This window comes from Vanessa atalanta, chromosome 15, assembly GCF_905147765.1.
Source record: "Vanessa atalanta chromosome 15, ilVanAtal1.2, whole genome shotgun sequence".
NCBI classification, from domain to species: Eukaryota; Metazoa; Arthropoda; class Insecta; order Lepidoptera; family Nymphalidae; genus Vanessa; species Vanessa atalanta.
This window is the reverse complement of record NC_061885.1, coordinates 12,495,075-12,566,489: the sequence shown is the minus strand read 5'-3', so window position 1 is coordinate 12,566,489 and position 71,415 is coordinate 12,495,075. Positions and strand designations below refer to the sequence as shown.

General features: G+C 41.6%; 5 protein-coding genes across 8 annotated transcripts; 4 read left to right on the top strand and 1 right to left on the bottom strand.

The window, feature by feature from the left end:
* Positions 1-143: 143 nt before the first annotated feature.
* LOC125069254 lies at positions 144-1,989 on the top strand. Its single transcript, XM_047678679.1, has 3 exons — positions 144-646; positions 929-1,046; positions 1,510-1,989. The coding sequence occupies exons 1-3, from the start codon at positions 434-436 to the stop codon at positions 1,845-1,847; spliced, it is 669 nt and encodes a 222-aa protein (XP_047534635.1). The 5' UTR covers positions 144-433; the 3' UTR covers positions 1,848-1,989.
* Positions 1,971-4,203, bottom strand: LOC125069252 (tryptophan--tRNA ligase, mitochondrial). The gene is made up of 6 exons (XM_047678678.1): positions 3,999-4,203; positions 3,722-3,925; positions 3,387-3,626; positions 3,169-3,313; positions 2,881-3,032; positions 1,971-2,318 (listed from the first exon to the last, which is right to left on the bottom strand). Exons 1-6 carry the CDS (start codon positions 4,107-4,109, stop codon positions 1,971-1,973), a joined length of 1,200 nt encoding a protein of 399 aa, XP_047534634.1. The 5' UTR covers positions 4,110-4,203.
* Positions 4,204-5,096: 893 nt separating this feature from the next.
* LOC125069233 (reticulon-4-interacting protein 1, mitochondrial) lies at positions 5,097-9,824 on the top strand. The gene is made up of 7 exons (XM_047678653.1): positions 5,097-5,197; positions 5,442-5,622; positions 8,173-8,381; positions 8,621-8,821; positions 8,894-9,006; positions 9,091-9,382; positions 9,516-9,824. Exons 2-7 carry the CDS (start codon positions 5,445-5,447, stop codon positions 9,693-9,695), a joined length of 1,173 nt encoding a protein of 390 aa, XP_047534609.1. The 5' UTR covers positions 5,097-5,197; positions 5,442-5,444; the 3' UTR covers positions 9,696-9,824.
* An 8,427-nt stretch (positions 9,825-18,251) lies between these two features.
* LOC125069315 (fatty acid synthase) lies at positions 18,252-38,926 on the top strand. 2 transcript variants are annotated; one of them, XM_047678765.1, is made up of 23 exons: positions 18,252-18,517; positions 24,155-24,357; positions 28,389-29,155; positions 29,624-29,854; positions 30,000-30,317; positions 30,404-30,713; positions 30,795-30,988; positions 31,074-31,302; positions 31,509-31,990; positions 32,099-33,046; positions 33,161-33,778; positions 33,854-34,063; positions 34,191-34,324; positions 34,492-34,912; positions 34,993-35,180; positions 35,252-35,394; positions 35,480-35,600; positions 35,683-35,882; positions 35,997-36,404; positions 36,481-36,803; positions 36,893-37,123; positions 37,592-37,756; positions 37,850-38,926. In XM_047678765.1, the coding sequence occupies exons 2-23, from the start codon at positions 24,192-24,194 to the stop codon at positions 38,204-38,206; spliced, it is 7,164 nt and encodes a 2,387-aa protein (XP_047534721.1). In that variant the 5' UTR covers positions 18,252-18,517; positions 24,155-24,191; the 3' UTR covers positions 38,207-38,926. The 2 variants fall into 2 exon arrangements, with proteins under 2 accessions (XP_047534721.1, XP_047534720.1); XM_047678764.1 differs by lacking the exon at positions 18,252-18,517 and adding an exon at positions 23,908-24,066.
* Positions 38,927-45,993: 7,067 nt separating this feature from the next.
* Positions 45,994-68,329, top strand: LOC125069104 (unconventional myosin-IXb). 3 transcript variants are annotated; one of them, XM_047678470.1, is made up of 16 exons: positions 45,994-46,172; positions 46,242-46,345; positions 61,691-61,954; positions 62,217-62,395; positions 62,469-62,634; positions 62,748-62,920; positions 63,153-63,352; positions 64,687-64,876; positions 64,956-65,213; positions 65,299-65,526; positions 65,609-65,793; positions 65,873-66,074; positions 66,159-66,431; positions 66,550-66,813; positions 66,884-67,102; positions 67,189-68,329. In XM_047678470.1, the coding sequence occupies exons 1-16, from the start codon at positions 46,009-46,011 to the stop codon at positions 67,456-67,458; spliced, it is 3,339 nt and encodes a 1,112-aa protein (XP_047534426.1). In that variant the 5' UTR covers positions 45,994-46,008; the 3' UTR covers positions 67,459-68,329. The 3 variants fall into 3 exon arrangements, with proteins under 3 accessions (XP_047534426.1, XP_047534428.1, XP_047534427.1); XM_047678472.1 differs by lacking the exons at positions 45,994-46,172; positions 46,242-46,345 and adding an exon at positions 51,606-51,781; XM_047678471.1 differs by lacking the exons at positions 45,994-46,172; positions 46,242-46,345 and adding an exon at positions 51,606-51,781 and having other exon boundaries at positions 61,688-61,954.
* The last annotated feature ends 3,086 nt before the right edge of the window (positions 68,330-71,415 follow it).

Below are 71,415 nucleotides of genomic sequence, written 5' to 3'. Positions count from 1 at the left end.
TGTTTAATAACTCCTTAATAAAACAACAAAATTATAGTCTTAAATATTATTTTTCATAGATATAATAAAATTCCCAAAGACAAAAATTTGACGTCTCTATAGTCTATTAACGACAATAGTTATTACTTATTGTCATTACAAAATACACACAAATCTGACAATAGCTACTTAGCTAGCTAAACTTGCAAATCAAAATATTTGTGCCTCCTGGCTCCTATTATTGAGTTGTATTTGCACAAGATTAGCATGATAGCATTGACTTTCAATTTAATATTTCGTACTTCATACAAAGTTTATTAAAACAATATTAATGCTACAGAAATACATATAGATAATTGTGTATTTAAATAACATCAGAATATCGAAAATAACTTAAATATTTGGTTACGGAACACTAGAAAAATTTTAGAGTACCGCGATATGCATCACAGAGATGAGTGGCGTGTTAACTAGGTGCAGAGTTAGCTCGGAGCAACTGCATCTCCTTCTATCGTTTATGGAAGAGCACCGCGACTTCGCGGCGGGAAAACAATCCATATACTCCAGATTCAGCGCATGTAAATTGTGGCGGCTATTAGCCGAAAGGCTTAACGCGGCTGCTGAAGAGTCGGGAGGAGCTCGTAAATCACCTGACAAGTGGTGTCGGGTAAGTGATCTTTAAACTTTGACGTTTCCTTTATTGTGTTATGTGAATTTGTTGTCAAATCCACACAAATAATCTATATTAAACTATGAAAATCATAACTATGGAATTACAAAACAAATCACATACATACTTTTAACTGCTGTTCAATTATAAGCAAAACTTTAATTCTATTTTAGCTATTACTTGAGGAATAGCCTTTTTTAAGATATGAGAAATACTTATTATTAACAAAATACTAGTGTAAAAAATAAATGTTTTATTTTATTAATTGGCACATTTCAGTTTTGGGCAGATATAAAATATAAAGCACGTAAGAAGTCAGCAGCTGGTGGAGCACTTGGTGATTTATCCAGTGTTGAAGAACGCTTACAGAATCTTCTTGGCACTAAATCAAGTGACTGTTAGTATTTATCTGTAATCTTGTCTTTTATTTGTCAAGACTCATTTTTTCTCTCCCAGAGCCAAACTACTCTCGCCCTAACTTGGTTGCCAATCATGTGATTACAGTTGTAATAAGACAATACAGCTAATAAAGTTATGAAATAGTGTAATATCCAGTAAACATTCCTTAAGATTTTTTTTAAAATAAATTGTTTAATTTCTTTACTTTACTTAAAATATACACAAAAAAAAATAGAATACATTAGTAATCTGCCTTGTATTTGAAAGGTTAATTAATGATGCCTTAGATCATGGTCACCTCAGGGTCTGATAGATCAATATATTATTAAGTAATAATAAGGCACAAGTTTTTATCTGCAGTAAATAAATTACCTCCTTCCTTTATTTTTTCACTATATTTATATTAGTTATTAATTATAATTTTATAAACAAACATGACATGATAAGAAATGGTTTAACAGCTGGTGCGGGCACTCGTGGCGGTAGTCACTCGGACGAGGAGCGCAAGCCGGCACTGGACGAGGACATGTACTCGGAGGGATCTGGTACAGGCGCAGCTGACGCTCCGCGTCTCGCTACCGAGGAGTTACTGGCCGAGGCGGCCATGCGCAGCGCGCTCGCAGCCGAAAAGCAAGCTGAGGCCGTGGCGCAGGCCGTGGAACTGCTGCGCGATCTCGTCGTGCTATTGCGCGAGCGTACTGCGCCTGTCGCGCCTGCACACGCACCCTCCCACGCACCGCACGCACCTCCCGCACCCGATCACGCGCTTGCCATGCAGCACCACCATCATCGACTCTGATCTATGTAGCTACACTCAATCAATATCAATATAGCTATTTAACAAATACCAGTGCAGTTTTCATTAATGTACCCCGTTGCACGATCTAAATGACATGTTGATGTAACACAGTCATCAAATTAATTAGGCGAGGCGTAAAGCGTGTGTGTGAACACGAGGTTCGGAAGCGATGGTTGTCAGGCCTAATCTGTCGGCGACATCAGCATACACAACGTCAGCGCGCACGCGAGCTCGTGCCGCGCCGTGCCGCAATACGTCACGTAACAAGTCAGGTCGCGCACGCAACTGCCGGGCGCGCTCCCGAATCGGCGCCAACGCCTCGCACAGCGCGTCACCAACCACTCTCTTGTACTGAGCAGTAGTAAGACCGTCCGCCTCCTCCACTGCCTCCTCGATCAACTTGTCGGAGGCAAGGCAATGCAACGTCACGAGGTTAGAGACACCCGGTCGTGTATCAGGGTCGAATGTTACCTGTATGTATAATTATTATACTATTTCGTGATTCAAAGTTTAAATATGGTTACATATATTTGAACTTTCACCACAAGTTTGAAATATAGGATTAAATAATGATTAATCAAGGAAAGAAAAAACATAACGTATAATAGAAAGAATTAATTGCATAACCCAACCCATAAATGTTTTACCATCAAATATGTCTCAATTATCCTGGTAAAAATATTTGTTATGAAGAGATTATTCATCAATAAAAATATTTTTTGATTACTTTTCACTATATTTATCAAATGAAAACTACTTTGCAAGGAAGGACAAAGATTACATAATGAGTTTGAAATAAATTGCCACCTGGCATTCAATGGTTGTATACCTTAAATATTCCTTAATAACAAAAGAATTAGAATATTTGTTCTTTATCATATGTACTTTTAAAACATTTGATAGGTGATCAAGTTTTACTATTGGTCTTGTGTCCTGTTCTTGAAATTATGTGTATGTAATTATTTTGTACATTAAATCAACAGAGCTTATTTTAATATAATACTTACTCTTGGTGGAATAATGGAAAACTTACCTGTGGTGTGAAGTCTGTGACAGCTTTCCTTATTTTTAATTTAATAACTTCATCAGAGTCACTTAGTAATATTCTAGACTTTGGGTCTGAATCAGATTTAGACATTTTCTTGATTGGATCACGCAGACTTCTGACCCGATCACTTCCATCATCTGTACAAGGTTAAGTAAAAGTACAAATGTATCACCAGCCACTACTTTCACACTGTGCAAAATAATCACAAATTATTATTAATATAATTGTAATATCTTTATTTCATTAATGGCAAATTTTAAAATATTCTAATACCTGGAAGGATGGGATGTGGTGTGGGGAAAAGTTTCCCAAAGCGGTGATGAAAGGTACGCACAAGCTGTGAGGCCACCTGTAGATGCTGTACCTGATCCACCCCCACAGGCACATGAGTACCACGATAAACCAACACATCTGCTGCCTGCAACACATTACATTTTTTTTTCTGGATTGTTTGATTCTTTTTTAAAAACTTTTAATCTGAATTACTGAACCTGAAGAACAGGATAGAGCAACAAGCCAATTGGAACTTCTTTCATATTAGCAGATTTCTCTTTAAACTGTGGCAAGTGAGCAAGGCGAGCATGTGTAGCAAGACATGCCAGCAGCCAACAGAGCTCTGCATGACGAGGCACAGCCGACTGTGCAAATAGAACAGTTCTTTCAGGATCCACACCACTAGCTAGCAAAAATGCAGTGAGTTCTAGCGAGTTTTCTTGAACTTTACCAGGATCCTAAGTAACAGATAAGAAATTTAAAATTGCAATTATAAAAAAAAATATGATAATAAACATTTTTAATACTTTCTTTTAAGAAAATAAATACATACCTGCGGAGTCGTGTGCGCATGAAGATCAGCAATGAATAACATGAGGTCATCTCCTTGATCCTGCAGACGAACACAGCGACGCACAGCGCCGAAGTAATTTCCGACATGTAAAGCTCCCGTCGGCTGCAATCCCGAAACGACTCGCCGGTTCCAAACTTCTGAATTTATTATTTCCTTAGTATCTACTTTAGTTCCTTCACGGTCCTAGAAGAATGTATTTTAAAATTAGCTGACATCTAAATTATTTGGCTAATGAAACATTACGTTAGTAACTAACCTTAACTTGGTAACTTATATTAGATAAACCACGAAATTCCCATTTTAAACGTCTTTTACAATACACAAACCCGTATTTTGCGAGTGCCATTGTCTTTTTAAAAATAACCATTTTTTATTTTTGTTTATTAGTGTATAAATTAAATATTATTTTTCATACATCTTTCAATTCTTATTCTTAAAATCCGTATATATATAACAGTATAACTATTAACTACATACATCAAATTAATTATCAAATGACAGGTAATTTGGTTTGTTGCCAATGCAAAACTTAGGAAATGTATTATATAAGTAAATAAGCTGATAATATTTTTATTATGTATAAATATTTTTTATATATGTGTATGTATTAATTAATAGATTTTCTTTTAAATTCGTATATAGCTTTTCCACACTTTCTATTTTGGTTAAATTAGATGGATAGTAGATTGGTTAGTACGCCTTTAATTTGTGCTGTAAATGTTTTGTGTTATTCAATAAAATAATTATCTGAATGAATAAAATATTGAATATGTGGAAAGCTGCAATCTGATTTCGAATAATGTTTTACGGACAAGGAACGAATCTGATAATCTAACAATTTTATTTCGTTTATATTTTTTATTAACTTTTATTGTTTACAGAGTATAAATGTAAGAAGTGTCATATGAATCTTTAACCAATAAAATAAGGGTTCCATAATTGTACCGAGGGCCCCCAGTCCACGGCGACGCTACTATTCCTCGTTACGGCGGCGACCACGGTAACGGTAGTGGAATGTTGATGAGAAAGTCGAGCTCAGTGGCGCGTCTTGCGGGAGGCCTATGTCTAGGCGTGGACTAATACAGGCTGATCATGATGATGATGAAATTGTCTGAAAACCTTGATAACTTAAATTTAATAATTGATGTATTTAAATTGCATTAACATAACTATTTTAAAATAGCACCTCCTAAAGGCGGATATCTAACTTTAAACGCTATCTAATTTGAAGGGACAATTTTATACACGAAAGTACTTCTCCTTATCTATACGTCCATACTCCATACCATAATGCACAATGCACATTATTTACAGAATAATATACCGAGTTAAAATGACATATGACAATCAGCTGCTTAAATGTCGAAATTTGGCAATTCACAATCGTAGAGTATTTTTATTTTAGTAATTAAAATCGAATATAAATTTAATTTAGTGGTAAATAATATAGTAGAGGTCAGAAGCAATCCTAATTTTATCTGATAAGTTATAGTAGGATTTGATGATTGTATTTATATTAAGACTAACTATAACTTCATATTTGATGAAATACTACTACATTTATTTAAATACTTATATTAAAATTCTTCTTATGCCAGTACCGACACTTGATTCAACGACTCAAAAGAGGAAATGCATCATCTGAACACCATCTAATTCAGCACTAAATTAAAATGACGTTTTTTACATATTACATTAGGAAATGTCTGGGTGGACCCGCGGGCTTAACGCCGGCCGCATGCAAGCCTGGCGCGTGCACGCCTATGACCCCGGCGAGTTACGGTTGGAACAGGCGCGTGTGCCGACGCTGCGTGCGCCCGACGACGTGCTCGTACGCGTGCGAGCCGCTTCGCTCAATCCTCTCGACCTCGGCATGATTGGTAAATTATTCTATGTCAAGACCTACTCTAAAGTATTCAAACAAGTGTGTTCCATAGCCAAGTGCATATAAGAAAAAACTTATATGAACACCAGGTAAAATTAAAGTGAAGTGAATGCAAAAGTGGAAGAGTCAGAAATAATATTTCCCATTTCAACCTATTCACATTATTTCTATTATTTTAGATTGAGATGTTGCTACTGAATTAAACATATAATAATATATATCATATCTAATATATAATACATTGTACATCTTGGCGTGATCTCTGTCAAGGTAGTCAATTCAGTAATTGATGTGATTGCACCTTATCCTAATTACTATAATTTAATTATTCTATTCTTTTTTTCAATATATGACCAAGTGAACAATTCACTCTCTGCAATAGGTATAGTTTTATTTTATGGTATATTGGTAAAAGAGTCACCTGATTGTAAGTGATCATCATACCAAACCAACTGATAACCAACTGGTTTCTTCATAGACTTACCGCCAAGTGAAATTTAGTTTTACTGTTAAACAATAAACAGACAAAATGTATTAAATTAACTTCTTCAAATAAAAAATAATTCCTTGGTATCATTATAGATTTTAAACTTCAATGTGGCCCTCATATAAATAAATTGGCAAGTAGATGAAGCTCTGCAGCCTTTGCAGTGATAAAAATATTTTTTTTCGATGCGAAGGCTAATGTTGACACGGCTCTGGTGTATTTTAGGTATTTCCACAGTATAATGTCTATGTTATTCTATTTTAGGGTCACGCAGCTGACATTTATACAATTTTTGTTCTGGAGAATAGAGCTATTCGTGCAATTTATTACCTGCACCCAGAAGATTAATATTAAGATGTAAATTTAATGATATTAAAATGTTGTCTGTTGCTTCTCAATGTGTATTTGATGATGTTATGGATTTTCACAAAAATGTTCTTTTCAAGAAATTGTGACGTTCATGGTCAACGTGAATTGTTAAGGAATGTTTGTTTGTTAAAGCATATTACAAAACGAATAAATTTTTAGACGATTACACATCGTCGTCATGAAAGGATAAAAAAAAGTATCCCGCTGTGTTTCCTTCGCCGGTTTTTCTCAGGTCGAGGTGTTTATTTCCGAACTGGTGTTAGATTTTTGACAATAAATAAGCATGTTTTAAAATTTTTAACTTGACTATAAATTGTCTACCCTCATCACTCTCTTAGCCAACATTTAATTTAATTACACTTTTTTGGTGTATTCTATTTACTAAATGAGAAGGCAACGCCTTTAGTTATACTAAAATTATAAAAAGAGAGCGTGAGTTTGTGGCCTTCCGGATAGTAGCTCCGGAACCGCATCCCCTATTGTATTGGAGGAATTATTTGTATAGGCTGTAGATTATTATGTATATGTTAATAGCTAAATTCGTCGAGTAAGTCGATCTTATTTTGTATGAGGTAGGTTGCCACCTGTCCGTGTGCCAACGGGCAGGAGGTCACCTAATGAAAAGTGACTACCACCTACCCGGATATCTGCAATACCGGGGGCTTTCAGGTTCGTTTCCGGCCTTTAAGAAATGTATATGTAATGTGTAATGCTCTTTTCTTGAAAATCAAAATAAACTTTATTCAAGTAGGTTTGTACAAGCAATTATGAATATTCATTATACAAAACTATATTAAGTGAAGCGACATTAATCTGCATTCCGAACCGGGGTTCGTGTGTAGATTCTACTGAGAAGAACCGGCAAGAAACTCAATAGTTACTCTTTTCCAATATTTAAAATACAAAGTTATGTTAGTTCCCAAGTCGTAATGGAAACACGGCAGCGAAAGCTGGTTCACAGGGTTTTTGTGTAAGGCAGAAAATGCCTTAAAACTCTGTTGTGGTCAAAGTCAAAAATCTTTTGCTCGTAATGTACCACCGGCTCGGCAATAAACACTTCGTTCCTAGTATTAATAGTATGTATTTGTAACTTTCATCAAAAGTTAATATTTTAAATTAGGTGTACCTATATAAATATAAATTTGTAAGGCAGCATTTGAAAGGCGCTCCAATTGTTAAATATTTATTGTTGTACATATTACTCATATGATATCCAACTTTTATTTATACTTATAGTTACAAGACGGATATATAAAGTAGCTTAATATGTTGGATATTTCTTAAATATACATCATTACATAGTATAAAACAAAGTCGCTTATCGCAGTCTGTCCCTATGTATGCTTAGATCTTTAAAATTGCACCACGGATTTTGGTGTGGTTTTTTTTAATAGATAGATTGATTCAAGAGATGTATAATACATGCACAATATAGTAGAGAAACACTGATAACTTTAGAGGTTTCTAAAGTGATGTCGTGATTAAACACATTTATTGCGTTTACATTGCAAACGCTGGCTGAACCCTACGAAATAGATCAAAATAATGTACTAAAGTATTGTACACCTTAAAAAGGTACTCCTTATTCCTGAGATTCTTAATAAATTAATATTGATTATTGAAACCGTCCTTATATTTTACAACCACGAAAGTATGACAGTATGTTGACACTATTTTAATATAAAACAGGAGGTTACGGTGCTCGCGTTTTGAATGCTCTACGAAAACTGGAGGGAGCCGACGTTGAGTTTCCTCTTGTGGTGGGACGTGACTTCGTGGGAGAAGTGGAACTCGCCGGTGCAGAGACGCGTCTCCGTCCAGGCGAACGCGTGTGGGGAGTGGTACCGCCGCACTGGCAAGGAGCCCATGCCCAGTACGTGCTCGTCAAGAACCGTTGGGTGAGTATGTTATCTAATTAGGGAGCTGCAACTCCAACATGAGTAACATGTTAGCGAACTATTGCAACGAACCTCGATGACAGTCGCACGCGTAACTGGCAGCGCGTTAGCGCACCACCTACACACTATTAATTTTGGTAATAGGACCTGCAACGGTTACGGTTACGGCTCGCTCGTGAGTTTACAATGTGACGCCCGCTGAGAACGAGATTCCAATGTCCCGTACATTTGATCGCCAGATAGGTCCGGCGCCGCGCACCCTGAGCGACTCGCAGGCCGGCGGCGCGCTGTACGCGGCGCTGACGGCGTGCGCGGCCCTGCGCGCGGCGGGGCTGCCGCCCGCCCGCCGCGCGGCGCGCCGCTCCACGCGCGTGTTGCTGCTCGGCCTCGGTGGCGTCGGACACGCTGCGCTGCAGCTGCTCGTCTGCAGCGGCGCACAGGTCGTCGCGTCGAACCGTCTTACACTTTTTGTTGTATTCGACAAAGTCATGAACTGACTCTTCTCGAAGCAGGTCGTCGTAGGATGTTCCGACGATCTCCGCGCGATAGCCAAGGAGCTCGGCGCGGTGGCCGCATTGGACAGAAATTCACCGGATTATGATCGTCTGCTGGAGGAGTCCGGCCCGTGAGTCACCTCGTCTGCGGCGCGAAGACAGCGATAGTCCGCCCACTAAGTGGCCGACGAATGTCGTATCCGAACATCTCGCAGGTACGAGGCGATCCTGGACTGCGCGGGTCTGGGCGGCGCGGAGGCGGGCGCGCGGCGCTGGCGGTTCTCGCGCTACGTCACGCTGAGCTCGCCGCTGCTGCGCGAGACGGACGCGCACGGCGTGCTAGCGGGCTCGCTGCGGGCGGCGGGCTCGCTGGCCAACCAGTGCGCGGGCGCGGCGCGGGCCGGACCGGCGCCGACCGGCCCGTGTCCGCCGCACGTGCGATGGGCCTACTTCATGCCCTCCGCCGAACACATCGAGATGCTTAGACGGCTGGCAGAAAGGGGGAAGGTTCGTTTGTGTTTTTTTTATGCGTAACGTCAAAGTATACCTATTAGACTATTTACAGCTGTACTTACACATATTGGTCAATAAGCACGTTTCGTGAGGGAGACGGGTGATCCTACTGATGTGTGCGAAACAGTTTTCAGTGCAGGTGGAGCGCACGTACCCGTGGTGGGAGGGCGGCGCGGCCTACGAGCGCGCGGGGCGGGCGCACGCGCGTGGCAAGATACTGTTGGACTTCGCCGTCGCGCCGACACACTCGCCGACACACTCGCCGACACACTCGCCGACACACTCGCCGACACACTCGCCGAACTGACGTGATATGTGACACGAACTGACTCCCACACGATGTGATTTAATTAATTAGAATATTTGTATATATACAATATAATGTGTGCGATCCCAGTGACAGACTGCTTGCATTAAACGACACATGGAAATGTGATTCTGTTTTACTTATACTTGACCGTTCTGAATAGGCAAAATTAAAAATATCTGCGGAATTTTATCATAGTAACGGATACCTTGCCCCGCGAAGGATTTATTGACTTTGCGGAGTCGGATACTTGGCGTTATAAGCTTACGCTCGTGCACATACAATGATTATCACTGATTCTATCAAAGTGATCAATATTACTGTGAATATATATAATATTGTTGTAAATGTATTGTGATGCAAAAGTGAGCATTCCTACTTATCAAAAAACATCCCGAAGGGAGTCTCGCTCCAATATTATAAGTAGACCGGACTCTTTTCTAAAATAAAAACAGATTCAATATCTGCAATACTATGAAAGTAACAAAAATATACTAATACTACTAGTGAGTCTTCCTATCGGGGACGATAAATGAGGTCCACTAATTTGGAATTCCATGCTATTCCTAAAAACCCTGTAGTATCGGCTACATTAAGACGGCCATATTATAATTTTGCTTTCTAACATTTGGTAGACTAAAAACTACACATTTTGTTTTTTAAGCGTTCAAAACTGTTAAATTAAATTTTATTTTAACACACATTAAATTATTTACTGTGAACCAATCGTGTACCTGTGTGATAATGCACTGTTCACATCGTCATAGTCCGTTTTTTTCCTGTCGACCTTAAAAATCAGTGAAGTATCGTCAGCAAACAACACTATATCACAAATGCCTTTAGCACACCTTGACCTTTCCGTTAGCCAAAAATTTAACTTTGTTACTACTTGTAAGCAAATTTAAATGAGAGGTTCCTACACCGCACTATGTATTTTGGAAAATGTAATGCTAAACAAAATCTTCGATATTAGTTAACAACTCCGATATATGTACCTACTAATAATCGATCTACACGAACAGACGAACAAATTTGTTGCGTTACATGATATGATGACTTGACTTAATGTGTAGACGGTGCTCAAAAAGTTTAAATTAATGGGGCACTACAAAATGATCCGTACATAACTGGCAGGGCTACATGTGAATCTTAATCGAGAATTGCGGGTTCAAACTTGAGAAAGCACCTTTGAATTTTTATATGCTTAATTTTTGTTTATAACCCACAATTGTTAAGAAGGTTGTGCGGTTGTGAGCTCTTATAAGCGATTAACAGAATTAGGATAAAGAATTTAACAAATCTGCATTAATGTAGTCTTCTGGATTTGAACTAAGAACAATTCTTCTACGAGGAACAATTTTAAGCCCTTCGTTGAACAATGATCTGAATAATAAAATAATGTCTAGATGAGGACAGTATTTTTTTCTGGTGATAATAGAGACTGCCTCTGCCTACCTTATGGCTCATTTTTAACTATAGGTACTTACTATTGACACAATGTAAAGAGGTTAAAGTCTGAATGTTTCTATTTTCGTTCTACTTATATAAAGCTTCAGAGAAACAACGAGACGCTACGTTCACGTCTCAGTGCCAATGTCAGATTGTAACTACTACGTATAGAAAAGTTTAAGTAAACAATACATTACATAACATACAAACAAAACAGATTTACAAATACAACGTAATTGTCATATTATTGTCATTCGTAATATTGATCGTACGTACGTAATCGCCAGTCTCTTCGAAACGTACCTTTGTTATTACGAATCGCAAGTTAAAAAACGTGTTAACTCGTACTAAAGTTTATTTAAATACGTACATTACGTTCGTAGTGACAAAACCATTTGAAATGTATAACATTTTTAAATCCGCTTAAACAATAATTTCTATTAAAATCCGCTTTAACATTTGAGATAGACTCGTAAAGCACAGAAAATATCCGAAACAAGTGTCCGTTGCCAATAAAAACAATTCTTTATACCGACTATATAATGATAATTTAAACAAATTATTAATACAGAATACATTTTTATTATAGTGAGTACCTACTTAAAGGAAAAAAATCCTTTTGAAAGACTCGTCTAACAGTTACCAAAGCCTCCTAGTTATTTTATATTGCACACCCTGGAACCATGTCTAAATTGGCAGTGTTTCAGGCCCTTAAACGGGTGAGAGCAATCTCCATCATTTGCTCCGTAATATGTGGTGAAGCCATATGGTCTCCCATCAAGGAGCGAGGAGCTATATGTGGAAGGACGTGCTCGCCTGACTGGGAGAATAGTTCCCCAACCAAACGCAGGAGGATATCCAATGGCAGCTCCTCCGTCACTCAGGTGCTTGTTGTGCTCAAGACGAGGCTTGGCCATATAGGTATATGAGATGAGAGTTATGCCGAGAAAGGAATCGTCTGCAGAAGCGTTATTTTAACAAGATCCCGTTGCTACTCCGATCCGCGCCCAAGACGACCATCGTAGTGAAATGAGTAGGTAAAAATTACAAATATATACAAAAAATACAAAACGTTACAAGAAAATTGACATTCGAACCGCAGTAACTAATATTCGTATTAGTTATATATAGCTTTAGTCACATAAAGGTCCGATCCGTCACCGTACACGAGTCGCATTAAAAAACTAATTAGCGTCATCGACGGTCGTTTAATCGTCGCACGATTAGCATTGGATGTGAAATATGAAGGAAGACGTACGTAATTATTTAACATGAATATAATTACAATATTTATTATATAGGTATTAAAGACAACAAACGTGCAAAATTAAAAGTTGGCGAAATCATTATCCTAAGTCATCGAGTGACAGCGCTCCGGTCGAGGTCGAGGTCGAGGTCATACATATTGTTATATAAATAACATATTGTATGCTCTCAAAGCGTTTAAATTACTCATTTATATATATTATATCATTACATATAAGATACGAGATGACCCACAGGATATCGATCAAAGAAAGCGGTTTGAGAAGAAAGTTCTTCGTTCGCTAGGTTAAATGGATAAATTGACATTGCCACGACCTTACGGAAACATCGCCAGTGACGAAAACACACATTACACGACAGCTACTAAATTGATACGATACACTGGAACTGACTTTTGTAATTAAAATAATCATTACAGTTTCGTTGTAATTGTTATTTCGTTCGGAATAATTTACATTTCAATTATAATCTACTTTTTTACAGTAAGAATATCTTATCGATACTTATAAATCCGTTTAACAGTACAATAGTCATATATCACATTACTGTTTATATTATTGTTATCTGTATTTGTAAATTTGCTTAATAAATATTATACCACAACCAATGCATAATATCAAGAAGAATAAAAGACATTTAAAATCTAGCTAAATGAGATCATAGTCGATTGGAGTGTCTGTATAAAAAGTAATAGATAAATGTATAAAACTCCTTCCCCTCCATCTAGGCCCTAGCCAGTCATAAAAGACTAATACAAAAAAAATGTATAAACAAAACACAAACAAGATATCCCCTTAACAAACTCTTCGCTACCCACTCTAAAATTAAACTTAGCCGTCTCATTTTATTTGGGTGTATCTGAAAGCATAAGAATAAGAAAATGTTTATTCAGGACAAACATACATTGCAAACATAAATAATAAAAAAATAAAAATAGAAAAAAAAAACTATAGGCAATTAAACATTAACTAATGACTATTATAAAACAACAAATAAGAACTAAAAAATTAAAAAAGAATAAAAATACAATGATGCTGCAATCGTGATATGTCCCGAAAAGGTGTACCATTCCACTTTTATGTTGGGTTAAAAAGCAACGCTGATTTTCAATGGTACCCTTTGTGGCTGTGACGAGCCGTGACAAAGTGATGAATAAAAATTAATTATAGTTATATAAATTCCGCCAACCCGCATTGGAGCAGCGTGGTGGAATATACTCCAAACCTTCTCCTCAAAGGGAGAGGAGGCCTTTATCCCAGCAGTGGGACATTTACGGGCTGCTAATGCTAATATAAAATAATAAGAATATTATATAAATAAATACGTTACATAACTACGTATAAAAATTCATAATGTAAGTGTAGTTTTAAAAGTAAATTCAAATAATAACGGAAAAATAATAAAAATATAATTTTAAATTAATAGAAATTTAAAATTAATAATTAGACATTATATACCTACATAAAGTGTAGCAAAAATAGTGTAGCACGATACAGCGACTAGTAAAAGTAAAAAAAAAATTAAAAAGAAAAGAAAAATACTATTTATGACGATTGTAGTTGAAAATTATATAAATATAACTTATATTTGATACGAAACATTTACAGGGAAAGCCTGTCCAACAAACTAGAACACAGGCAAAACCACACAATTCGAACACTTAGAAAATACTTATGGCGCGTTGATGTGATGTAAGCAATGGCTAATACATCGCCAATTCTGGGTGGTGGTGACCACCTACCATCAGGTGTCTCATTTGGCCGTTCGCGATGTCTTTTCTTTTCCTAACCTAACCTAATCCACCCGGGATTGTTACATAAGTTAAGTACAAACTTCTGGCAAAATTTAAGGTATCAATTGTTTTGACACTCGGAAAGTGATATCTTAATATCACTTTCCGAGTGTCAAAACAATACATAATATATATAAAGTGATGATGATAAGAAAGCTCAAGAGTCTCCAGACAAAATCCTAATGCAAGTCTGATAGGGGCACGAACAGCGCTCCCTAGTTTTGTTATAGAAGTTTCGATCATTTGCAATTTAGTTATTTGCGAAAATTAAGGGTTGTCAAAAAGCATTAACAGTCATACCATAGTCGGCGTTTTCTCTCGACGGTATTAGTCAATGATTTATTTCTTAGATACGCAAATGATCTAATGATTTCTGGCCAACATTTTGATTATTAGCAAAGCTTCTGATAAAAAACGTCTATCCATATCCATTAAAAATAAATTTTATGTCTTTACAGTTCCGTTTGATTTATAGACTGAACTATTCATTTTGTTTTAAACTTCAAATTGAAAAACTGTAAAAATTTATTCATATTTTCATTGTCACATCTCAGTTGCTTTATCATATTTCTTGTCCAGTTTTGACCATTATGAAATTGAAAAATAATACATTAAGTTTTCGATACATGTCGCGTATTTAAATAATCATGTTCAATCTGTACAGGTAAAATAACAATTCAATGTGTAAGATAATAAATAACTTAGAATTAAAATGTTAAAATGAGTCAGTCATTATGATAATGAGAGAGACTCAGTTTAACACAATAATTCTAAATTATTACGTAAAATGTCATATGTCCAGCATACAATGTAGTTTTTCTTTGATATTCTTATAACTTTTAGTTATGTTCGCTTCCAATGTTCTTCAATCATGTAACTTTAAATAAAGTAAAAACCGAATACAACTAAAAATTATAAAGTACATCTTAATTTATATTTTTATAGTTTGAATATTATTTTTTATTATAGTATACTTTATCTCATGCAATTCGTTTAGCTAAATTCATATCTATTTACATTATTGTTATTTATCAGAAAATAATTATGTGTCTTCCATTTTTCGATACATATATTATATTATTAGATACATATCATATATTATGAGATGCGTTTAATCACTACAACAGAGTCCCCCGGCATAGACCCCATTCAAACATAGTCTTCCGTAATACTGTCAACCATTTTAGAAACTAATGGCAATGAGATTTAGACACAGACAACTTTACACCTTTTTACTGATACGATGTATCCTTAGAGGTTCGCAGGACTGTGGTTGCTCTACTGCTCTACTCTAACGGCCGCACGCCACACGTCGGCCTACTGTTCAATTCATTGTTACGCGTCAATATGCAGGTTGTATTGCTCATGAGTTTATAATTACTTTTTCAAATTCGTTGGTTGTATGAAATAGATGTAAAAGGTTTCGTGTAAGGAAGCGTATATTTTAATCCCATAAAATTATATTATTCTGAAGGTCGGGTGCTGTAAAATATGTTACAGCGGTTGGAATACGTGGCTTCTACACCTATCGTTATCAAACGGCCAATGCCGCATGAACGGCATGATATCGCTGTAAAAGATTATATATATATTTTCTTAGCGTATGCTAATCGGTCGGTAGTGACCACTTACCACCAGGTTACCCATTGGCCGTCCGCCAACCTATTACATAGAATGACCGTCGTTCCAACAAAGTAAATATTAATATTTCAAACAAATATTTATGTAGGCACTCAAAATGTACATAATATTTATTTATTGCGATTGAATATTGAACGATGTAACCTTCGTAATATATAATGTTTGTATAACATAAGATCATCGTGTGCAATGTACAGATCCATACATGTGTGTCCACATGCAAGCGTCTTCTTTCATACTTCTAACATTGTCTTGCAGATTTCTATAGATTAAGGCTTAATACATATTAGATAGGGTACATGTCTTAACTTCTTATAAAGTGAACCGATGGTTTTTTTAAATAATAATTTCAGAATCAAAAGAAATAATATTAATGCGAATCTCCGGTTTTGAGAAATAGAAAGAGCGATAACCGGGGACGGTTTCTATATATCATTTGTACTATTTTGAATAATATTTTGAACTAAATCGCTGAATGATGACGGTGTTCTATACTAAAGTTTGTTGTCCCTCGCTCGTATGGCTATCGCTGGCCAAACCTTAGGAGCTGCATCAAATATTTACTAAAAATTGCAGGTCTTAAAAAGGCCCATATAAAATCGTTCAATGGGATGTTAGACAGAACTAACACTCCACAGAATCGAACGAACATTTTTTTCTAAGGCAAACTTTTTAAATCTATTACACATAATTAAAAAACTAAAGTTTATTTGTAAACAGATTTTCTTCAATTCATTATTTATCCGTAAAATAATATGTTAGTGGTCGCGGTCATTTAATATATATCTACGTTCATATTATAAAGATCCCTATAATCTATAATATACCTATATACTATAACGCAATTTTGTGAGTTTGAGATTTAGTGAGTTAGCCTTCCGAAAAGTAATCTCCGCAATCGAAGCACCTATTTAAGAATACTTTCACCGTTTGAAAAGTACCTACATGACTCCAGATGGTCATATGCATCTGGATTGTGATTAGCTGAATTCGTGGTGATATTCGTTCACTAAGTCGAGCGTATACGAGTATATAAAGGTTCCATTGCGTACGCTGCAAAAATAGTAGTAGTTACACGAACATAATGTGTGACTGTTTTTGTTATTTTATAAACTAAAACAACTCTGTATTTGACGCCAAACTGGACGAGGATACTTACTGTCATGGTCATTCTCATTTGTCACTTTTAGTGCGGACTATGTGTATTTATTATTTGTTGGAAATATAACTAATACAGTATGCAACTCTCATTTATTTATATTTATAGTTTCAAAACGGACGCAGGGTATAAAGTAGCTTAATATGTTGCATATTTTTTTAGTTATACAAAGAAACATTCGAGATCGGTTGGCGAAGGTTTATGTCTCACACCACGAGATGAAGTCGGGACAGGAAGCTAGTATTGATTTGAATCATCTTTAACAATTTACACTATAAGATTCGAATCGAATACTTTACAAGAAATCACAATTTGTCAAATTGCGTGCCACCAAAAAAATCGTTCGTTGCGAAACGAACGGTCGGATAACTGGCTGTAACAATATAATTTATATTTTTGGCGTTAACAGTTAAATATTGTGATTAATGAGTTTGATAACTACGATGTCGAACTCTTACCTAATCCGTATTTGCGTTCAATGCACAATGGATGAGTGTTACGGCGTTAGGGTGATGGCGAGTCAATCGATGCCCAAAGGTGGCGATGTAAGCTTTTTTATTTACCACGGGTTCGTATGCAATTGTACTCCAGCATTGTTATTGTAGTCAATTAAAAATAGTTTCATTAGATACCTTCCTGTTAATATAATATTTATCTTAAGATTTAATTATCACATTTCGCCGTATTAATATAACTACAAATAGTTTAGCGACAAAGAAAAACGCTTTATTGATTCGCACTACACACACGCTCTCGCAATGTTTAATAGTTGAAATTCACTGAAAAAAAACTACATAATAATAAGCTACTTATATACAGTCACGCATAAAGTTTGTCTTTGTAATAATAAATAAACTTGATATTGATACCGATGAAGGCATAATTAACAAAAGTTCATAAAGAGGCGATGTCAATACTAGAGTGACAAGTGCATGTCGCTAGCGTGCAAGCTGTTTTGCGAGTACGGTGACCGGTCGTCTCGTGAGGCCGGAGACCGAGGATTCCGTACGGACCGGCCGGTCAGCCGAGGCGCAGGTGATTCGTCACCGGTCGCGGACGACCGACCGCCGCGGCCGACTCGGTGAGCGTCGAGCGATGCGACACGACGGCGCGGCGTGGCCGGCGCGGGGAGTGCGAGCCGCGGAGCTCCGTCGTCCGCCATTGGCCGCGTGCACGTGGCCTGATCTCGCACCATAGCAACGTGCCTCGCCCCGGGCCCCGCACGCCCCTCGTTAGATATTCGCGCAAGGAACCGTCTCCTGACTCACAGTCGTGCCGCAGTTCCGCGCTGCTTTGACGTTTCGTTTGATAATTTCTATTACGAATTCGTATTATAAAAGATCGACTGCCGGTCGATAAGTACGAATCCTTACAGCGCTACGCTATTACATTGTTTACTTTTAATACGAGTGTTAATGGTAGTTGTTTGAATTCCCTTACCATTAAGTTGTTTCTTTCTGCTGAAGAGCTGAGGTCTAAGACCGCATTCAGCATTCGCATTTTTGTAATTATTGAGTAAGTAGTTTCAATTTTTACTTAATATTTCATCATAAAATATTTTAAAAATACGATCAAATAGGTTGATATTATTTTTGGGTTCGGGATGATTGTTATGATCGCGAACTTTTATTGTAATTTCATATAAATTATATCAAAGCATGTTGCAGTGCATTTAATATATAAATCTTTTAAATTATTAATGTACTTCAGTCTTGCAGTAACTATTACTGTGGTAATCATTACGAATAGACTGAAAGGTGTATGAATATAGTATAAAATAGGAGTGTGCGGAATAGAATAGATCTTTAACTCAGACTTTAGGGATCTCAGAGCAAGCGAGTACGTCAAAAATCAGTATAGTGGCGGCAAGTCAATCCACCAGCAATAGCATATCGAGGGATGATTATTCAGGAGGCAGGCCTTTAGTTTGTCAAATATTTTTTCAAGTTGCTTCGATACTCAACCCCAAATAATTGTTTGTAAAAGCTAATGAGTGATTTAACCATCTCATTTGATAAGATAAATAATACTTAGGTATTATTTATCTTAATAAATGAGTCACTCACGAAGTAAATACTATACTAATTCAGTATTTTATTTTAATAACTTGTAGGATTACCGATTAGGAAAGGTATCCGTAAGATTGATTCACAATTTGTCACAGTAAATTAAAAATAAACTTTTGAATTATTCTATTTTGTTCCGATCTTTAGAATTTATTTACCTACAAACATAAACAGCTGATTGGGTACGGATTGCCGGCTTGGTTGTCACAACTCACGATACGCTACTCGCTACTCGAACTCGCTACAGGCGTCAAGTAGAGCTAGACAACTGCAAATAACAATGTAATTCAAACCAGTTGATTATTTATCCTTGAAGATATTTTTCCTTTTTATAAATTTAACTTACGTGCAGTTAAAGCGGCCGGAAAGAGTAACGATAGTTATGATAAAAAAATGTTTGAAAGATAATATTGCTCGTGGTAATGTTTGATGATTCGCGGCGCGTAGATCAGGTGGCGTGACGTCATCGACCAGCTGACACAGACTATCGCCTTTATCGACTTCCATTCCATTCACCGTCTCCACTCCACTGAATTGAATCTTCGTTTTTCATTGATAAGTAAAGAAGTGCTAAGCATACAAAAACTATTATCCATACAAAATTTATAGGAGGTCCTTACGTAAATCTGGTAAACAAATGAATGAGTCCTCCTTATGTTTTTGTAATATACAGTCCCTCAAGTTAGCACTATCACGATAATAGCGCAGCTGCATGGCGCGTCGCTAACTTACACTCTTACGAGTGAGTACAGTTTAAAGGAAGAAAAATAAACTTTTTTACGTTTAAACATTGCACGAGCAATGTTTAGTATTGATAATGCTATATGTAAATATATACCATCTAAAAACAATGTTTTACATAATACACAATATAGAAAAAAAATAACTGAACTAATTTAACTAAAACTTTTTATACAAGTAATGTTATACGTTCGTTTTGTATTTATTTCGGTTCTATTACGAGCATTGTCACATCATACTCTTAATATTTTTAATAAAAATATATAAATAAATATATTGTATTTATCATAAAGGTATGATAGGACTACAATTATTTTTTTAAATATTCTTTATTATTTTTGGATATCTCCAATTGTATAGGTAATTTTGCAACCATAACAATAACCGGAATTCCATGGAATAAGAATAGCAAAACTTGTAGAGTAACGTAACGTTATCTAACATCCTACTTACCTTATTTATTGCCTTTGATGCTGTCTGTTTACATGTGAACTGTCAGTACTGCCCTCGTCCGGGTGCAGATTTATTTAAAGTGTGGATCATTTTTTTCTAAACTGAATAGTTTGCGCGACAGCCACTTCCAAAGTGGTAAAATGTGTCCCCCCTGTAACTTCTTAAATAAAAGAACCATAAAACAAAAAAAAATATATGATGTACATTACTATGCAAACGAAAATTGGTTTGAACGAGATCTAGTAAGCAGTTTTTTTTAATACGTCATATATCGTTAATCACAATTTACCTTTCATTTAATTAACCGAAATATAAAAATAAGAATTAACTTGTAACGTGTACTTTCCCTTTGCATACGGTACAGAAAACGTTATTGGGCAATGGTATACGCATATTTAATAAGATACCGGGAAATATAATCAATTTACCATTTACTAAATTTAAAAAGTTTATTAACACTAAATCAATCTTATTATTCATTAAAAGTATACTTTTTAGAAAAAAAACGTCTGGATTTAGGCTCGGGTTAAATCACAGGACAGTAATTATTGTAAAAAACAGCATTGTAAATCTGTTTATTTGAAAAGAGCAACTATGCGAGTTTCTTCCCGTTTCTTCTCGCTGGAAACTGCTTTCCGAAACGGTAGTAGTACTTAAATATCGATGATTCAAAAACGGTTCATCGTGAAGTTTACTGGAATAAATTGATTACGATTTGATTTGAAATAAAAAAAAAAATCATAAACATAGACCTTGTTACTTGCAGCTACGGACCCCTTAATGGGCGAGTCAGACTCGCACTTGCCGCTTTTTTAAATATTAGATCAAATTTTTTGGGGACTGTTTGAAGTTACAATTTACTGTACCTACTTATAATTTACAGGCAATCAAAATATACTTCAAATAGGCTCTTATAATCACTTTTGAATCTCTACTTTAAAAGATTAATTTTCATGAAACCTAATAGTTACGCTTTTTCATTATCATAAGTGGTCCAATCAGCAGGGAACTCGATCGTTACGATCTAGCCCCATTGTAGATCTTGCCCCATAATTATTTTGATGTATTCTTTAGGAACATCAGCGAATACAAATTCCAATACCAACAATAGTTGCGACGGACCGATTTATTATAAGAATCTGACTAGAATGTTGATTATGTAGAGGACATACGATGTTAAATTTGTGGTATATTAACTATGCCATATATCTCAATCAACAGTTACAATCGGAAGTTATGTTTTATACTATAATAATTATCAATACCTAATTATTAATAAATCAGACAATACTTTTAAAAAAATGTAGTTTTCCATACTGATAAGGTGAACTATAGTGTCACGTTTTAAATTTATTGTTGGATAAGTGGTGAGAAGAAAATTGGAACCTAAAACAAGAAAAAATGCTTGGCATAGCATATAAGAAAATTGAAATGCTTCGTACCACTTATCCCTATGACGTTTTGTTAACGCATTTTATAGATGACGAACATTGCCTCAGTACTCCGTGAGCTTAACGTTATTAAAGCGGGCGCATGGACAGCGAGCCGAGTAATCACACGTTACCGTTATCCGTTATATATTTACGAAAAGGTCAATTGAACATTATTAGCGATATGTAATATACGCAGACACAACAATTTGAATAAGCCGTTTTCGCGCCTGCATCGAGTTTGATTATGGAGACCATTTTCCGCAGTAGGTTTATCTAACATAATATTATCTTGTAATCTATCGGTCGAACTAAGAGCTAGTTGCGACTGCTATGAATCAGTGATGGAGTGGATTTATAATGAATTGCAATCCGATATTTCAGACGGTTTCAAAATAATGTTTTGGGTTAAAATGTTGAGCGTTGTCTGTACAACGAAAACTACGGAGATCTGTATTTATAATGACAATGAAAGTAAAGCAAATCTTGATGAATCTCTATAGTAATATCATAATTTTTATAGTTTTTTGGATTGGAGTCATAAAATAAGACGTAGAATGTTACAAATAGGTACTCTAGAGTCCAACATCAGATACCGACGGTAAGGTGTGATGCGGTACGACTCTGACCCCGCGATCTTCGCTATCGCTGATAAGGGTGACCTTTCCAAGTGCAAACACGCGCGGGGAGACAGCGTCATTACGATTATGCAACTTGTTCCGGCTCTCGAGGTCCAATTCTATCGTTACTGTTTCACAGATGTGCTGCTTTATTCGCTGCGTTTCCGGGGAAACATGACCGCGAACTTGTTGGTACTGCTACCCAATACCAGTCTCACGAATTTCTTCTACGAGTGTTGGCGTCGCTGTATACAATAATATAAAATATTCTAACGTAAACAGTACCTCGAGACATTAAATATCTACAGGTTTCCTTGTGATTTTCCTTCGTAGGATTTTCCATAAAATACTGGTTAATAATATGAGGTAGAATGGTTATTTTCTGTTTTCAATCATTTGTCCTCTTATTCTATCTGCTCGAAGTATAAGCATAACCTAAATAGTTTTGTGGCTTTGTTACAGTCAATACTTACCTAATGTATGTAATTATTACATACGTACGTATAGCGCCCGTGTTTTTAACTAATATAATTAACGTACAATGCTTTCCAAAATATTTTTTTACGAGCAAATCATAAACAATTTGATTACTTCCCAGTGTTTTTTAAGCTGGGAACCGGTTCATGAAAAAATAACAAGGCATTGGTGTTATGACGTCATCATTATATTATAATTGCCTCGTCGTAGCGCAGTTCGCCGAGCCCGTCGACTCGATATTCAATACAATAATTATTGCCAGTACTTTGTTTTCTTCGAATGACACGCCCAAATTGTACCAAACGTTGACAACTAAAATTTAGAAAATCATTTAAGTTACCTAATATTGTATTATATTGAAATTAAAATAACTTAAAGAGAAAATATGGAAGACGTAAATCTATTTACATGTTAAAAACAATGATTGAACTCAGTGAAGACGTCATGTACACAGAACGTACTGCGCACATTCTAGAGCGTTAGTCACTACAAAGTAGAATCTATGTGATAAATATTATATTAACGTTAATATCTAGATAAAGAGTATCAACTACTTATATAAGCCATATCATAATTGCAACACTGAAATAATTATCATAATAATGCAGTGATGAACAGATACAGACATTTCCTGATCTCGTCTCTCGTAGAAACAGGCAAGCGGGGCCGACGACGAGCCTCTGAGGCCCGCGTCAATTGGCGCACAAAGAGCGCTATTGTAAGACCGCCGCTCCTTCAGTGCCTCGTCCCTGCCCCACTTTGCTCCTTCTTGTAACGGGAAGCAGTCGGCGACTACCCGGCGATGATATCGTACCCGCACATGTTAGTATGTTGGGTGCGATAGATAGACTTCAATGTTATGAAATGCGTCGGTAATTGAGGGGTCAAGAGTCTGATTGACGTCGGCGATATCGTACGAAGGTCGAATCGGACATCGCTTACCTTAAATTTTAGAATACGTAATCTCTTCTCACGCTTAACTAATAGAAGTTAGGCGGAGGACGAGTTCGACAAAGAAGAATCATCGACCTTCGTCGTCCTTGCGAGATGATAAGACAGTCAGGGTCTCATGGAAACGTAAGCCGGGTCGCGACCCCACTATCGCGCCCTTTTAACCGTACGCCGCGCCGCCGCAGCTTCATTTTACGCGTGCACTTCCTTGCGTGCGGCTCGACGTCCGCTCGCTGCCCCGCTCGCTGCCCCACCGTCCGTCGCTTTTCGTTTGAGTATTGAGTACCGATAGATACCACGGCTAAACATACGGCTTTCAAACCACGGTGAGAGGACGTCGACCTGCAGTCTTCGTATAGTTTTAAGTACCTAATTACGACCAGTTCTTATAACCAAGTGTTCGTTTGATTACAGATCATTAGCGCGGTGAATATCACATCAGAAGGTGAAGATGCCGGGTGCGGTGATGAACGGAAGTCGAGCAGGGGAGTCGGACGACATCGTATTGACTGGGTTATCGGGTCGCCTTCCCGAATCTAATAATATCGAGGAGTTTGCACAACAACTTTTTGATGGGGTCGACCTCGTCACCGCTGATGACCGACGTTGGACTCCCGGTATGTGTATTTTTTAAATGTATTTCCGAAAAAACAGAACTCAACGTTCCGATTGTTCACTTCGTGTCCATGTCGTCAGTAATAGCAGATGTTCGGGTCGTTGCGATGTGTATTGTAGTGTAATTCAGCCGACGGATTGTGAACGCGAGCCAATGTTCTCAGCATAATAAGGGCTTCTCTTATTCAATTTATTTTCGTCATTGTTCGTTAATTGGTAATATTCTATATTTATGGAACTAATGCTTACGTATTAAAATTTTATTATAATATTGTAAACGAAAACAATTGGAAAACTCTTTCCGAAAACTGTTTTAGCGAGTCTAGACAAGGCAGATCTTTTAAGCTAGGTAAAAGTTAGTGGTGACTCTTTCTAAAACTGACCTCTGGCATAAAATACTGCTCATAATTTTATGAGTTTCATTCCCTATTGGAGTAACCTATTTGAGGCCTAATTAAACCAAATCTCGAAATTCCTGTTTGCGATTTGTCAAAAGCCAAAATATTGTTTTCCACAATTCTATATTTAAAAACAAACGACAACAACGCACGGTATGTGCGTCATCCCTTTTCGTAAATACTACTGCTATTATTTCCAAAAATCCTTTTAATCACATTTTATAAATTTTAGTGCCTACTTAGTCGTTTGAACATTGGCGACTTCAAAATGAAAGACTTACTTCCAAACATTTTTCCATCATTGTACCTCTTCGAAGGAATAATAACAAAAAACAAGCCTATGTCCTTTTTTGGGGCTGAACTCTGTTCATAAATTATATAAAAATCTATTCTGTACAGGGTTCTTTTCCATTAATAATAGTAAGAATATTATTCGATTGGGACTGCTAGCTGATCTAGAATAGCAAATGTCGATTTCCTTAAAAAATATATCAATGCTTACGGTGGACTCACCATCTAATTATGCCACAAATAAACCCTTAACCGCGAACTCGAAATATACGTAAATAAATAGGAACGCGTCAATGTAAGTCCAGATCTATTTATCCATCGAACTATCCTTAAATTGTTTTCCTTAAACTGCGAGGAAAAAAAACAATAGTAAATATGAGGATACTTCGGATTGAGTCATCTATGAGAGATACGAAGAGCAAAACAAATGATCTCTTGCGCTGGGAATACTACAGGAAAAGTGTTATTTACGCCACGCTGCGCGCCATCTCGTGTTACGTAATCAATTCCATTCAAATTAAACAAGTCCGTCTTTTACAAGTTTTGTTATATGTACGTAATGTTGGTATTATAGAAAAGGTTGATCGTCCAAACAATAAGCTATTTTTTTAGAACACTTGAGGCTTTTTAAATAGGCAAAAACTTTCTCATCATTATTTTTTTAAATGTGTTCGTTTCTGTTGAATAACATACAAACATACATTCATAAAAAGGACAATATAGGCTGCACATCGGTCAGAACAGTAACGAAAGAAAATTTAATAGTGGTGTTAAGTCGTAGTATTTTCTGAAGTGTGTATATATGTGTATACACATTTTCGCGTTGGAGACGTAAGTAGCGTTATTTCTCATACGACTACTTCGATACTCGCGATCGGAACGCATTTGTTTATTTTTTCATATAGAGGTATTGATCCTCCTCGCCTGCATTGCACTTGACATAATCGTCTGCACTTAGCGGCGTCACCCACGCGGCGCAACAGCTTACATGGGCACGACAAATAATAATAATAATTAGAACATTCCGATATTAATTAAATACTGAAATAAAAAACACAACTTCGTATGCAAAAAATGTTAATTTGTGTTAACAATGGATGATTAAACCGTTTTTATACTTTTAAAATTATTTATAGTAGCCGTGTAGTTATCGCATAGCAAGTAGAAACTTTAAAAACATGCCAATTGACCTTAGAATTTCAATTATTTAAAAAAATTATAAACAGCGCGGACACAATTATACTAGGCAATAGTGTAAATAATATTTTTTTCGTTTTAAAAAAATATATTCCGTCGGATAAAATCTATTCACACGTAGTAGAACAATTATTTGTTTTGCATAACAAAAATATATTTGGTCATAAAAATCGTAGTGTGTTCTTAAAAAACAACTACTTAGTTACTAATGAACAAACATACTGTATTATTATTTTTCTATTAGTCGTTTTAGTAAAGGCTGGATAAAGAGCTAAAAAGCGGACCGTAGTCAAGTCAGTCTAGCTTATCGCGAACGTGGGCACAACAGACACGACACAGGTACATTGCAGATTATTTGTACTGGCTATCGGCGTTGTTCAGTGTACACATAATTTTCTTTATTTATAGCGTGAAGTCGTTTGATTTTCTCTTTATGGGCTAATCTACTGCTAAGTAGATATATGTAACGGGAGCATCCTGTGATAGTTTTTGGTGCTCTATCGGGTATTCAACTGTATCTTAAATTTTTTTTAATTGTGCTTCAAATGCGCTAATTGTCTTCCGTGTGAATCTTTTAGGACCTTTATGTTAATTATTTTGTTATTCATATGTCCCTTAAGTTGTTTTTGAGCGTTTAAAACAAAAAAAATAACAGCGAACAATTAAAATTTACGAGTAACGTCAATTGTAAGTTCCTTCCGCCTTCGTATTTACTTCGAAGTATTCATTGTATTCTATAGAGATTATGTGGAGTTTTATGAGATCAAATTTAGACCAAAAATTATAGCGAGACTGCGAATTATACTTTTTTGTTGATTTTCTTACGATTTACAATTATGGTCTTTTGCATATTCCACGTATCGTTCACCATTATTACGATATCGACGGAAAAAGCCAAAATTTTGGAGAGTTAAATTTCGGAACATATAGAGGTACAAATTTCGCTCGAAGTTTTCAAAGATCATCAGGTATGGTTGGTGACAGACTAATTACGACGGATTTGAAACAATTTACACTACAATCGAACCCGCTCTACCAGAACTTTTAAAAGAAGAGTGTAAGTGCAGCTTACTTCAATCGCCTAATTAAGAAATATTAGCTTCTTCTTTGGTCATGATACTGTACGTATCGACACGTAACAATTACCTATACCATAAGATCTCTTTGACGGGCACACAACACTCACTCAGTCGCTCACATGCTGTGTTGTAAAGTATGTAGGTAATTAAAAACAGTATTTCATTAATTTATATTGAAATATAATTTCTTTGAATTTTAATTGCGTCACTTCATTTAAAAAAAGTTTTTATAAAAAGGTGTTGCATATAATGCTATTTAAAGTACGGATTTAACCGGTGAATTGACTTAAAATATTTTACTTCATTAATAAAATTTGTTGTCACTGACAATATATATAGAGAAAAGAGCATTTTACCTACTTGAATTTTTTTTTATACTATGATGATATATATTTTTTTTATTTTATTTTCATTTTTACTTTATTAGGGAAACAAACAGTACAAGTCATTCTTAAAGCTATAGCATAAAAATTAGCACATATACCAGTAAAGTTTCCACTTATAACTAAAAACATAATAAGAGCAGAACAAAATTAATTATTATATTTAATATAATAATAATAAGAAAAAACAAACCTATGAAAAAAGGGCACATTTGAAAAAAACAAATAAAAGAAGGCTTTATGATTTTAACACAAATTTCCTGAAGTTAGCAACTGATTCTGTAAATATATCAATACTGGAAAATTTAGTGTTATATTCATTACAGACTCTATATATAAAAGAGTTTCGTGCATAATTTGACTTTAATAAGGGCAAACTTTAATAAGGGCAAACTAAACAAAGCCATATTTCGTGTTCGTATATTAGGACACCTGAATCTTAAGCAATTTAGAAGGTAGGGTGAATCTATGTAATGTTATGTGCAAAAATTAAGTTTAAATAATTTTATGTATATTTAATCCCATTAGTGAATTATTTTTATAACCGTTACGATATACAACCTGTTGGTTGTATATCGTAACAATGTACATATATAAAAATAAATATTAAATAGAAATAAACATTAAGAATTAGCGTTATTAATGTAGTTCTTTTTAATAAATTAAACTTTTAATTATTCGGCAGGCTTACACGGTTTGCCGGAGCGCAATGGTAAACTCAAGGACCTCGCTCACTTCGATGCCACATTTTTTGGAGTGCACGCAAAACAAGCACATTTGATGGATCCGCAGCTGCGGCTGCTGCTTGAGTTGACGCATGAAGTTATCGTCGATGCGGGCCTCAACCCCTCCGAGCTGCGCGGCTCACGCACCGGCGTGTACGTCGGCGTGTCCAACTCGGAGACCGAGGAGCTCTGGACGGCCGACCCGGATAAGATCAACGGCTACGCGCTCACCGGCTGCTGTCGCGCTATGTTTCCCAATCGCATATCGTACACTTTCGATCTGAAAGGCCCCTCGTACGCCATCGACACCGCCTGCTCGAGCTCGATGTTCGCGTTGGCGCAGGCCGTGAACGCGATGCGCACCGGCCAGTGCGACGCGGCGGTGGTCGCCGGCACCAACCTGTGTCTCAAGCCGGCCAACTCGCTCAACTTCCACCGCCTGAGCATGCTGTCGCCGGAGGGTCGCTGCGCGGCCTTCGACGCCAGCGGGCGCGGCTACGTGCGCTCGGAGGCGGCCGTGGCCGTGCTGCTGCAGCGCCGCGGCGCCGCCCGCCGCGTGTACGCCACCGTGCGCGGCGCGCGCATGAACACCGACGGCAGCAAGGTGCAGGGCATCACCTTCCCCTCGGGCGACATGCAGCGCCAGCTCGCCACGGAGACCTTCGCGGAGGCGGGCCTGCGGCCTCAGGACGTGGTCTATGTCGAAGCCCACGGAACTGGCACCAAGGTATGGCTGCGTTTGTAGTAATCGTGTCCCAAACAGGTGTACATTCGGCTTCCAAGTTGGGTCCAAAAACCTAGCGCTGATTGTGACAATCGATGCTAGTAATTAATATATATACTTAAATATAAAAAAAAACGATATAATATTTATACATTAAATAAATTTAAGATAATAATGGTACTATTTAAAACTTAGTTTAACAAAACTACAGGTTAACAACTAAAGGCAATATTTTTTCTTTAGCTAATAATAATCGGTCGGGGCGAGTTGGGGGGAAGGAAGTTGTAATTAAATTATTTTATACTTGTTCATTAGTTTGATGCTATGAATGTATTGTTCGTTATGTTTAGTAGTTTTCATAAATCAATGTGAATTCTGATACAGACTACTTGGGCTATAAGGGGGATTGTTTCAATATATTTTACTAGATAGATATACTACATTTAACTATTGAATGATCGTTGCTTTCAGGTGGGCGACCCGCAAGAAGTCAATGCGATAGCAGAGTTATTCTGTAAGGACCGGAAAGGCCCCTTACTGCTGGGCTCGGTTAAATCTAACATGGGCCACTCTGAACCCGCCTCCGGTCTATGTTCCATTGCCAAAGTGATCGTTGCCATGGAGCGCAGCAGCATTCCGGCCAACCTACACTATAAGGAGCCCAACGCTGACATACCGGCGCTCAGCGACGGCCGCATTAAGGTAAAAATATTGCTCGATTAGTCGTAGTCGAGTTCTGGAGAAGTCGATTTATAAAATAATACAAAATCTTCATGACTCATATCGTCCATATTCTATAATCATACAAGGAGAGGGCGAAGGCAAATAAACGCATATATTCCGACAGGTCGTGGACCGCAACACGCCTTTCGAGGGCGGCCTCGTGGCGGTGAACTCGTTCGGCTTCGGCGGCGCCAACGCGCACATCATCCTGGAGTCCGAGCGCGCCGGCCGGCCCGCGCCCGCCAGCTACGCCGCGCCGCGCCTCGTGCTGGCCTCGGGCCGCACCGAGGAGGCCGTGCGCGACCTGCTGGCGCTGGCCGCCGAGCACCCGCGCGACGCCGAGCTGCACGCGCTGCTGGACGCCGTGCACGCGCACAACGTGCCCGGACACGCGCATCGCGGCTTCCGCCTGCTCGCCGACGCTCCCGTGGAGGAGATCTCGGTGAGCGTCGCCACCTCTGCCGCCGCGACTCGACGACTCGAGGTCCGTCGGCGACTCGTCACTGACGTCGCATTTGTGTCGCGCAGGAGATCGAGAGCGGCGAGCCTCGCCCGATCTGGTTCGTGTTTTCGGGCATGGGGTCGCAGTGGGCCGGCATGGCGCGCACGCTGCTGCGCCTGCCCGTGTTCGCGAGCAGCGTGCAGCGCTCGGCCGCCGCGCTCAAGCCGCACGGCATCGACTTGCTGCACGTGCTGTCCGAAGCGCCGGACGCCGCCTTCGACAACGTCGTCACGTCCTTCGTGTCCATCGCTGCCGTGCAGGTCGCTCTCGTCGACGTTCTGCGCGCTGTCGGAATCCGACCGGACGGCATCGTCGGTCATTCGGTCGGCGAAATAGGTAGGCGACCTCGATTGATAGATTGATCTTTTCAAATGGATCGCATACGAAATCTTATACTAAAAGAGTGATTTGCGCTAGGTTGCGCGTATGCCGACGAGACCCTGACGGCGGAACAGGCCGTGCTCGCGGCATTCTGGCGAGGTCGCAGCATCGTGGACGCGAAACTGCCTCCCGGCGCCATGGCGGCGGTCGGGCTCTCCTGGGAGCAGTGCGTAGCGCGCTGCCCCCCCGACATCGTACCAGCGTGCCACAACGCGGCGGACAGTGTCACGGTACGTCTCGCTAGCCGGATCGCAACCCAGAGTCCAACGTGAACTTATCGTTCGGCACTGATTTAAAACACCGGTGGTCGGACAGATATCGGGGCCAGTGGAGTCGATCGAGAAGTTCGTGGCGACGCTGGCGGCCGAGGGCGTGTTCGCGCGGCGCGTCAACAGCTCGGGCGTGGCGTTCCACAGCAAGTACATCGCGGCCGCGGCGCCGCAGCTGCGCCGCAGCCTCGAGCGCGTCATCCCCAACCCCAAGCCGCGCACCTCGCGCTGGCTGTCCTCGTCGCTGCCCAAGGACCAATGGAATTCAGAAATAGGTTAGAATGATTATGCATACGTGAGGTGCAATCGAAATAAATATCACCCAACAGTACGATCCGACGTAGAAAAGATTTCGTATATAAAAACCTATCGAATGAGAATCTGTTCCTCGTCCTCATCATAGTAGACTATATAGACGTCGCTGTCGGTAGTTTTTTTGCAAACGAGAGTCCTCAGTTCGGTCGGGGCGGTCGTATTCCAGCCAAGCTGAGCGACGCCGCGTACCACGTGAACAACCTGCTGTCGCCGGTGCGCTTCGCCGAGGCCGTGCGCGAGGTGCCCGAGCGCGCCGTGCTGGTGGAGGTGGCGCCGCACGCGCTGCTGCAGGCCGTGCTCAAGCGCGCCCGGCCCGCGCCCGCCGCCGCGCACGTGCCGCTCGTGCGCCGCGACGCGCCCGACGCCCTCGTGCACCTGCTGTCCGCGCTGGGCCGCCTGTACGCCGCGGGCGGCCAGCCGCAGCCCGGCGCGCTGTACCCGCCCGTGGCGTGGCCCGTGTCGCGCGGCACGCCGGCGCTGGCGTCGCGCGTGCGCTGGGACCACTCCGTGGAGTGGAGCGTGGCGCACTACGGCGCCGCGCGCTCCGGCGAGAACGTCATCGAGTACGACCTCTCCAAAAACGACGAATCCTTCATCGCTGGCCACAACATCGACGGCAGGATTCTCTTCCCTGCCACGGGATACCTGGTAATCTCCACAGATCTCGCTGCTATCGGTATCGAGTTATACTGAAAATAAGAGACAATATGTAATTGATTTTATTGACGTGGTGCCGTCCGTTTCCTTCCATTACAGACTCTGGTTTGGAGAACTATGGCGAAGCTACATAACAAAAAAGTCGAAGAAACCCCGGTGATACTTGAAAACGTTCAGTTCAAACGCGCCACGATCATGTCCCGAGACGCGCCTGTCCGCTTTCTCATAAACGTGCTGGAGGGCACGGGCGAGTTCGAGGTGTGCGAGGGCGGCGGCGTGGCCGTGACGGGCTTGGTGCGCGTGGCGGACGACCCCGCGGCCGAGCGCCTGCCCGCCGCCGCCGAGCCCGCGCGCGCCGAGCCCGACCTGCTGCCGCTCGTCACCGACGACATCTACAAGGAGCTGCGTCTCCGCGGCTACAACTATGGCGGCATATTCCGAGGCATCCGCACCTCCGACCCGCGCGGCACCGCCGGCACGCTCGCCTGGGACGACAACTGGATCTCCTTCATGGACACCATGCTCCAGTTCGGTATCATCGGCGTCGACACGCGGGAACTGTACCTTCCCACGCGACTCCAACGCGCCGTAATCGACCCGGCCGCGCAGGCGGCCGCCGTCGCCGCCGCCGCCGACGGTAGCATACCGGTGCGCATGCGTCGCGACATCGACACCATCTCCGCCGGGGGAGTCGAGTTCCGCGGCGTGAAGACCAGCCTCGCGCCGCGACGCGCCAACGCGCAGGCCGCGCCGAAGATAGAGAAATACGTGTTCCTGCCGTACGACAACGCCACGGTGGGCACGGAGGACACGTCGCGGTCGAAGCGCGACGCGCTCACCGTGAGCCTGCAGCTCGTGCTGGAGAACGTGGGCGCGCTGCGCCTCAAGGTGGCCGAGGCGGCGCTGGAGCGCGCGCCCGAGGCGCTGCTGGCGCCGCTCGCGCTGGCCGTGCTGGAGGGCGAGCCGCAGGTGCGCGTGGAGACTTCGCTGGCCGCCGGCGCCCAGACGGCGCCCTACGCGGCCCCCATGCAGCCCCATGGCATCAAGGTAGCTCGTTTGTTCTATTATTTTATTACATTAGCGACTATGAATTATTAAATTCGTGCTCTGATAGTGGAGTCATATTTGTAAAATGTTGACACTTTTGTGTATCGGTTTCAGGTGACCACTAAGGACGCTCGCAACGGGCCGCCAGATTCCGACTGCCATCTGGTTATAGCGGCCGACGTTCTGACTCGGCACGGCGCGGCGGTGCTGTCGAACCTCGCCGCCGCACTCGGTGAGGCCGGCTTGGTACTACTAGAGGAGCCGCACGGCGCGCTCGACGAGAGAGGATCCGCCAAAACGATCGAAGAGGCCGGACTCGGCGTGGTATCGCGTCAAGTCGCCGCCAACTGCGAGTACGTGTTGCTGCGGCGCCTCCCCGTGTTGCCCAAGGAGCGCGTCGTGGTGGAGATCGGTGAGGACGGCAAATACGCCTGGGTGGAGACCTTACGAGAGGCCATGCAACGCGCGGAGAGCGAGCCGCTGCGCGTGTACGCGGTGTCCCGCTCCGCCAGCGCCGGCGTGCTGGGTCTGGCCACGTGTCTGCGCGGAGAGGCCGGCGGACGCTCGTTGCGCGTCTTCTTCCTTCCAAACGCGAAAGAACCTTTTGCACCCGATGCGCCTTCCTACGCGTCGCAGGTGCGCAAGGACATCGCAGTCAACGTGTTGCGCGCCGGTGTCTGGGGATCCTACAGACATCTGCCGCTAGCGGACACGACCGACGCTCAACTACAGGTATGATCGGCGATCGATCGATCGATAAAATTCGAGCGTGCTATGAGACTATGTATTGATGTGACCGTTCCGCAGGTGGAGCACGCCTACGTCAACACGCTGACCCGCGGAGACCTGTCGTCGCTGCGCTGGATAGAGAGCGACCTACGCTTCGCGCACGCGCGGCCCACGCCGGCGCGCTCGGAGCTGTGCCGCGTTTACTACGCGCCGCTCAACTTCAGGGACATTATGTTGGCCACCGGCAAGCTGCCGCCGGACGCCTTGCCGGGCGACCTCGCCGGACAGGTGAGCCTACACCTTTCACGCACTCGGAAATCATCGTTCATCAGTACGTCAGAACTGGATGGTTCTTACAAAACTACTGGCCAGTTTAAATTGTCATTTTGTTTTATTCATCGATTGCAATTTTTAGGAGTGTATTCTGGGTCTCGAGTTCAGCGGTCGGTCGACGGATGGAAAGCGAGTGATGGGTATGGTCGCGGCGAAAGGTCTCGCAACTACGGTCATGGCCGATCGAGGCTTTCTCTGGGAAGTTCCGGCAGCTTGGTGAGCACACAGACTTGAGAAGTTCCTGCGTTAATAATGATATATCGAAATCTAAAATAAAAACAAATATACAAAAACCACATAGTAATATTGAATAATAACTCCTATAAACGTTCCTCCACAATTAAATAATCAATAATATTATTGATATGTTATCGTGTGTGCAGGTCGCTGGAGGAGGCGGCCACGGTGCCGGTGGCGTACGCCACGGCGTACTACGCGCTGGCAGTGCGCGGGCGCATGCGGCGCGGAGAGGCCGTGCTCGTGCACGCCGGCACGGGCGGCGTGGGGCAGGCCGCCATCGCCATCGCGCTGCACGCCGGCTGCACCGTGTTCACCACGGTGGGCACGCCCGACAAGCGCGCCTTCCTGCGCTCGCGCTTCCCCGCGCTGCCCGACGAGAACATCGGCAACTCGCGTGACACGTCCTTCGAGCAGCTCGTGCAGCGCCGCACTCGCGGCCGAGGCGTCGACCTCGTGCTCAACTCGCTCGCCGGAGACAAGCTGCTGGCCTCGGTGCGCTGTCTGGCCAACGGCGGCCGCTTCCTCGAGATCGGCAAACTCGACCTGTCCAATAACACGGCGCTGGTGAGCGATCGCATATCCCTCTCGACGAGACGAGAATTGGGGTGAGATATCATTTTAATGCGACCTATTATCGGCGACAGGGCATGGCGATCTTCCTCAAGAATACGACCTTCCACGGCATCCTACTGGACGCACTGTTCGACGCAGTCTCGGAGAACGAAGAGAAACAGGCGGTCATGCGTTGCGTAACAGAGGGTATCGCGAACGGAGCCGTCCGTCCTTTACCTTCCACTGTTTACACCGACCAGCAGCTCGAGCAGGCCTTCAGGTGATTGCCGCTGCGATCCAATCGAAACGACGTTCAAAGACGAGACGTATACGAGTTACCTCTTGCCGCAGATACATGGCGACGGGCAAACACATCGGCAAAGTGCTGCTGCGCGTGCGCGAGGAGGAAGCGGGCGGGGCGCGCCCGGCGAACAAGCTGGTGTCCGCCATCCCGCGCACCTACCTGCACCCCGCGCGCAGCTACGTGCTCGTCGGTGGGTATCCTACACATTCGTCTCAAGTCGTCTTTGCGTCGCAGCCGACCACAGATCTCTCATGTTATTTATTTTCTTGGTTCAGGCGGTCTGGGCGGCTTCGGTCTGGAACTCGGGCAGTGGTTGGTGATGCGCGGTGCCACCGCACTCGTCTTCAACTCGCGCAGCGGAGTACGCACCGGATACCAGTCGTGGTGCATCCGCAGGTACGCCTTCCGAAAACCCATCCGAGACTACGAGGAGGAGGAGGTGAGATCTCAGATACTCAGTGGCCGTGATTCGCCGCAGATGGCGCGAGAAGGGCGTGAAGGTGGCGGTGTCCACGGCGGACGCCACGACGGCGAGCGGCGCGCGCGCGCTGCTGCGCGAGGCGGCGGCGCTGGCGCCCGTGGGCGGCGTGTTCAACCTGGCCGCCGTGCTGCGCGACGCCTTCCTCGAGAACCTCACGCCGGACGACTTCCGAGCCGTCGCTAGGCCCAAGATCGACGGTGACTGCTACGTTCCCGTCTAATTCGTAGACAATAATGGATTAAACAAAAAAATATGAGATTTCCTGTTCTTGCCTATGTCGTTTTACAATTTTTACCTTTTGCGTATCATAGGAACGAAGGCCTTGGACGCGGCGACGCGTGAGTTGACTCCGGACCTCGACTACTTCGTCGTATTCTCATCGGTGTCTTGCGGGCGCGGTAACCCTGGGCAGAGCAATTACGGCCTCGCCAACTCCGCTATGGAACGAATCGTGGAGCAGCGGCAAGCCGACGGGCTGCCCGGCCTGGCCGTGCAGTGGGGTGCCATAGGCGAGGTGGGCCTGATCGTCGAGACCATGGGCGGCGACGAGGCGGTGGTGGGCGGAACCGTTCCGCAGCGCATCTCGTCCTGCATGGAGGCGCTGGGGGCGCTGCTGGCGCGTCCGCACGCGGTGGCCGCCTCCATGGTACTGGCCGACAAGCGAAGAGCCGCCGCCGCGCCGCAGCAGGACCTCTTGCACGCTGTTGCCAACATCCTCGGTACGTGAATCGTGCTAGACATACATGCTCGTCCGAAATACTGAGGCGTCACTCATTCCTTTCACTCGATCTACAGGCATCAAAGATCCCAGCAAAGTGTCGGACTCTGCTAACCTCGCGGAACTCGGTATGGACTCGTTGATGGGTGCTGAAATAAAGCAGACGCTGGAGCGCGGATACGATGTCGTGTTGGGCGTGCAGGAGATCAGAGGGCTTACGTTCGCGAAGCTGCGCGCTCTCGGAGGCGAGGGCGAGGGCGCAGTGGCCGCACCGGCTGCAGCGGAACCGGCTGCCACAGAGCTCGTGCAGTTCGCAGCGCACGGAGAGCTCGTTCCCAAGCAGGTCATCGTCAAACTACCGAGCGCCTCGACCTCCGACGACGCGCCACCCGTATTCATGGTGAGTATGCTCGGCTCAACGAGACATTGTAAACTATACTTTGATGCATCGAATGCATATTGAGTTATTTTGCGATCGCAATTTCGCAGGTGCACCCGATCGAGGGGGTGGTGGACTCGCTGCGTGGGCTGGCGGCCGGCGTGCGCGGCCCGGTGTACGGTCTGCAGTGCACGGGGGCAGCCCCGCTCAGTGACATGGCGGCGTTGGCGCGCTTCTACGTCACGCACATGCGCGCGCTGCAGCCGCAGCCGCCGTACACGCTGCTCGGGTACTCCTTCGGCGCCGGGGTCGCCTTCGAGATGGCCTTGCAGCTCGAACAGGTGGATGTCGATTGTTGTTTCAAGTCCAAATACAGCTTAAACAAAAGGAGTGGTATAGGTTTACTAAAATTGTTACACCAGTAACGATTTAGAATAATATACTGACTACACTTGGTTGTAGGGCTTTGTACCAAGGTGGATACCATCCATTCAAATATTCTACCTACAACCAAACAGCAGAATATGAGTTTTGTTGCCATCCGGCTTGAAGAATGTATGAGGCAGTCTGTACAGGCACTGGGCATAACATCTTTGTTCCCAAGTACGGTGGAGCATTAGTGAATGTTATCGTTATAATATTGTGTATTCCTTACAACCAATGTGTAAAGGCGGAGCTGATGATTTTCCATCACGTGGCCGCCCAACTATTTTATTAAAAATATTTGATAATTCCTAGTATCAGGAGTTTCTACGATATAGCGAAAAAGATAATATAATAGTGATGAAACGAATCGATAAAAATCACAGGCGGGTTGCGAGACGCGCTTGGTTCTGGTGGACGGCTCCCCGGCCTACGTCGCCACGCACACGACGCGAGGAAAAAAGAAGCGAGTGACGCGAACTGCACAGACCGACGAGGCCGACGCGCTCGCTTATTTCGTTCAACTTTTCAAGGACGTCGACGCTGTCAAGGTCGGTGTTAGTTGTTCGGTCGGCTAACTATAGTCCTCCGCAGTATTAAATGAGTAACAGAATTCGAGATATAACGTATCTGTCGGTCGGCAGGTGTCGTCGGAACTGGAACGGCTCGGCAGCTGGGAGGAGCGCGTGAAACGCACAACCGCGCTCGTGTCGGGCGCCACCACACACGACGTGGACGCCCTGGCAGCCGCCGCCGCCGCTTTCTACCGCAAGCTGGTGGTGGGAGACGCCTACCGGCCGGCCGGCAAGCTAGGCGCGCCCGTCACGCTCTTCACGGCTAGCGACAACTATGTGGCGCTGGACGAGGACTACGGGCTGAGTGCCGTGTGCTCGGGCCCGCTGGCCACGCACCGGCTGCCCGGCAACCACCGCTCCATCCTGGCCGGCGCCGCAGCCGCCGCCATCGCTGACCACCTGTCCGGGATGCTCACCAAGCACTAGTCGCCGCACGAACGTGGCTGTGTGAACGTGACGACCGTCTCTCGATGGAGTGATTGTAATCGTAGAATACGTAACATGCGTCTTGACGGAAACCGATTTTGGAATAGTTTTGTCTACGTAAATGTAAATATGATCTGTCGACTCGGTCGTGGTTTGTTTTTATATACGCACTGTATGGAGTACATAAGTTTATGTATCGAAACATATATCTGCACGACCTCTCGAAAACTTAAACATAGTAAGTAGATATAAGAAATTATATTTCGTGGAAGTGTCAAGCTTCTGTAAGTAAAAGAACATATTATTAAAATCTCAATCGAAAAAACGATGGTCGTGAGAATGACGTCCTTCCGTTGGGTATGACAATGGATGTTTTATATATTTAATTTATGTTTAAGTGCAATGGCCTCTCTATTTAACTATGCGGGGTAATTAGTAGAATTTGTAATTATAGATTAAATTACTACACAGTAGAGCTTGGCTCGCCGCTTGTGATACGATACATTCCGACGCGGCGCGCTCGCTCCGGCGACGCGACGTCGCGCCACAGTCGCGCCACAGTCGCGCCACAGTCGCGGCGCCGGAGCGACCGTGCTTGGCGCACTTAGTATATAATAAGTAGGTGTAAGTAGTTAGTTCCTGTGTGTGGTTGTTGTGGTAATTTATTTATTGCAGAACTAGCGCAAGTGCTCTGTGATTAAAATGCATTATTTTTGAAAATCTTGTTTTATTCAATCTCTTTATTGATGCTATTCTACTTACATATAAATCTCGAAGATTAAAAAAATAACACGATGTTCAGTCGTTGTATACAAATACTGAATTATATAAGAAAAGACATAATGTATTTCAGGTATAATTGAATTATTTTATCGATGAAGGTACCATTACTATTCGTTAAGATAATTTACTGGTAACTGAACTTTGCCTTTACGTTTTGTTAAAGTACGATATAGAAATTAATTAAGACCGACTGACATGTTACAATCAGTCGGTACCGACCGCCGCCGTATGTGTGGCGAGTGCAGCGCAAGTGCTGCGTACAGGAGCACGAGACTGCAGACACGTGGCCGGGCGACACTCGACGACACGATGCGAGACAGTTCGCGAGACGCGCTCGCCGACGACGGCCGACACCGCGCTGGATTACGAGTGACTTGTGTCTCACAATATTAGTTTTTTTTTTAATTCGAACAATAATATTATCAAGTTGTACCACCACGTTACATAATTTAAATAAGCGAAAAGTTTACTTCGTAGGTGTGGAAACTTCATCATGGCGTGAATATCTTTTAAAAAAAATCCTTAACACATAATTATTAAACGCGTTTTTATTCAAATGAATTTTACGTGATAAATTGTAATTACATTAATTAACTTGAGATGTTCTCGTTATATACTTGATTTACTTTTATTGTAATTATCACTTAACACAGGTTAAACATTTAAAGGAAATAAACGTGTATTGATTCACCTGCAGATTATAAAAAATTAAAATCAATATTTTTAATTACAAAATAATTAATGACACTTTTTTTGAAACGGATTTAGTAACGAAAGTATAAAATGTAAAATGTCAATCTAAATAAATAGCGAGTACTTAATGTTAAGTCGGGCTCGCGTGTGGTCTGTGCGAGGTGGCAGATCGGATGCTCGCAGAGTCACCGCAGGAATTTACAAGGCGGTGTTAGTATCGCTACAATTAAATCTATTGCTTCACTAGTGGGTAGCGGACCGATCTTTTTCCGATACGTTGCGACGTTTTTAGAGTTCCCGTACACTAATTGGTAGCTTATGTTTTACTTATATATTGGTACCCTGTATTTTATGTAAGCAACGCGATCGAAGTGAGGCTGAAACTGTATGGCGGTCTGAAGCTATACCAAATTAATGTATCGGTAGATTTAGTTTAAGGTTTTCTTATAAATAATAGAAGAACAAACTTAATGAATATAAAATATTCTGTAGGTTAAACGTAAAGAAAGTTGAGTGAAATCTGTCTCATTATAAAAATCAGTAAGGTCGCTGATGGGAAATGCAGAGAAGAGGTCGTGGACTTCGCTCGACAATAGAGATCAACGGTCATATAAATAAAACTCCACAAGCATGACATAGATTTACTTTAAGAATAAATAAATTAATCCGATGACTATTTCGGTCAGAATCGACGCCTCAGATCCCAATGACACTTTAAACTCGATAAGTAACACAAACTGTGGCTCGGATGTTAATAACAACAACAACAACAACATCAATTGATTTTATGAATAATTTTATACGGACGTGCTGTACTATATAAGTATTGTGGTTTATGAGTTACAATATTCAAATCGGTAATTTGTTATTGTCCACGTGCGTAAGAATAAATCTTTAGAAAAAAATATATTAAATTCAATCTACTTACTTCAAACAAAACACTCTTTAATCGACAAATTTAATCTTTGGTTTTATTTCATGACAGATATACACTATACTCGTATCGAGCCATGAGCCCAGTGGTTAGAAGACGTTAATCTCAACTATCGATTCCGATTTCGACCCGGGCGAGGTTCGCTGAATTATTATGTGCTTATTTTATATTTATAATTCAGAGGTGAATTAAAACATCGTGAGAATACCTGCATGTGGCGCATGATAATCTGCCTCGTGTATCGAACAAAATCACCAAGCCACACTTGAGCAGCGCGTTAGAGCTTAAAATCGCCTCCAAAAAGAAGAAGCCGGTTAGCCCAGCTGTGGGAATTTTACAGGGTGCTACTTTTATTTTTAGTCAAACCTAGCTGTAAAAACAACTGCACGGCATATTTACATAAAAAAAGTAATGTAAAAATAATAATAAATGGAATCTGTGTTATTTTATTCTTCAGTAGGTCAGTTCGTTTATGGCCAAATGCGCTCGCAGGTGGAGAATGAAGCATTTTCTGTTTACCACAAAAGGTTTCTATAAAGTCTTAGCAATAAAGAAAGATAACTAGTATTCAAGTCACATTGGCTAGATAAATGTTAACATGGGCGGCACGATAGGCATACCAGTTTCGACGGGCGCCGTTGCGGTGTGTCCAGGAAAAAATCTCAATGTCTTTATTGAGCAGTCGTTCGTGTCTATCCGTCTATAAGCTGACGACTGCCGCCGGTCGTGACGTAAAAGACAGCGCTGTCTGGTTTTTAAAAATACATTTTAAAATCTGGTTCCAATATCGATCTGTGTATTGTTAGTTCCTCTGTGATGTAGGTGGATGTCGGAAAATCTTCACCGATGCATGCATTATGTTTTATTAGTCTTTGTATTTAATTTCAACATCGATCTTTATAATTCAAAGCACTTTATCGTAATTGATAATTTAACTAGAATATTCGCTGATTTTATAAAGTTCCTAGTAATCTTACAGTTAAACTAAAATACAATATTCAACAGATTGTTACAATTCCGACCTATGTGTATATACTTATTTATACGCTTCATCAAAAGTTTTTATCGACTATTGCCGAATTCCATACAAATAGTTGCACGCATTTCGGAGCTTAAACGATTCGACGCAACAAATCACGTATAAACAACGATATTACTCGGCTCTGTGCAAGCGTCTGGGTAGGTACCATCCACTCATAATATATTTTACTGCCAAATAGCAAAATTTTACTTTACTTATATGTCCCGGTTTGAAGGGTCAGCGAGGCACTGACTCAAGGGATATATTATTAGCTTCGAAGGTTGGTGGCGCATCGGCCATGTAAGGAATGTTTAATATATACATATTTCTTACAGCGCCTGTACTTATGTGCAGTGGTGAACACTTACCATCAATTGGCGGCCTAATTTCCAGACCGTCTAATTACATTTAAAAAAATAGGTCGGCATAACTTTACATTAGAGCCTTTTTGGAAACTATTTACTAATCGTTACTACAGAGTCCCCCGGCATAGACCCTACTCGAACATAGCACTTCTGGCATACTGTCAACTGTTATTTTGTTTTATTTTATTGTCAGTAGGACAACCGACAGTAGATACAATATCTCATCAAAATATAAAAATTCATATCAACAATATCTTGGCAAATGTTCCACTCTTCACAGGTCGTCTCACCGAGCACTGCCACATTGCACAATATGTATTAAAAATATAAATGAAACATAATCAATGATTAGAAATAAGAATTATAATTCTTTTTTAACTATTATATAATAATTAATAAAACCAATAATATATACCATACCATACACACCATAAAGCAGAAATGAGCACAAAAAAATCTTTATTTTTCGATTGAGCTGAAGGCTATCGCGACATATCTCTAAATCTTTTACTTGATTACCGATGGTGATGTACAACAATGGGAACCTCGATATGATGATTTTTTTCCTAATTTCATTGCGTTCTATATAATCTGGTATAAAAGAAATGACTCGTATTACGGGAATTAATGTAAGGGACGTTTAACTAGAATCTTGATAAAAGTTCCGGACAGTCAATATACTTAATTGTTAAATAAATTAAATAAAAATGTAATTGTCATTATTTATCGTCTATTCTCCATACTTTGTATATTAAACAGATTGCATCTTTCATTATAAGACTTCAAGTTTATCTTAAATCTATATGACAGTTGAAAAATAAACTTTTTTTGTATATTGTCGATTCTATTAATATGCAATTTTTGATACGGTGACCAAATTAAGCAAAAATGTTCTAATCTGCTACGCCGCTCGATATAATTAAAGAGGCTTAAAACAGTTGCACTCCTTCTCAAGTCATTGGCGCATCATAGAACGAAGCCTAGTGATTTATTTGCTAAATCAGGACTTTATCTATATGCAGGTATCCAATATGATGCCTAAGTCACGAATCCTATCACCTTCCTTTAATTCTATATTTTTATATAATATAATATAGATACTAATTCAAGATAATGAGATTTAGACACAGATAATTTTACTACTTTGTATAGTTATTAGTTTACAAAACATCGTGAAAACATTTGGAAACTTGCAACTATATTATTGTTTTTACTTATTTTTTATTAAACGTTTTTGGAATTAATATCAAATACACACTCATGTGGGAATATTATGAAATTTATGGGCTTCCCAAAATTGGTACCTACATTTATCTTACCTATATTTATTAAAAGTCGGTAACGCTAAGCAAAATATAGTATTATAAATTTCTATCCTAAATTAATTTTGCATACTAATTAAATCGACATTTATTTATAAATTTATATGAACATAATTACTTCAATATGTTTTTAGTTAGTGTAGCCAATAGACCATCCACAATAATGCAAATAATATTGTTGCTGGTGTGATTTACAGGTTATAATTATATACGTTTACATACAATTTTAGGCGAATAAGTACTCGTTACCATTAAACTATGGATATTTTTAAAGCAATATTTTATTTTTTCGATTCAAAAGATGTCCAAGTCTCTTGTAGGTCACTCGCGTCAGTTTAGAGACGAAGTCAAGACACCGTGCGGCGCGACGCGGTGACGCGTGTGACGCGGTGTGACAGTCCTAGCGCGAGCGCGGAGCAGCGGCCGGCCGCGTCCCGACACACTCGCTACAAAAAATATAGAGCGGCTTGACAGTTATTTACCTCGTAGTCGTATACAGTGTACTGTATAGAGCAGATCACACGTACATGCGCAACGTCCCGCTTCGTTCGTCGTCGTCGAGAACACTGATCGTAATTATTATACATAGAAAGAAACTGTAAATAGGTTTCATCAAAACAATATTTTTTTCGATTCTTCAGGTCAAACTTTACTGAGACCCGAATGCAATGAAGCTTAACTTTGAGCGTATACTATGATATCATTTACGCCCGTCCAACATAGACGTGGTGACATTTTACGCCGAGGAATGTTAAATCTAATCTTGAACTGAACTTGGTGCAGTTGCTTGTCAGACTTTAAAGGAATCGTTTTCAATAGGAAAAAATAAAAAAAGAAATATTAGTAATTTAAAGCCACAACAACAAAAAGAGTAATAACATTTTAATATAAAACACGATTAAAATTATATAATTATGTTGTGTCCAAATGTATTTAAAGTTAATATAAATGTTCTCGGTGCAGTGTGCACCAGTCGATGCGGGCGGCGTCCGCATCGGGCGCAGGATTAAAATTTATAATGTGACGAGTTCACTCGCGCGGCTTTTTCTGAGACGTCTCTTGTTTTGGGAACCAGATGCGCGTTGCAATGCTATAGGTATGTGTATGTGTAAATACTTAAAATGATGGCGCACGTGACTCCTACAATGATTGAACATGTTGCGACAAATTTGCAAAGTGACATTTTCGTCGAGGTATTTATTATATATAATCATGGGCTTCGATGCTCCGGTGGACGCCGATGTGATGTGGTGGTTGTGTACCAAATGCGGGCAGCTTCCAAATGAGGAGGTCGTTCCACGAACGTTTTGTGCGCTCCGCTCTCACCAGCGAGCGGTGGGACAGAGTGGACTGCGCGCGCGCTGACCGACTGCTCCACTGCACTGCGGCACTGCGTCCTGCGCCGCCGACGCGAACTCTCGTCTCGTGCTGCACGTGCTAACGACGTCTCCGTCACGTGTGCAATGCAATACGCGAATCATCTAAAATTAAAGCTTAAGCTTTTCTATTTTATTATTTATTTTGATTGAATCGCCAGTATAATTGTGTCTTATGCGCCACCGACCCGGTCCAAAAGAACAGTAATATTCATTAAATGTGATTGTTGAGTGTTTGTTTATTTGTATTTATAACAAGGCGTAGACTAGTTATGTGCAAACAGTGCAGTGGATTGTGTTTCGCAGTCTCAAGCGGTGCGATGCGGTGCCGAATCCTAGCAAAAAGCACGCGCGCGGCTTTCCGCTCTCCCCGCTCTCCAGCTACGTCTGCTTCTGTGATTATTTGAGCTAACGAGTATATCATTCTAACAGACCACTTTAATTTGTTAATAATTATTTAACCTAAACGATTTCGTCGTAACGAAGTTTAGTTACTATTGTTTGAAGGAAGTAAAACTCTTCGGATTTTGGTCCATTTGTGCCGACTCACCGCCCGTAATGAATGCTCACTGAATTTCTTAGTTGTTACATCTCAAACATTAATACTTCAAAAATACCTGTTTTTTTATTGTTAAAGGTAAAGTTTTATAAGGGAATGTTGATATCAATCAAAAAAATAAATGTTGAAAAAAGAATGGACGAGAGTTAATTTTTTTTTATTGCTTTTAACAAACTATTTCGTAAAGCAAAGGTATATAAAAACTTCATTAGCCCATGTTATGCGAAAATGTTTTTTCTTGGGTTTAGAGGGACTGGAGTAAACCAACTTTAGATTTGAATAATATTACCGATGGTTTGTGCCGCGAACACATCCTCGTTTAAATATGAACATCCTTGTTAGATTCTATGCGCGGCCTGTGAACCTAACTTAAGGTGTAGTTCATTTCAAATGTTGCATATTATAAGTGCTATATAAGAGTGGCTAAAAAGAGTAATTAACTCACACTTTTTGCAACTTGAATGGCATTTATATATTTATCGACCTCAGTACTCCCCATCATGTGATAATCGACATAATCTTTCATTTAAATTAATTCACTCGACGCCATATCGGGTCGAAAACAGCAAGCAAGTCACTACTTGTGATTGCGGTTTATACATGTGCTACTCTGTGGGAGTCATCAATAGATGTCTTGCGCATCATTATAAGGGAATACCCCGTCGATAGTGAGGGACTGAGCAAGGCGCAAGGCTGTCTCCGGTCGCAGTGCGGTGGAGGTGGTGCAGACCGGCCGCCATGCATGCGGCATGTTGCTGCCGGACCAGACGTACGAGGGTGCCTCGGCCACCACCCCCTCCTCCGTCCCCACCGCCTCCCCCACATTGGCACCGCTGGCAGCGCTGCTGCGTTCGCATCACGTACGCCCAGACTTCTTCTGCACATACCGGTCACGACAGATTCACACACATAGGTATATTAATTATACCAGCGGAATGAGTTACTATGATGGCCTTTGCACCGTGATTAACTTTGTCTGCAGACAGACGTCGGTGGGTCAAGAGAAGAAAGAGGAGACGCTGGAGGATCCCGGTGAGCGGCGTCAGACGGTGCACCGACCGCGTCGCGTGCGCTCTCAACGCCTCGGTTTGTACTGACATATTATATTTATAAAACGCTGAGTAAATAAGCGCGCATCTTTAGAGTTACGGCGGTACACAGCGACGGTATATCTGTGCAGTCTGTTTGGGCAGTTTTATCAAACATTTAAATCATTGCAGATTATTTCAGCTCTATTTTCTTTTCGACAAATCGTTGTCGATTGCGTTTAGCGTAGTGGGTACAATCTATCGCTCAGTTCATTCAGGGATTCGATGTGTGCGTACGTAGGTCGTAACGTGTCGGAAGAAAACCGGGGACACAAAAAAAAATGAAAAATCATCCGTTTCCTTTCCGTTTTTTCTCATAAAAAGCTCAGCGTTGAGAAACTTAAATAATTTATTATCTTAGGTAGTAGCGCAGTATATCACAGTCATTACAGCATTGCTTAGCGTTATCTAGACGGTGCACGGCAACGCCGCACGGCGCTGGCGAAGTGTCGCGCTGTGTCGCCCTGAGGCGTAATTGGCCCTAGACCATTGTTCTTTTGATATGAAACGTAACCGACGTCACGTATTGCTTTTTTATGTGCGATATATCGGTCCATATTTTTAAATCGAATAGCAGGCCGTGGCCGGAAAATACGTTTCCAATATATAACAAAAATAAAAATAATCTTAATGTGTTTTCCTATTTTTGTAATTCGCAACCCTTGTCCAATTTGAAATGGAACTGCTCTTTTCAATTGAGCGTTTGCTAGAATTAAAACATTTTTTTTTCGAAGTCAGTTCTTATCAAGGTGAAAAAAAGCCACAATTATTATTATTTGGCAACTACAAGTGAGGACCCTCGAGTTCAAAAATAGTTGTGTAAAATTTACATAAATTATTGTATTAATAGATAAATTACATTTATTTTATTAATGGATTTTATCGCAATCTTAATAAGTTCACCCGATAATAAGACCAGTGTTACACTCACCGGGCCTCAGAAAACGCCTGAACTCCGCGGCCGCCGCGTGCGATCACGAGAGTGACGAAATGGAGAGAGCATGTTGTGTGTGTGTTGCGCACAGATTTGAGTAACAAATCATATCCTGCAGAGGCAGTTGAATAGTCTTTTTGAAAATTCATTGTACGGAAGTCCGTAATTTTTAAGTTTAAATCATGGAAATCGGTGTTTAAGCTTCTATTTATAAGTAAAAGTACATCACTGCAGTGTTTTCAGCCTGCAGGCCTTCATTGCGATTATAATACTTTATTAAAGTCATGAGGGCCAACTTATCGATCAGAGAGTTAATGCGATGGCGTGTGCCGACGGTGGTGCCGCCGACCGGCCGCGATACCATGCGTCAAAATGTACGGTCGGCCGTTTAGCGCGTGCCGTAGCAGCAAGTGAATCACGCGCGTGGAGTTGTTACACCGCGTTACTGACGCGAATAATTGTGCATTCGCTGCAAAAACTCATCAAGATTAGTCAACGCCCGGTATTAACTCCGGTAAAAGTAAGGCCGCTTCATTTTTGTGCAAGTTCTTGACTGACTGACTGGCTGACTCGGCGGGATCGTCGGGCACTCGCACCACGAGTGAAACCTCGATTGGTCCGTTACCAATGTGTTATCGAATGTAACTTTGCGTGGTCCATGATAATCAGAGGCGGCGTCGATTATGTGAAGGTAACCGTAAATATATTTTAAAATCCGTTTACTCTTAGCCAGTGAAGTGACTCGATCGGTCTCCTACGATCACGAGTACCGGCGAAAGTTTCGTGATTTTGAATCGATATTTTGTGTTTTAAGTCATGTGCGCTGCTTCGAATTTAATTTTTTTAGGTAAGCAAGATATCATTTATACTTTTGCATGCTTTGCCGGTAAAGATCGGTTATTAAATTTTCGCAGACATCTTGGCAATAAATTCGCTATAAGTTAAAGGCGAACATTGAGGTTTTACATTGAGGTTTCATGTACTTAGATATATGCTACTATACTCAAAGTTTTGCGGGACATGAATGTAGGTTAAAAAAATATGTTCACATGTTGAACCTACATTGTGTTATTTAACTTTTACTGGTATATTAAAATATATTTAATATTTATAATAGGGAATATTTAAATAATATGTTACCGTTTTATAATAATAATGAGAAAGCACCCATTAAAGTAAACGATGATAACTCCACCGGCTTGCCATCCTTATTTGGCAGTCGATTTTTCTTTTAACTTACATGGGAGTATTTTCTATGAAAAATCCAATTCTTAAAAGTAATTCATGAAAATCGGTTTATATTTGGGGAAGACGTCGGTACACAGAAAATGTAACAGACTCTCAGATTTCATTATATCGTTCTTAGAACTCATGTTTTGTTGATAATATAATAATAATATCTTCGAAATTGATTCGCAGCCGGTGAAAATATCGAGGACACAAAATATGGTCGAACTTAATCTCCTCTTTGAAAACTTTAAAAATGTATGTAACAGAACCATGTACCGAAAGCGATTTATTTTAAATAAAATCGTTGAGTCGTCGGCGACACCTGACTCATGTGACGGACACTCCGAGAGCTTTTGATACAACTCGCGACCCCTTGCGAGTTGTGGCGGCTTTAACCGAGGATATGTAAGCTCGCTCGGCTCTACACTACCTTGGCCGACCAAACTAGATTCGTGCGTGAAAGACAGATGGCGCGCTTTAAAGTGACGGATGTCATCGGATAAGTATCTTGCAATTGATAAATATTTGTATCGAGTTTTATCGGCATTTTTCATACGTTATAAGTAGTTACAGATATATCTGAATCCAAGTAATTTTCACACATTCGTATTAATAGACTTATAACGAAAATTTATTGTTTTCGATTGTGGACTTTACGGTGTGACTCGAGTTGTTGATGTTTTCCTCAAAGACAAAATTTTGCTGGATGATTTTGCGCTGATGATATAAACATTTAACAAATTCAAAGAAAACTTTGTCAAAAAACCAACTTGGAATTTATAAAGTATTCATTGTATTCAAAATGAATGTTTGTATGTTTGTTGTCGTCTCTACGCGTTTCTAAGCCGATTGTGATGAAAGTTTGTTGAGGGGTTTCTGCGTGCGCGAGCGAAGCCCGGCCTGGCCCTGACTCTATTTTACTTTGTATATACACATCTATGTCCTTCGCTATTAATGTTTTATGTGACCTCTTATTCTATCCATGCGGGCTGAGTACCTTGTAAACTACGAACATAACTAAGACAATTATTTGTAAGTAACTTTGAGCTCCAGATACACGTCACGACACCTTCCTACACTACCGAGTCTTTATTATAGAAAAATAGGCCTTAAAGACTTTAAAAGTAAATTATTAACAGATTTCGTAACAAATAATAAAATAAAAAAATAAAAAAATTACTCTTTGTGTGCTGAAGATCTTCGTGAAATTATATTCTGTGCTAACGATGGATCGTTTACCTACACAATTGCAACAAATAATTTAAAATTATTATTTTCTGAATACTCGAGGCACTCAACTTTAACTAAATTTGAAGTTTGACTAATATGAGAAAGCAACTATATTACACACCATGAAACAGTAGTGATCTTAATGTAATAGACACTAGTAAGATTTGAGGACACATTTATCGTCCCTAGGCGACTTAGAAGACTGAGCTCTATGGTTCTATATCAGCATCAGACGTTAAAAGAATTATGCAACTCACTTAGAGTACAATACAGATATTTAATCTGTTTTAATGAATAATTTCAATACCTACCTACGTTTGCGTCACGGTATTTTTTACAATAATGAGATGTATATTCTTTGCTGGATTATATTCACAGAACCCGTGATATTCAATGTGAAAATAACCATGTAAAGTAAGAATGAGTTAACAACGCCAAGTTTCTAACTATGATATGTTTACTGTCTTATTGATATAAGTAAATGTAAAATAAATTTAAATCTTTGATTTAAAACATCTTTAATAATTATGGCATATTACTCAATGCAAGTCTATAGACTTGCTTACCTAAGCTTTGTGATTACATTCGAGTGTTGGCAGTTGAGTCGAAGGAGGCCGTCTCAGTAAAAAACCATATAATATTTTTTTAATGACATAAGAAGTGTCAATTAATTTAAAATATTCATTTTAAACTTAGTGATAAACGTTTTTTTTTATTAGTATTTTAGTTCAGTTAAGAGTGGAAAGGACAATTCCAGTTCTCTTTAAGGAAGAAATAAAGCATGAACATTGCAATTGTCGATTCTCTATTTTTTAGGTTTGTATTTTAGCCATTTGTATTGTAAAATTTATTTGTTATTAACAAAATTAAACTCTATTTTTTAGATGAATCAAATTGTTTAATGCTTGAAAAACCCATGACCTTATATATATATATATATATATATATATATATATATATATATATATATATATATACTTAGACGATAAAAAGCGTGGAGTGTGCATGTTGAGTTTTAGTTAGGATATGTATCAGCTTTATTTTATTCATTTAAGATATCTTGTAACGTAATTGGCGTTAACATATAATTGATATCCTTCTTCCTTTATTTAAAGTTAAGTTGTTGACATTAAATGAAGTTATTCACTTCCGTTGTGAACAGTTCACATCGCTCGAATCAATTATTCAAGAATGGTTTACGTTTGTAATGTGTGTGTTGTTTGCGCTATATAACGGCGCTGCCGGATTACACTCAATCGGAGCGCGAGATTTATGTTCGACATTGGATTGCGCAAAAAGTGTTGCTAGTACATGTGGCCCCGATAGGAGCGCAGGTGCCGACCCGAGGCGCAATTTGGTGAGTGTGGTTCAGGTCGCAGTCCCGTAGGTCTAGAGTCGTTCGCATTTCGCGGGCGAGGTCCGACCGATGAACGTAGCTTTCGGCACTCGAGCTTACAAACAAACAAACCAGTCTCCCCGGCCGGCCCTGTCCTCCGCGCCCTCGCAGCCTCCGCCTCACCCGCCGCTGACGCAGTCGTTTTTAGACTAAAATTCATAAAATCAACTATGCGACCACAGTATGTGAATATATCTTTGTATAATAAAATAAGTGTATTTGACTTTAGCTTTACCTATACGATATAAAGGTATCCTTAGAACAGCCTAAACTGATGTTTCACTGTTTGAATAAAATTAAAATATTACTTGTTAACTTTCTTTTTTGCAAATACACTTATTGTGTATTTATTGAAAATATAGTAGGGCTAATAAAGGGCTGACTACGAAGGCTTTGTGGGCGCGTGGCGGAGGATCTCAATGCGGGGCGGGGAAGTGCGCCGCAGATACAGCGGAGCGGCCGGCAGTCCGCGGGGAAACGCGCGTGAGAGTAGTCGCCGTTGTCGGCAAAGAGCGGCGCGACCGCGAAGTGTGATGCGAGCGCGCCGCCTGCCATGGCCACTCTCGGCCTTTCCAAGGTGTTCATACTCGACAAATACTTCACCGAGCTGCAAAAGTTTTGGGAGACGGAGAAGAAGCTGCAAGGTGAGCGAGCGCCGCCCCCGCGTCCCGACCGCAGCCCGACGACGCTGCGCGAGCGCCGGCCGCGAGATTGTGATCATTTTATTACTTCTTATACTGTGCCAGAAAGTTGAAGGCTTTCAAATTTGATGTGTGGTTAATAGCGTTTTTAACGCAAGTTATTATAAATCGGACTAGAAGGACCACGGAGTTGGTCTATCGAGTTCCTAAGTCGTTAATACAAATGTTCTTTGTGACCGCCTGCATGTAGATCGTTAGAGACGTTGAGGTACGAGAAGGTTCGCTTAGTTTCAAATGAGTGATAGGTGTTGTGTTTGGGTGTGTGCTGGGTTTCTTTGTCGCCGCCTGAGGTATTTATTGTTATTCCGTTATCATCTTTACCCTACAAAGACGCATTCACCCTTTGCCCACCCCCATTATCCACATTTATATGTTTATTCTGACATGTAATCGACCGTTATACATCAAGTATATTTTGAGTGAAATTTCACGAGCCCTCTTGACAGCGTACATTTAATATGATTTAAATTTATATTTTAACAAAATAATTATTAAATTAATTGTACTCGTATATCGGTACAAAGGTAGACGAATGCAAAAGATCAGGGAGGCTGCGTGTGCTCCGGCGACTAACGGCGTAGCTCATAGACAGCGAGCACGGGCTGCGGGTGGGGTCAAGTGGAGCCCGCGCGGGGGGAGAGAGGCGCAGGTATCTAAGTAAATTCGGCCCTTTCGAGTGCGCCGCGAGTTTCTCGGCAGGTTCCCGCGAGCAACAAGAAATACTATCACCGTGAATCACACCGTTGCCGCTAGCGTGTTCAGTCCCTTAGCCTTTACGAGTAAAGGTACAAGTATACAAAACGCGAAACTCTCTTCCCGCAATGTCACCTGTCAGAGTCCAAATAGATACATATTACATACCTTAAATAATTCTCGTGATCACCTCCAAAGCCTCGTTTAGCTTGTGTGCGTGTTGCGTGTGGCTGCAATTACACGCGCTCGCGGTGCACGCGCAGTTTTTGTGCCCTTCGAGCTAACGTCATTATGTTAAGCGATTCCCCGCGCTTCATGTCCGTACGGAGAGTAAAGATTTATATATAAACACGATGTACGGCCATTGAGTACAACACGACAGACCACGCGCTGTCACAAAAACCGGCAAATCACGAATGGAGGTATCATGTCATAGATTAGTAACGCATTAGGAGAAGCAAATACTAATACGGGTTAACGTGACACGCGCGCTGCAGTCGACGGCCGACTTAACCGAAACTACACGATCTATAGTGTATCCAACGCTGCTTTAAACTCGATATACAATAATAATGACATAGTTCTATGCCAAATAATAAAGAGTGATTAAATGTGTACACCTAAAAATATTTCAATAGAAAACTCGAACAATGCTTGAAATTATGAAAAAGAGGAGGCAAATAATTTAAAATCGGGTGCAGTTTATATTATCTTAGAATAAATTTTCATGCGCTAGATTTTTTCATTTGTTTCAGCAGCGAATGAGAATTCGATTTAATCGTTTTTAAGATATACATACGTAAATACATTTTAAATTTTAAGACTTTTTCTGGTGTGTGAAAAACATTACATAGTATAAAACAAAGTCGCTTACCGCTGTCTGTCCCTGTGTATGCTTAGATCTTTAAAATTACACGACGGATTTTAATACGTTTTTTTTAATAGATATATTGATAGAAGAGGAAGGTTTATATTTATAATACGTGCACAATATATTAGAGAAACACTGATAATTTTTGAGGTTTCCAAAGTGATGTCATAAATAAACTAATAATTTGTTTCCGCTTATATTGCAAACGACGGTTGAACCCTACAAGATAGATCAACATAATGTACAGTATTGTACACCACAAAAAGGTCTTAAAAAAGTCCTCGATGTTATATATGTCTATCTCTCAAGGATAGCCTATTTTTTAATAACCATTTTTTTATCCTTTACTTTTTACGAGAAATGATGGCTTATTTTCGAAGCGACTAAGCAATATAGATCCCTATATTGCTTATGTAGGGATCTATATATGTATATAGCCCTTTATAGCATTTAAATGAATATTTGCGAAGATACATACTGTTTATTAGTGATTACAGAATTAAAATTCAGCGACATAGCGGTCTGTATTGCCTAATGACAAAAAAGCTGTGATCGTTGTAAGACATTCTGTAGTATATTTAGTATCAGCATTGCACTCGTGCGAAACCGGGGCGGGTCGTTAGTAAACCTATAAACATTACACACCACGACAAACTGTTGATATGCTCTATACTGAACCTACCTAGAGCAAATATCTGTGCCCAGTTCCATCGCAAAATGCAGCGCGACGTGTGTGACGCACGTGTCTCTGCAGAAAAGATTTCAACGCGCACTCGACCGCCGTGCACGATGTGCCTCATGATTACGAGCACAGTAAAATTTATTTTACTCCTGATTTGTGTTGTAAGTTCAGATACCCTACTGAAAAATATCATTACTGATTTTATCGGCTTTCACCTGCCTTTTTTCAGTGATCGGGCGTTTTCTTTTCTTGAGAGATTCATACATTGCATCCTCTTCGTGTCCACACTGTGCACGTCTGACTTTTTTAAATGCCTAAAGGCGATTTTCTCCGTGTCTCAGAAATCAATGTGCATAACCACCGCGCATCAATATTGCTCACATTATTCAAATAAATGCTAAAAATATTCAGCGAAGGCAAAATCGACTTTAATTTCTATATATATAAATAAGGTCGAGTCGTCGAAGTGTGCATTGCCATCGCTAAAGCGAAAACACAGGTAAATAGTTACGTTTTATTAATATGCATAATTATTATTTTTATTTGAGACATTCATAAATTAACATTTTTATGTTTATGTGACGATACGCTAGGCTAAAGACATCAGATTTGATGATAAGTGTGTATGTGTGCGCAGGTTCGGGTTATCTCGATCAACTTTAAAGAGATAACCAAAACTGTTTAATAAAATACCAATTATAGACTGGTATTTCCTGCAGTTACAAAAATGCGTATCTTTTCTCAATTCCCTTGAGAACTATTCAGCATTTTAGTATGAAAATATATAATTTTTAACAAACTTAAAACAGAAGATATTTTAATCGTGTTAGAAAAATAGACCTTCAATTTGCATTCACAAAGCATTACATAGCGTTCGATGGCATTAGCGTAATCTAAACTATAAAACGGTTTAAAGATGACCCGTAAGACGTGAATCACTACAAAGTGTGTATTACAAAAAAAAAAACGTTTTTTTTACAATATGAATATAAAATCATAATACCTGTTATGATTTTATGTATTGTATAGTAATTGTTAAAAAGATTGCGTAAAATTTAAAGCGGCTCATATTAGTGGTAGAGGTTGTTTTCGTAAAGTTTATGATCCCGACGGTCGCGGCGTCGGCGATGCTATCTATCCGCCGCGCACGACGCGCGCCTCTCACCGACCACTCCCTCCGTTAATATCCTTACCTCCTAGCATTACGGCCCGTGGCTCCGACAATCGCGTTGAATAATCAGTCACTATGCCATCATCAGCTATCGCGATACAAAGCGAGACGTCTCGGTCTAGAAGGTGAGATCTCGATCGTTTACGACGTATATATACACACACTTTTCTTTAGGGCAAATTCGACCGTCCAAAATAATGAAAATTACTGAACCGTTTACACTTCTAGCACAAAATATTGACATCAATAGAACTTGCCATGTGGAATTCCATGGCCACGGATATGAAAAAAAACAAGAAATTTATTTATTCATGAAATGTTTTTAAAAATTTAAAATAAGATTAATTTGCTGGTATTTCACTTATAGAGCTTCGATATCAACGTTAATGATTATATCATTTCATTAATTACATTCCGGTTCTAGAAATTTATTCGTTAATATTTTTACATATAAAATGTTATTACTTCGCAATAAATCTACATTTATTTCAATATATTAGTAATTATATATTATTAAATATACAGTTAATTTGATTAAATAATAAGATAAACGGCACTTCGCGCACCTGTTCATTTTTAAATAGCTTTCGTAAGTAACGCAGTACGGCTTACTAACGAAACTCTCCATGACTATGGCGCGTATTTGATAAGGCAAGATTATCTGTGAGGAGGAATTTGCTGTCGTTTAATGAGAAAATTCCTCGCAACACATCGATGGCATCTGCGAGTTGATTAGCACGTGTGAGCGGTGACGCTGACGGCCCGTGCCGACTCTCGGAAGGTTTTTTCGCTCACTCCGCTTGATTAGATACGTGCCTATACGACTTAGCCTCGGTCCACTTCTGGTTTATCCGCTTGCCCCATTGTATAGACCTCGCTTCAAACCGCCGCTAGACTCGTATCGGTCGATGACCGAGACGAGTATGACCGAGCATGTTTAGAGATTAATTATTATTCTAAAATTAAATTATACATTTCTTCTATATTTTAACCTAAAATAATAACCGTAGTCAAATTAACTCTAAATACGCGCATAATAATTGCAAGTATGTATATTAAAGAAACATTACCAGGACAGCGCAACTACGGAAGCGTTTGTCCGGCAGATAAGTGATGAGATTCTTGCGCACGCGCATTGCCGCCGACCAATAACACACGCATTTTTTGCACGGCTCTGATGCCATTAGAAATCTCACAGTAGCTAGTCACCCATAAAAGGTAATGATTTTATTAACATTCCCTTTACAGTGCTCTACATACATTAGGATTATTTAAAATGTAAGAAGTCATCACTCAACCTGACTCTTTATCTCTGACGTGTGAGCAGCTCGCCTCTGTCGACTTTTTGTTAGTATTTTTAAATGTAATTTACACACACCTGCGACTGATATGCCCGTGCAAGCTATTAAATATTTTATGGTAGTGTTTATTTTATTGGAACACTAATATAGGATTTTTTCATAGGAAATATTTTTCATAAGTGGGTCGTGTAAATAAGCTGTTATTACTTGCAGCAGGTGTTCAATCCGATGTTTCGTGAGACATCCAGTTACATCAGAAATATACGTCTTAAATTTCGTCACAGGTATTCGATTAAAGGCGCTGTCAGTTGGACCGTTTTAAATGAGGGAGAGATATATTTTTTGCACTCACTTGTCACGTGTTAACACTCAACTAAATTGAATATACCTCCTACCTGCGTGCAATGCGTGCTCACAAACTACAGACTGTACTCGATGGTTGTTTCCAAAATATACACGACTGCCCGCGCCAACGAAAACAATCGTTACTAGTCCTTGTAATGCTCACCCTTAGTATTTACCAACAGATAACTTAAGCTTGGCATTTTTTTTCAATTATAATTATAATGAAAACCACAGACCGCGTAACGGAATAAAAAAAGTAAAAGCTAATCAATGAAGCACTTCTTCGGTTCATCTACACTTGTGTAAGTAGGGACAGGTCGTGCGGTCGGAACTAGCGCGGTTTTTTCTCATTATAACAATCAATTAACTACTGCAGAGTTATGAAAGTCCTCAATAACTTGGACCTGTTTCTGTTCAGTATGAATATTTTTTTTTTCATTCACACATTAGAATGAAGTTACGTGTTTGGATTGCAACGACGATAAGTAAAATCTTCATAAGGTGCGTGCTTACGTTCTCAATGAAACACAGCAAACTAAAATATTAGAAGAAAAACCAGAACTATCCTTCTACTCCACCACTTGAATGTTCGTCGTCACGTGCGCGGATCATTCATAGGTATCTTACCGAGATCATTGAATAGTATTATTTATCATTAGTATAGAGAACATCATACAACTTTTTATTCGTTATTATACAATGGCTTTTAAACTTTCCAGATCCCATTGTTTCCTACAAAATTTCACGTAAACGACAATTAAACAAAGAATTAATTACGCGAACTGTTTATACCTTATTATACTTAAAGCATTACGAACATATATTTTCTCAATTAAATGATATTTTGGTTACGTATGTATCAATGTTAAGTCTTAAGCCTTGTGTAGCAATCTATCAATTAACTATACATGTATTAATTATTTATCAGAAAGGTGTCCCGAGTAGATTCTGCTAATGCATAGTCTCCTGGCGTACTGTCAAATTTCAGCTCTAATCAAAGACAATAAGTCTTTTCCATAGACAATTTACTAGTTCGACATATTCCTAACAACGTAATATGCTATTTTTTTCAATATACATACATATCAGTTTGTTCGGATATTATATCTGTATAAAGTGTAATTCAAATAATAATTGAAGCAATAGTAGGTCAGTCAGAGATTCATACATTTTGCGGCATACTGTAATGTCAACAGAAACGCTGATTAATTATTTGTTACTCTTTTAATAATTAATAGTATTATAATGTTGTCTTAGATTTTCGCGATTATTACACATTGAAATAAAACTAGTTTTTAACGGATTTAATCGCGTATATTAATTATTTTAACATCCCGACGTTTCGAGCACTTTGCAGTGTTCGTGGTCACGGGCAGACTAAGGTGACATTTGTCTGTTTGAATTAAAAAGAAATATTATTTACAACTACCGCCAACGATTTCTTAATTGGTATCTTGAGTAGCGTTTCGGTTGCACGCAGAAGGCACTAACTGTATCTTTAGGTCTTGCAGTCTGTTGGATTTGGGATTTTAAATTTTTAATAAGTGGATCCCAAGTGTTAGAAAGTCTCCAACCATCTTCTCTATTGAAGTTCGGATGTTTTTGAATTTCAATAGCCTCGCGTATCATTCTAGGAATGAATCTGTGTTCTCTAGCGAGGATCTGTGGTTTATCAAATCGAATAAAATGGTTAGGTTTATCCAGAGCATGTTCACAGACTGCAGACTTTGAAGAACGCCTATTTTTGACATCTCCTATATGTTCCTTGACCCTAGTACCGATACTTCTCTTTGTTTGGCCTATGTAAGATAAACCACACTCACATTCGAGTTTATATACTCCCGCAGTTTGTAAAGGGATATTACTCTTGATAGGTCTCAAGCTTGCACTCCACCAGAACAAGCTGCCCGTGCCTCGCCAGCATCGCAGAAGCCGTATCAAACCACCCACAGTTGAGCGACAACCTGCATTTCTACCATATGTGAAGGGAGTTACAGACAGGATTGGCAATATCTTGAAGCGAGCTTCGATTAAAACCATTTACAAGCCTCATAAGAAAGTGAGCCAGTTCTTGAGACCTATCAAGAGTAATATCCCTTTACAAACTGCGGGAGTATATAAACTCGAATGTGAGTGTGGTTTATCTTACATAGGCCAAACAAAGAGAAGTATCGGTACTAGGGTCAAGGAACATATAGGAGATGTCAAAAATAGGCGTTCTTCAAAGTCTGCAGTCTGTGAACATGCTCTGGATAAACCTAACCATTTTATTCGATTTGATAAACCACAGATCCTCGCTAGAGAACACAGATTCATTCCTAGAATGATACGCGAGGCTATTGAAATTCAAAAACATCCGAACTTCAATAGAGAAGATGGTTGGAGACTTTCTAACACTTGGGATCCACTTATTAAAAATTTAAAATCCCAAATCCAACAGACTGCAAGACCTAAAGATACAGTTAGTGCCTTCTGCGTGCAACCGAAACGCTACTCAAGATACCAATTAAGAAATCGTTGGCGGTAGTTGTAAATAATATTTCTTTTTAATTCAAACAGACAAATGTCACCTTAGTCTGCCCGTGACCACGAACACTGCAAAGTGCTCGAAACGTCGGGATGTTAAAATAATTAATATACGCGATTAAATCCGTTAAAAACTAGTTTTATTTTAATAGTATTATACTTGAACAACAAACAAAATGTGTTCGTGTGTGTATATACACGATCTACGTTATATAGTTTCAGTAGTATATGGTCATAGACATAAGATTATAATCAGTAAATACTTTATACATACTATCGCTTGATCTACAATTCATTTCAACACCGTCAATCAATATATTTTGCAAAGGTGATGTCAAAGAATCCTAAAAGTTATGCAGACTAAAAATAAACTGCGCATATGATTTAGGTTTCGCTAGAGTTATACCATCCGCACTTAAACTGCTTCAAACTGCACTTTTCAACTGGCGTGTAGATCTAATATACGTATTGACACTTAGAACTAAGGCTGGCAGTAATTTATAGATATGCTGCGTTAAAACCATGCCTGCACTTTATAACGACCCCATGCAATCGCTCTCGCGGGCCATACCTGCAGCATCATCTCAATGGTATCGAATACGCTGTACTATAACTAAACGTTATATCAATCGATGGTCAGAGAGGTCGTCGCAGTGCGGTGCTGTCATTGCGACCGGACACAACCGGACACGCCGCGCGCCTCGACATTCCACCGCCGCCGAGAACACAATTAACCGATCGACCCACTCACAGTTATGTCCGCTTATTTTCTCATCACCTCAGAACCGCCTATGAGGAAAACATCTTCGGGACGTGTTTTAATATTAAAACTCCGTCGACTTTGTTACCGTTAATTCCTCATGTTTGACTCGCGCAGTCGCACTATTATAACAAGTTTTTTTTTTTCTTTTTGATCTTTATCTTTACTCACGTATATATTTTTGTATTATTCGTGTAGAAACGAATTCAAAAGTTAATAATATGATTTAAGATTATGAAGAAAAATGCCATAAAACTTGTGAGTACTTCGATTGTGAGGGCCATGCCTTGTACATTTAGAACGAGCAGCTTAAGTATTTGCGTAATATCAGCCTGACAAAAGTGCAACTTTCACGAGTTCGGAGCGGTTTCTCTTGCATCAACAAAAGCTGCTTCAAATATTCGAAGCCGCGTCGAAGGCGGCCGGGAAGGCGGTGTCCTTCGATGGTGCACCAATAAAAAGGTTTTTGACGCGGCGTGTGTTCCAAATTCCAATTTGAAACAAATTCTAATTCGATAGTCGCAAGGTCGAATTTTCAGGACATGGCACGAGTCCGGAATACGGCTGAGGCCACTGCGCCTGGACAACCGGTTGTCTCCCCCCCTTGTTGAGTTCCGCGGCGCTCGCGCACTACCTCGTCAAGTCGCCAAGTCGACAGAACTGCGTGCCCCTCGCACTAACAATGAATATTTTTTCTACGTTACAACGCGATACGAATGCACGTAACGTAAACAGGGCTCTGAATGTGTCAATTATATATTTTTTATTAATACTTGACAAGTTCCCTTCTAGCTTTGGCCATACGAACAATGCGATAAGACTTGACACCCTCTCTGACACAGTTACATAACAGTATGTAATGACTGAATAATTTTTATTTTTATAATAAATAATTTCAACCTTTGTCATTTTGTAGAAAGACCATACCTATGGTTAGGCATTTCGTCGTTATGTCGTTAATCTATATACATTTAAAACTTAACTCACTCGAAGTTATCTTTAAGTCATATCTGTCATTCCAAAAAAAGGGGTAATAATTTATTAACTCCATTATTCGGAAAGCATACCCGAATTTGATGTTACGAAAAGAGTAGCAAGATAACTTTGACTACACATAACTACACCATTCTTACACAAAAACATATTCTTTCGTTTACTTTTAGCACACGCTATTTTATTTGTAATATAATATCGTCCGAGGACTGATATGATGATGGGTGCAGAAGGTGGTCAAAGTGCTGTTTGTTTATTATTACGATAGAGTTATAAAGTATTCACGCTATCTTCATCCCCTCCCTCCACTCGGTGACTCTGATGACAGCTCGATGGTTCGTTCGGTTTCGATCAATATATACATGCAAGCTAGTATAATTAGATCAATGTAATTTCTTGTGTCATATAAACAACCAATTAATCGTAAGAAAAAGTCAATTTTGATACATTTTTGAAATAAATATAAATTAAATATACAAGATTTATCATAGTAAGTTGTTTGTCAAGCAGACGCATCTTCGTCGAACGAAGCGGTGCACCTCCAGCGGCGGCTGCTAAGCCTCAGCTCGGAGCTGGTCACCCTCCGTAATCATCTACACGTTGGCGGAGCGAGCGGTGGCGGAGCGGGCGCCGCTGGAGCTGCTGGCACCGCCGCCAGCGGTACTTCGTCCAGCGGCTCGCAGCCCGCAGTGCCCCCTCGCGCTCCATTGTTACTTCCACCACCGGCACCTGCGCCTCCATTGCAGCCTCACCACCCTCCGCCGCCTCCACCAGGTTACTCACTTTGGCAACGTCGTTTTCATACATTTAAAGTGAACCCGTCCCCTCAAATCGATTACATTTAAGGAACTTTCGAATGTATTTATATAATCGAATTTCAGTCACGAAGCACCGGTTTAGACATCGGAATGTCGTTTTAATCGAGAAGAACGAACAAGAATCTCGCTTTCGATATACATCAATGTGTTTAAACGGTGCGCTGATTTAACGAACGCTGGCTTTAATAGATTGTAAATATTTTTTAAACGCGTCACAGAGGCGAGATGGCGGGCGGGCAGCGGAAGCGGGACCGCCACGGCGAGCGCATGCGCGAGCGCGGGCGTCGGAGCGGGCGCGGGTACCGACGTGGACGACCTCATCCACCTGCGAGGCCCGCTCACCGAGGACGCCGTAGTGCGAGCACTTCAGGCGCGATTCTATCAAAATAAATTCTACGTAAGTGGTTGTTTATCCGCACAAGGAAAAACCTATATCAGAAGTGCCCATAGAGGATAATATTCGCCTGCAGACGTCCGTGGGGCCGATACTCATCGCGATGAACGCGTACACGGACGCCGGCAACGCGCTGACGCCGGGCGCGGCGCGCGCGCAGCGGCCCGAGCTGGCGCGCCTCGTGCACGACGCCGTGCGCCACCAGGCCGACACCGGCTGTCCGCAGGCCATCATACTGTCAGGTGTTGAGCGATTTCTGATCTCATTTGCATATTCTCCCCCTCGCGAGATTGCGGCTGCTTTTACCGCTCCTCGTGCGACGATTATCGATCTAATGTATCGCATGCGGCGCCAGGTGTATCGGGTTCGGGTAAGACGTACGCGTCGATGGTGCTGCTTCGGCGACTATTCGACGTGGCGGGCGGCGGGCCGGAGACCGACGCCTTCAAGCATCTGGCGGCCGCCTTCACCGTCCTCCGCTCGCTCGGCACCGCCGCCACACACGCTAACTCGCATTCCAGTAGGATCGTGAGTAGCTAGCTTATTGATTATTTTTAGTGCTATAGTATTTTTAATCACACGATGCAATGAACGCTTTGAAATCGGTCTTCTTAAATATGGTATCGGTATTGGTGTTACTTATAGGAAACTATAAATCTATGAAAGCATATATCTAGAAGCTTTATTCATAGTTAATCCTAATCCTATGAAATAAAGTTGGTCAAAAGTATGACGCGTTTCATTTAAGTCCTGTTTCCAGGGTCATTTCATCGAGGTGCAGGTGACGGACGGTGCCCTGTACCGCACCAAGATCCACTGCTACTTCCTGGACCAGACGCGCGTGGTGCGGCCGCCGGCGGGCGAGCGCAACTACCACATCTTCTACCAGATGCTGGCCGGCCTCACGACCGACGAGCGCTCGCAGCTACATCTCGATGGCTACACGGCGAACGACCTGCGGTATGTAATCCTCATTCAATCTAGTTTAATTTATAGGTAATATAAAATTAATTTGAAAATAAATTTAAAACTAAAACATATTACCTATAAAAGTGTAAAATTTTAGTTTAGCGATTGGGCTACTAGCATTTATAAGAGTAAAAAAATCATATAATTATATAAGTTATATAATGATATAAGGCAGTGGCAAAGGCAGTCATGAGACTACCTTTGTGGAACAAGTTGAGCGATATTTAAAAACTTTTTCATTCGTTTGTATTCATGCTAAATTTATTTAAGATTTAATCTCTTATAATTTATCGAATATAAGAGATAAAATCTTAGATTCAAAGGATGATATCAAGGCTACTTGGGATATAGTTCAGTGTTTGCTGTGAACCTATAAAGACAATTTAGGCCATGGATTTGTAATACTAATGTATAATAATAATAATCGCCGAAATAACTTCCCACTTAAAATCATCAGCATCAGCAAATCATCTTCAGAAGCCAATAAATTACTAATAAATAACTTTACCACAGTAGCGTTGAACTTTCATTTTAACGAGTAACTTCATTAGATATTATAAAGGTAGTGTATTGGGTCTTACCGCGCGCCTATACAATTCTATTATTGATGTTACCGGTCCGTACACAGCCCTAATTTTTAAAAATTTCAAAGAAAAGATAACGTGGGTATACTTACGGTTGCTTTACAATATGTTAACAACAATATTATGTATATTCACAATAATATAGATATTTCCGAATGAAACGGCGACAATCATTGTGTAGACACGAAGAGGAAAGCTGAACTAATAACAACTAGTTTCCGCCTTAGCAAAGTTAATACATCATTCCAAAGACACGGTATTCTACTACTAGTCTATTAAAATGACACACTTATTTTTAACTTGGCCTATTAAAAAAATTAAAGCTCATCAAAAAATCATTGCTATATAAGGAATTTTACTCAATACTAGACTATGTTAAAGATAAAAATAGTCTTAGTTTTAATTAATTACTAGGTAGGATGTATAAAATTTAATTGTACTTTACTGACATACTCTGTAATTGAAATGGTGGGAAAAAAATAACTACTGAGTTGCTTGCCGGTTCTTCTCGGTAAAAGCTACTTTGCGAACCGGTGGTAACTTTACACTTAATTCAACACAGTGACATGACGTCTCGAAGGTGCTTTTATGAGCATACTTGAATAAAGAATATTTTGATTTTGACAAATTAATTAGGGTTTGCCGTCACTTCTACATTTAAGTTTTAAATTTTAAAAGGCGTTTGTGCATCGTGCTTATTCGAGATTTTACTTAAAAACTATTAACATGTCTTCCGAACAGTTATTTGGCCTCTTCTCACCCACGACGACCCGAAGCCGAAGACGGGGCTCGGTTTCATGCGTGGAAGAGCTGTCTCGGAGTCCTCGGTATACCATTCCTGGACGTACTGAGGGTGCTGGCCGCGGTGCTGCTGCTCGGCAACGTCCACTTCACTGACAACGCAGAGGGAACGGCGGAACCGAACGGAGAGGTAGACGACCTGAAGTCGCATCAGTGAAGGTATTCCGTCAGTCTCGACGTCGTCTCACCCACGCCCGATCTATCACAAGGCGGAGTTGGTGGCGGCCGGCTCGCTGCTGGGCGTGGGCGCGGCGGCGCTGATGCGCGGGCTGGGCACGCGCTGCGCGCCGCGCGCCGCCCGCGGACAGGCGCGCGCGCCCGCCAGCGCCGCCGCCGCCGCCGCCGCGCGCGACGCGCTCGCCAAGGCGCTCTACTGCCGCACAGTCGCCACCATCGTGCGCCGCGCCAACTCGCTCAAGCGCCTCGGCTCCACGCTGGGCACCTTGTCTTCGGACTCCAACGAATCCGTGAGTGGACTATCGATCGCGTAGACGAGCGACCGACCTTCTCGTGGCGAGTGAGTTGTCTCGTGGACGCCGACAGGTGCACCAGGACGCTGCGTCGCGACGCGCCTCGACGGCCGGCGGCGGCGCGCGCGGCCGTGCGGGCGCTCGCTCGATGGCGGCGCTCAACGACGCCGTGCGTCACGCCACCGACGGCTTCGTCGGCATCCTCGATATGTTCGGCTTCGAGGACGCCGGCCCGAGTCGGCTCGAACATCTCTGCGCTAATCTTTGCGCCGAAACGATGCAACACTTCTACAATACGCACGTTTTCAAGGTATCCATATATTCTACTCGATATCCAGCTAGTTAATTTTTCGACCAAATTAGATATTTCATTCGAACTCTCGCATTTTTAGTCTTCGGCGGAGTCTTGTCGAGAGGAAGGAGTGACCGGTGCACTGGAAGTGGAGTACGTGGATAACGTGCCTTGCATCGACCTGGTGTCGTCGCTGCGCACGGGGCTGCTGGCCGCGCTCGACGTGGAGTGCGCCGCGCGCAACACGGCCGAGCAATACGTCGCTCGCATTAAATCCGCTCATAGGTAAAGCGTAGTCTTAAACCGATCGGGAATAATAAAATATTGAAATTATTTCAATAATTCCACGCTATTTTTCCCGCAGAGGCCATCCGAGATTGGCGGAACCGAGACCGCCACATCCTCGGCGCTTTGCTGTCAGACACTACGCGGGCGAGGTGACCTACGACGCTAGCGATTTTCTGGATGCGAATCGCGACGCGGTACCCGACGAGTTGTTGGCCGCTTTCGATACGAGGACTTGCGAGTTCGGTTTTGCAACACATCTATTCGGTGCCGAACTCAAGGTGAACGAAGCCCCGATCGTCGAGTTCGATTTCTACCGAAAATACTCGTGTAGAACATATGTTAAGGCCGCGTTTGCGTCGCAGGCGCTGGCGGCGGCGGGCGGGCCGGCGGGCGCGCAGTTCCGCGCGTCCCCCACGGCGGGCGGCGCGGCCGTGGCGGCGGGCGCGCTGGGCGCCGCGCCCCCCGCGCCCTGCTCGCCCGCCGCGCCGCCCTCCACGCTCACGCAGGACTTCCACACGCGCCTCGACAACCTGCTGCGCACACTCGTCCATGCGCGTCCGCACTTTGTGCGCTGTCTGCGAGCCAACTCGACGGAGACCCCCATGCATTTCGATCGCCTCACGGTCGCACGACAGGTGACCGAATTAGTTTTCTGCTTCATTCGTTCAGTCTACGATCTTTATTTTTTAGGAGTACTTGGTTTTATAAATCTATAGTCACATTCCTTTAAATATCATTCTCCATTCATCGCAGGTTCGCGCTTTGCAAATTCTGGAAACCGTCCAACTCATGGCCAGCGGATACCCGCATCGCATGCGGTTTCGCGCGTTCAGCGGCCGCTACCGCGCGCTGTGGCGACGCAGCGCCAGCGGGGCGGACCGCGAGTCCGGCGCGGGCTGCGCTCGCGTGCTGCGCTCCGTGGCCGCCGCCGCCGCGCCCCCCGCGCCCGCCTCGCCCGCCGCAGTGCGCTGGGCGCTCGGCAAACGACACGTATTTCTCAGCGAGGGAATGCGACAGGTACGAAGTCGCCCTAGCCGCGACGAGATCGTTTTGATTACAAATAAACACCAAATCTACACATTCGTAGGTTTTGGAGCGCATGAGGCGCGCTCGCCGGCAGGCGGCCGCCGAGCGCATCCAGGCGGCGTGGCGGGCGCAGCGCGCACGTGCGGCGCGCGGCGCCCGTCCCGCCCCTCCCGCGCGGCGCCGCCCCGCGCCCATCGCCGGCACTCCGCCGCCCGACCCCGCCGACAAGTGCGATCCCCAACTCGTCAAACGGACCTGCTCGCTCTTCGGCCTCGACCTGGTGAGTGCTCCAGCGGCCGTCCCCGCTCCTCCGCTCCCCCGCTCCACCTCCCCGAGAGTCGCTCACCGCCGCCGGTCGTGTCGCAGGAGCGGCCGCCGCCGCTGCCGCCGTCGCGCGCGTACACGGTGGCGAACGGCGTGAAGCTGGGCTACCCGCAGCAGCGCACCGTGGCGGCGGACTGGGACGAGGCCGGCGTGCGGCTGCGCGTGGGCGACTGCGTGCTGGCGCTGGGCGCGGCGCGGCGCGGGCACGTGTCGGTGCAGGCGGGCGGGCGCACGGTGCCCGTGCCGCACGCCGTGCTGGGCCCGCCCCGCGCGCCGCGCCCCGCGCCGCCGCCGCCGCCCGCGCCCGCCTGAGCGGCCAGCCGGCGCCGTGGGACTGTGCCAAATGGAAGAGCATCGTCGGAGGCGGTCGGCCGGCGGTGGGGCGGCGAGGACGGTGCCTTCAGTGCGTGGGTGTACATAGTAGTTAGGTATTTATGGGGTCGAGAGCTCGCCGCGTCCGCGCGTAGGGAGCAGTATTACTTCGTATTAGCTTAGACGTAAGAAAATCGATCCGCTCTGCCGTCGCCGTCGACCGCCTCTCTGCTGTGTCGTTTCCTCTGTGACGTTAAAATGCACGGACGTTTTAATTCCGAGCACGTTTCTGTAAATACTGCAAGTACCGATTTTTCCGCCTCTGAAATTCATTTCTCGATAGAATTACACGATCGACGACGACTTGTCTTCCATATTATTTACTTATATATTACATATGTTTTACGGAATGTGTTACTGCTTATGATGAAATTATTTCTGTTACCATTTTATGCATATAGAACAGTGGTTGAATTTGTACTCCGAATCGAATAAAAGTTTATACGAATGTCTCATAACATTTGCATATTCACAATTTGGATAATTAAGAGCTCATTGCGAGATGTCGCCAGGGATAGGAGCGTGAACCTAAACTGGGCGTTGTGAGTTCTGGACTATCTGTGTGCTTGTATTTATAATTCTCAAACTCGACATTAAAAAAGCGTCAAGAGAACCCCGCAAATATGTTGGAACAAATGTTGATTCATGTCCACAGAGTTTTCGCCCAGTTGAGGGGAATGTCGGGACATAACCATGAGTATTTTAAGAGCTTCTTAACTGAGACAAAGATACAATGTATTGCTGATAATCGAAATGTATTACCCTGAAGACATAATTTAATTCTATCGTTGTGGAGATAACAGACTATTTTATGAATTAGGTTCGGTTAAGATTTATTTTAATTAAGGTATATATGTGTTTTGTGCCCGACACTCGTGGGTGTGGGTCGAGTGGGAGGCGCCTCGGCGAAGGAATACTGCATTCCAATGGCAGGAGAAGTGACGATGGGTAAACCTTTGATTTACATATTGCGTGCGATATCTGCTGTGCAGCGCACTGCCAACTCTTGCTGATGAATATCCATCACTATCCTTATTTATATCCACACTACTCTACTTAAATCCACTCTAATTTTACGACATTCAAAATCTGACTTTTACACGAATCCTTAATTAGTACCATAGATTATGTAATAATATCATGTCAATTCAAGGTCAACCTTGATTATTAAGATAAACATCTTAACATCTCTTGCCATTCGAAACGACTATACATGCTCAAAATGCTCAGTACAAGTTTATTCTATTGTTTTTTTTAGTTTGAATTGTTATATCGACATTTTAATAAACAGCCGGTCAACGTACCGACACGTCTACTAATTTAGTTGATATTTCAATATCGAATCAATCAAATGAGCTGTAATAAGAGTGATCGTGCGAGTGTCATACATGTTCTTTGGTCGAACTCGGTCGGCTCGCGTCTCCTACGAACTTGCCAATATGAGTCTGATACCTTTATGTATTCGGAACGATATTGAATAAATATGTTAATGTAAGATGAGAAATAAACAAATGCATTAAAATACTTCTTTTATTTATATTTGCTGTACTCATAATCAATACACAAAATACATTTGGAATGTGTGGAAGCAGCGGGACAGGACCTCCGAGCGCTCTCAGAGTCGGAGAGCGGACACACTATTCGAGAACACGGAGCGGAGATCATCGCTGCTGTGTTTTACACGAGCCACTATTATCTAATCCGTAAAATACAAAAGTTTACAATTTCAACAATTTACATCAAGAAAAACACTCAAAGAATTTATATAAAACGTCATCCAACACGATTACACTACTATATCCTATATTATAGCTATTAATTCTTCTCTCTATACAAGACAACGGTAGAATAAACGATTTAGTCGAAAAAGGCAATAAAAGACTTACAACTAGTCATTAAAATATTTAGTATCTTGCGTCATACGACAACAGCAACGACCAGGTCCCATAGACATTCAGAGTGCTCACTGAGCGGAGTGAATATAACACTTACTGGCTACGCTTCGCGACAGAACTGCGACGAGGCGTACGACGCCATCGTTACAGAGGCTCCCGCTGATAACGAGTTTGACTGAAAATGGCTACACTTTGCGAACATTCTATGGAAATGAGCTACGTACGATACTTAACTATACCAGCCGAGACGAGCCCGCGACGGAGGCGGGAGGCGAGTCAGTATCTTAAAGCACAGAGGTAGACGTTAACGATCTCGAGACTATCTCGAATAGCTAATGAAAATTTGGCCACCATTACACATACCGTACCTATTATATAAATGACATTTATCTCAATTAAAATATACTCTTTTATATATATAATAATACTGGCGATCGTCTTTTTGTCGAACCATTTCTGTATCGTATCGGTAATTATTGAACTTATCTGGAACAAGACGAAGTAAGCCGCTCGACGCGAGAAGGCGGACTGCATCGCGACGATGGTTCTAATTAAAGCTTAAATAAAGTGTAAAAGCAAGCATGTAATTAATCGCCGTACTATAACGTATTAAGTATTGTCACCTGAAGCGAGGGTGCGCAAATATGATGATTCAACTAAAGCTTGAGAAGAGTCTGCGTTTGGGAGAAATACACAGATATACCAGAGATCACACAAATATTCACACGTTAGTATGTTGGGTCAGCGCGGAGACGCACACTACGTGTAACTTAAAACGATCCGTCAACATTATGCTCACAAAACTTTATAATAATTTAACATTATATTAATATACACGACAAAGACGTGCAGTATCATCGCATATACTGTACGGTACAACTTAATAATGTACAAATGTCCTAAATTTTGGAGGCAATGCGCGCGATAAACTTGCTTATATTAGGTGTAGAAATCTTACGTCTGTAGAAAATTTAACTAACTTGCGAAAGTACAACCCGAAGAAAAGTACACGTTGCTATTATAAGTTGCCAACTGTTGGCAGGCGCGTGGGCGGCGGCCGAATGTAACGACGCATTGGCAGTTTCAGTTACAGTTTTGTTCGGGATTCGTAATATATAAAATTCATTTAGTAACTAGTAATAACGAGGTAATTCGCAAATTTTTATAAAAACGATTATATACTTGAGTATGTAAAGCCTAACAGCAGAACGACACGCTCGCAGTACGGTTGCTAGTTCGTGTGGTTTCGTTAGAGGATGAACATCACGATCCGAACGCTTCCGCGCGCAATATCTAGACGCTCGCCTACGTCAGCGGCACGCCCGCGAGTACGCTGATTACGTCAAACGCGTAAAGATATAAAAGTTACAAATCTATTCAAAAACACGATAGAGGCAAAAGTATCAAAGACATCCGCGACCGCTATAACTATGAACTATATAATATAAAGAAGTCAGAAACAATATATTCGGCAGTTTGCGCGAATTGAACACACGCGATAAGGCAGTGGAGTGACACCTCCTCGTACGTTCGGCGACCGTCCGTCCGACCCTCCCGGCGAGCCGGCCCAGCCGGCGGAGCTTCCGAGCGAGCCGAGTAGCGGGTAAACGTACTCTCGACTCGAGCTAAGAACGACTATTATATTTATTTCAAGCAGCTCCAACTCCTTGCAGCACATCATCGATGCAAACACGATACGTAGACTGCGGAACGCGGCCGCTCGGGTTGAGATTTAAGAGAGACTACTTTGCGGAAAAACGTAATCGTTCTCTCGTTAAAGTGTACTAAGTGATCAATTAAGGTTTTTCTACAAGTTGTCTGAGCGGAAACGAGACATACCCGGAGTGAAACTCGAGCCGCTCGCTCGCTGGCACGCGCGGCACGCACGGCGCGGCCGGCCCGTCGGCTGCGACGACGCAGGGGCTCCGTGAATACTATCCTCATTCACGTCCCGACATAACACGATTATTTATGTTTATACGATTTCGATACGCTCTTACAT

What these genes read in the sequence shown, in the direction of transcription:
- LOC125069254 (XM_047678679.1), top strand. Translation starts at nt 434, where the DNA reads ATGAGTGGCGTGTTAACTAGGTGCAGAGTTAGCTCGGAGCAACTGCAT. An exon ending in CACCTGACAAGTGGTGTCGG is followed by an intron (nt 647 to 928) that starts GTAAGTGATCTT and finishes GGCACATTTCAG; the next exon opens with TTTTGGGCAGATATAAAATA. An exon ending in TGGCACTAAATCAAGTGACT is followed by an intron (nt 1,047 to 1,509) that starts GTTAGTATTTAT and finishes ATGGTTTAACAG; the next exon opens with CTGGTGCGGGCACTCGTGGC.
- LOC125069252 (XM_047678678.1), bottom strand. Translation starts at nt 4,109, where the DNA reads ATGGTTATTTTTAAAAAGACAATGGCACTCGCAAAATACGGGTTTGTG. An exon ending in ATGCGCACACGACTCCGCAG is followed by an intron (nt 3,627 to 3,721) that starts GTATGTATTTAT and finishes TCTGTTACTTAG; the next exon opens with GATCCTGGTAAAGTTCAAGA. An exon ending in TCACAGACTTCACACCACAG is followed by an intron (nt 2,319 to 2,880) that starts GTAAGTTTTCCA and finishes TTATACATACAG; the next exon opens with GTAACATTCGACCCTGATAC.
- LOC125069233 (XM_047678653.1), top strand. Translation starts at nt 5,445, where the DNA reads ATGTCTGGGTGGACCCGCGGGCTTAACGCCGGCCGCATGCAAGCCTGG. An exon ending in CTGCTGGAGGAGTCCGGCCC is followed by an intron (nt 9,007 to 9,090) that starts GTGAGTCACCTC and finishes AACATCTCGCAG; the next exon opens with GTACGAGGCGATCCTGGACT. An exon ending in GGCTGGCAGAAAGGGGGAAG is followed by an intron (nt 9,383 to 9,515) that starts GTTCGTTTGTGT and finishes TGTGCGAAACAG; the next exon opens with TTTTCAGTGCAGGTGGAGCG.
- LOC125069315 (XM_047678765.1), top strand. Translation starts at nt 24,192, where the DNA reads ATGCCGGGTGCGGTGATGAACGGAAGTCGAGCAGGGGAGTCGGACGAC. An exon ending in ACGCGGCGGACAGTGTCACG is followed by an intron (nt 30,989 to 31,073) that starts GTACGTCTCGCT and finishes GTGGTCGGACAG; the next exon opens with ATATCGGGGCCAGTGGAGTC. An exon ending in CGACCGACGCTCAACTACAG is followed by an intron (nt 33,779 to 33,853) that starts GTATGATCGGCG and finishes ACCGTTCCGCAG; the next exon opens with GTGGAGCACGCCTACGTCAA.
- LOC125069104 (XM_047678470.1), top strand. Translation starts at nt 46,009, where the DNA reads ATGTTGCTGCCGGACCAGACGTACGAGGGTGCCTCGGCCACCACCCCC. An exon ending in GCAGGCCATCATACTGTCAG is followed by an intron (nt 62,635 to 62,747) that starts GTGTTGAGCGAT and finishes ATGCGGCGCCAG; the next exon opens with GTGTATCGGGTTCGGGTAAG. An exon ending in CTTCGGACTCCAACGAATCC is followed by an intron (nt 65,214 to 65,298) that starts GTGAGTGGACTA and finishes CAGGTGCACCAG; the next exon opens with GACGCTGCGTCGCGACGCGC.